Source organism: Pholcus phalangioides, unplaced genomic scaffold, assembly GCF_987345545.1.
Source record: "Pholcus phalangioides strain wild (caught in Gottingen) unplaced genomic scaffold, Ppha-v1.0 ptg000024l_1, whole genome shotgun sequence".
Classification (NCBI taxonomy): Eukaryota; Metazoa; Arthropoda; class Arachnida; order Araneae; family Pholcidae; genus Pholcus; species Pholcus phalangioides.
Genome location: NW_028301616.1, coordinates 22,209,747 through 22,270,694, shown reverse-complemented (window position 1 = coordinate 22,270,694; position 60,948 = coordinate 22,209,747). Strand labels below are relative to the sequence as shown.

General features: G+C 37.3%; 1 protein-coding gene across 1 annotated transcript; it reads left to right on the top strand.

Annotated features, from left to right (window-relative positions):
- Positions 1 to 555: 555 nt before the first annotated feature.
- Positions 556 to 41,458, top strand: LOC149068996 (uncharacterized). The gene is made up of 13 exons (XM_089250556.1): positions 556 to 800; positions 4,242 to 4,303; positions 5,717 to 6,565; positions 8,547 to 8,717; positions 9,757 to 9,786; positions 10,762 to 10,869; positions 27,913 to 28,002; positions 29,847 to 29,919; positions 30,042 to 30,152; positions 34,676 to 34,711; positions 35,852 to 36,012; positions 37,375 to 37,466; positions 38,421 to 41,458. Exons 1-13 carry the CDS (start codon positions 674 to 676, stop codon positions 38,476 to 38,478), a joined length of 1,968 nt encoding a protein of 655 aa, XP_089106682.1. The 5' UTR covers positions 556 to 673; the 3' UTR covers positions 38,479 to 41,458.
- The last annotated feature ends 19,490 nt before the right edge of the window (positions 41,459 to 60,948 follow it).

Genomic DNA, 60,948 nt, shown 5'->3' with positions numbered 1-60,948 from the left:
CCCTGCAACATTCTATCGACCCCAGGGAGTGTTAACGCCCACGTTGGGAATCACTGCTTTAACCTCTCCTACAACATTATGGATAATGTCTGAATGTTATAGAGATTCCGTCTTGGACAGTTTTAAGCAGTGGCGTAGGAGCCGGGGTGCTCGAGCACCCACAGTAATTTATCGCGTGTACCTGAGCACCCTGAATTGATTCAGAAATCAAAATTTTCTACGTAAAAATCAATATGATTACCCCCCCCCCCCCCCAGTTTCCTAACACTTTCCTGGTTTTACGCAAAATTTCTTAGTTAAGAAATTAGTCACGCGTAATCGAAATATTGTTCGTTTTACGTCGCGGAAAATTTAGCGGCCCGATGCGGCCGCATCCTTCGCCACCTCCGGCCCCTGGTTATGGCTAGAGGAGAGAGAGTGTGGTTGCTTCTTTTTTTTTCTTTTCCTCCCACTAGAGAGGGTATAGCGGCAGTCTTTAGAACAGCCCAGCCGTAACTTTTCTTCTTCCTACCCCCCGCTTACCCGTCTGACAGAGAGCCGCCGCCAGCGCCCCCTATAAACAACAGGTGTGTTATGAGCTGGTGGTGGTGGCTTGTTTACTTCGGCCATTCACCTGACCCCCCGCTATCTGAGAAATTTCTTCAGTGAGTGAGTGAAACTATTTTATTCAGTGATGGCTGAATCGAATGAGCTGACGTTTGAGGTGGTGATGAGCTTCTTGATTGGCAAAGGCGGCCGCTTGACCAACCACGAATTGGTTTCCCATTTCAGGCCGCTTTTGAACGATCCAGTTAATCAAGGTGAGTTTGTTTGACACAATTTAATGAATGACGCAATCACTTCCGGATCAAACATTTCAAAAATATTTGCATTTGATCAGCTTCGTTGAATCGCAATTATTTAGTTAGTGTTATTATTTCATTGCTTGTAATATCTCATTATTTATTATTTCTTTCTTCTATGGGTGTTGCCCTTTGCGTAAGTGATATTTTGTGAGTCATTGGGGGTGATACAAAGCTTGGACGAAGTGAGTCCAAAAGGGTGTCACCACGAGGGGGGGGGGCGTCGCGAGAGCATTTCCAAAATAAAAACGTCTTGACAATGAATTCATTGCTATCTTTCTAGACGTGAAATGAAAATATGTGGAACCGAAGTAATGACTCACCTCTTTACTGAATGAGCTATTTAACATAGATGTGTTGTAATTCTAAATTCATGGGCCGAACGATGGTGGAACCCCATGATGATTCTCATCATTTTTTTTTCACGCAATAAATTCACTATAGAGGGCCCTTAAGCAGAATATGTCAAAAACTGTGATGTACGCCACAGAAAAATCTCGGGGAGAATTGAAAAAAAAAGTGAAAAAACACTATCATAAGAATTTTTACTGCAGAACATCAACTGAATGCTCGTTGCAGAACAATGTAAAACATTCTGCTGTAGGGATGGGGGGGGGGGGAAGGCCTGTGAAGAGTCTGGTCTGACGGACTTGTTCCAGGATGTGGGGGCCATGCATGGGCGTACCCAGCAAGGGGCAGAAGCTGTCGCCCCCCCCCCCCCAGAAGAGAAATTAAAGTGTAGTAATTGGCACACAGCACAGACATATCAATTTAGTATTGGTTGAGTTGCCCCCCCCCCAACCTCTAGTTCAGATCCTGGGTACGTCCTTGGGGGCCAGGCAGATTTATGGTTCTGCACCCTGTGGGTTAAAAAATTTTTGTTGCCCTCTACAAATTTTATATTGAATTAGTTCTGGTCCACTCATTCCTTAAATTGGCTGCTCCCCGGCTTATATCCTGCTTAGGTCTGCCTCCTGTAAATATATCCCAGTCTTTAAATCGCTCTTTTAGTTTGCTCACATGCTTTCACATGCTCTATGCCACTCTTGTAGTTGCTCAGATGTTTGGGAACTTATGTGGTTGCTCGCATACTATATGTCACTATTGTGATCGCACACATGCGTACTCTGTCTAGGTGACTCTTTAGATCATGGACTTACCCAGCGAGGGGCACAAGGCATTGCCCCCAGCATCAAAGGTAGAGTCGACTGATCTAATGTATATATGTATATGTGAACTGACATCATCATCATCGTGCCCCCCCCCCCCAGACTTCCAAGTCTATCTCCGCCTATGGTTTAGATCCTGGGTACACCCTTGCTTTTGATCACTCACTGACATGTTTCTTAGGTTCTCTTATTTGCAAAAATTTGGTCTGCTGCAGAAAGCTTTAAGACCTTCAACATGATACTTATATAAAACAGAAATTTGGGCGTTTGCCATCTTCATATCCAAATTCGGAAGAAATATAGTATCACCAGTATAGTGATGGTCGGCTGAAGTTGGTTTTCTGGGGTTCCTAAGTTCAAGGTGCGAATGCAAGCCGATCTCCCCATTAAAAAGTCTTGCCCCATAGAGCAACAGTCCTATAGTACAATGGTACGATTATTCAATCACTGCATTTCACTTCTGAAATATAGATGGTAGCACTGAAAAATCAGATACAACACCATATATATGCACTCAGACTGTTTGTTGCACACACACACTCACACTTTATTCACAAATCACTTTCAGATCTTCTCAAACTGGCAATTGTGTTGGCGGCTTCAAACTATGAATGAAGTATAATGATTGAATATTATTTTAGGCCTGATGCTCTCTGTGGTGAGACAATGGGGCTTGAACAGGGGTCCTTGTTATGCGAATCCATTTGACCACATCACTATGACCATATGATGGCATAGCGGCTCCGCTCACTTGCTCCATCACTCTGCCACTCACTCGCTGGTGAAAACTGTTGTCAGTGAGTTTTCCCAGCTGTGATTTTTTCTTTCGATGAATTTTTTGTCTGTTAATTTTCGTATTAATGAATTGCATGGCTGTGAATTGTTGTCAGTAAATTTTCTGTAAATTGTGTTGGTGAAAACTCCTGATTTAGACTTTCGCTATTTTTTACTACTATATCATTAATCCAATGACAGTTTTATTCTTTATTATACCAGTCATCTGGCGATGATGTAGTGTCGATTTTCATTCTAATAATTTCAATTTTTGAATACTAATTAGCAATTACTTTTTTTTTAATTTATCAATACAGTTAACCCATAACTGGCATTGTGAATATTTTGTTCGTAACTGAAATCATGGGTGCCATTTTGACCCCTGCAAGTATTAATGCATTTTATAAATTAACAAAAAGAGTCTTCATAAAAGCAATGGGTTTTTTACATGATTTTATTCATCTGTCAATTAATTAACTAAATAAATTTTCAAATTTCTCTAATTATTTTCTCAAAAATGGTCTTTTACTTAGACACACAGTCGAAAAAGTCGAGGGATACATGACATTTGAAAATTTATTTTAAATTATTTATTAAATTTTTTTGAACATAATTTTCATGATTAAAAAATGAACAGATATGATTGAAATATACTCAGAAAGTAAAATTTAAAAATTAAAGTAATATTTACTACATCTTCACAAGCACCTATATTAGTTTTATTCTAAGACGGAAACAACATCATGGCATGTGGATCACAAAGATCCTGCGTACAATTCACTAACAAGACTGTCCTCCTCCTCACCTTGGATATTTGATGTTTCACCATTAATTTGAAACCATTATCGAGAAAACTGCCATTCTTCCGACACACTGTTTCGATCTGAACACCCCGGACGTCGAACAAAAATAGACTTGCGCAAGTGGCGTCGCTGAGTCATTTTGATCAATGATATAGATGGAAAACAAGAGAGAATAACATCATAAATTTCTCAAGATCATATGAACAACCAGCTTGAAAGGTACTGATAACAGGATGCACCTGATGCATTTCTTTCTCAAGGGAGTGGCATGTTGAGCAATGTGTTGAGCACCCCGCCAGTTGAGCATAAAGAACATAATAAAGTCAGTTTCAATGTATTCATAAAAAATTTTAATCGGGCAAATTTATTTTTTAGATGATTGGTTAAAAGATGCATCTGTCAATTTTGTTTTCTTCAGTCGAATGCAATAATGAAATGTTTCAAGGTTTAAAAATTTTCTGTCACGATTCATTGAAGCATCCTATAAGTTTAATTGAATCACATCATTAAAGCCATTATATTTTTGTAGGTATCTGTGATGCAATATCAAAGTTGAAATACTAATTACACAATTTCTAACACTAATTGCATAATATTATTGAAATGTAATATCAATGGTTCACTATGCAAATTTTTTCTTTCTTTTTTTTTAGTCACAAACAGATTGCAATTCAGAGATATCGTGAATAACATAGCCATCGTACGAGAAGAACAGGTCAGTATTATTTTAAAATATATTGTGCAATTATGTGACTATCAAAAAGGAAAACAATGCAGCAAGTGTGAATGGCAAAAGTTACCCTATTTATTCAATACATAGTGTTTTTTCATTTGGTTATTTAAAATTATATTTACGATTGCAGTTTCCAGATCCAAGAAGTAGGTACCGCCTTAATTTAACAGTAGGCCCTGATTAAGTTAGCTCAACTGTACAGTGAAAAAGTTCTTTTTTCATTACAGTCATATTTTCGAAAATTATTTTATTCTTATTATTATCCTTAACGTTCTTATGCTAAGGACAGCCCACATAAGGATTATGGCTATGTTTTAGAGGCTTTTGTGAAATGCAGGAAAGAGAAATGAAAGCTCTCCTCAGAGGCAGGAACCAAAAAGACGGGTTTACGTTGCAAAAGAGGGGGGGGGGGAGAAAAACAGTACTCATTTGGACGAGTTCACTTTTAGAAGAAAAGAATGAATCAATAAACGTACAAATTTCCCATTTCTTGTTAACATCTCCTTACCAAAATAATGCATGCAAATCAGTAATCCTAATAAAATGCAAAACCATTTTGCTACTCTTTTAACTGATGAAAGTCATAATTTTGCCCACACAAAAATTAATGCTTTGACTGAGGTTATGTGATAGCATTGTGATGTTATACTGCTACTAAACCTCACATGAACCTCGTCAACATTGCTTTGGTGAATTTTGAATTAATTTGCCTATGCCAAAATTAATGGTGTCAATGATAATTTTTGTTGCACCACAGCCATTTCCTGCACACGAGGGCTAATAAGACCGGGACCTATAATTTGTTGCCAATTTTGAACTGCAGCCTTTTTTTATACTCACAGAGTGGTTGGTGTGCTAACCCCTCGGTGTGGGACTCCCTGCAGTAGCAATCTTTTTCTGTGGGTCATGTTGTACCCCCCCCCCCCCCATCCGTGTCAGAAAGTTTCTGGCAATGACAAACTGGGTATCAAACTCGTGACATCTTTAAACATCCTTTCGTACTTTAGGCGAGTATCTTATTGACCTGGGCTACTACACCCTAGTGGTGTCATACCATAAGACAGCGGTTCTCAACTGATGTTCCGTGGAGCCCTCGGGTCTCCGCAGCCGCTTGAGAAAAATAATAAAAAAATAGTAAAATTTAAAAAAATAATTATAAATATTTTTAAATAGTAAAAATATATATCAGTAACTTTGATGAATAATTAAAAAATTGGCCTAAGGGCTCTGCCATAGAATTTTTTTACTTAAAAGGGTTCCGCGAATCAAAGAAGGTTGAGAACCGCTGCCATAAGATATTGTTTTCTGTGACAAATGTTTCCTTTACTCTTTTAACTCACTGGTCCTTATTAATTTTATTCTTGTGATCTGATTTTTCTTTATTGTGATTTTCAGGGTGTAAAATATGTATGTCTAAAAGAAAAATACTTAAGGTCTTTCAACGAAAGTAATGAGATTGAATGCAGCGATGAGTCACTGGAGCTTAACTCTAGCTACAACAGTATCCACTCTGAAACGAACACGGGCAAGCCTCAGAACTACCAACCATATTGGCGTTATAGGTTATCCAGCAATGCAAGTTTGATTCCACCGCCGCCTCTTCTGTCTTTCAAATTCTGCGGTCAGGAGGACAGTTCCTCCCTACCCACACACTTGGCCAGTAGCTCTGGAAGATTTTTCAATGAGTCTTTCTCAGATGATTCTTCATCCAGCTATTCAGACAAATCAAATTCAGTGAATAACTTGTCTAAGAGGAAGAACGAAAACAATTACAATCCGTGCAGTAGGGAAGATCCTGTTCAGTTAGACAATTCGTGGATTCATGAACAAGGTCCAAGGTATCAGCGATATTACTCTGAGCCTAAAGATGTTGATTGGCCATTTCAAGTGAATTCGAGACTATGCAATGGTGATAGGCCTCGAAACAATTCGATTGCTGTTGGCATGGCTGCAGGCAGCTTGCTAAAGTCATCTGACCATGAAGAAAAAGGTAGACAGGTATTAAAACACTCAGCTCAAAGTGATAGCAGTTCATCGTTATATGAAAACCATTGTAAATCTTCCAAAGAAGATGAAATATCGTTGAATAACAGCAGGCCAACGGAGCCTGGTAGTTTCTCCAGTGTTGGTGACTGTGATGCCCAACAGATATCGGAATACCATAGGCTTCGTGAAAACCACCAAACTGAAAACAAAGAAAATATTCGTGATTCCAACAAGATTATAGATATTCGTGATGAAAAAGTATGTTTTTCTTTAAATTAATATTTCATAATTTTTATAATATAATAATCTATATTTAGATGAATGATTCATTCAATTGCCATTTCATATAAACTATATTCACAAATGGATAAGCATGTAAGAGCTGTGGAGAAGTGGGAGGCAATTTTCTCTTTGCCCGTTTTTTAATGAGACAAGGAGTTATTATTATATTAACAGCTGGCTGATGCAAAGTTGAATTCAAGAAAGAAAGAAAATTTATTTTTCATTTGAATTATTTTTTATTTTCATTGAATTTATTTTTTTTCATTAAATTTTTTTTTTCATTTGAATTTTCTTTCTTTCCTGAATTCATCTTCGCATCAGCCAGCTGTTAAAAGCCTTAATATGGATAGTGGGGAGTGACCTCATCCTAGGGTAAGTCTCCATCTGGTGGCAGTGTCAGGAATGGCTTTGGCCAGAGTTAGGGCTGCGGTCCATGTATAGTCCCATTCAGTGCATACAAGCTCTAAGGAAAGATTGAAATTTGTTGTTGCCTTTGTAGTCTAGTGGTCTAGGGCTCTCACCCGGCAAGTGAGAGGACATGGGTTCGATTCCCCCCTCAAGGGCAGTTGAATCTTGTAATCTGGGGAATTGTAGAAACTTCGAGACACCCAAGCTCTGTCACAAGAAGCAACGTAAGCAGTTTGCCTGCCTGCCCTACTGGGGGGGGGGGAGAACCAGGCATCTCCAGCAGCCAGCTGTTAAAAACCTTTGTATGGGTAGCAGAGAGACACCATCCTTGGATAAGGGGTTATTTATTCTTTTTTTGATTATATATGTCCCTAACCAATAATTCATTTTTTTCTTGTGAATTCCATGTGTTTTCATTTTTGCCCCCATTCAAATCTGAATTTCCACCCCCTTTACCCCCTGTTTCTTAATTTCTGCTCCCCCACCCTTCTGTTAGTTGAATTTTCGCCCCCCCCCCCTTCACCCTTTTTCTATAAATTTTTAAGCCATTTGCTCTTTTCTGAATTTCTGCCTCCCCCATTTGCTCTCCAGTATATCTGATCACTTTAAATACGTTAGGGCAGCACATACACACAGAACATGCATTCTGGCATGTGCCGATTTGTTAGAAATTCAGGAATGTGTACGGTTAAGTAGTGCAGTAGTATCTCTGATCACATCATACAACAATGTTTTCAGTAAATTATTAAATTAAATTCAGTAAATTTACATTCAATTGTCTTACATGAAGAATCGTATCCGTCTAATAAAATGACTATTCACATGAAAATGGTTCTAACGAGTGAATTTGAAATTTATATTTTTGAAGTGACGGCATAGTTATGGACGGAAAGACTTGTGACAGAAAAGCTATAGGAACACTTGGAAAAAAAATTAGTCAGCTTAATTTCTACGGGACCTTTTTGATCAAAACAGAAAATATGCTTATTCGGCTAGTGCTTTAAATTATTTTTCAGTTTGTTAAAATCCCTGGGATACATCCAGGACCAGATTTTTGCTTGGGCAAAGGGGACGGGGCATTTTCCCCAAGGCCCCAAAATTTTAAAATTACTGTGTTAATATTGAATTAGAAAATATTTTTGACCCTCACATTTGTAGAGGGCTTTGCCCAGAGTAGCCCATCAGGTCACAATTGGATTCAGTAAAAATTACCAATTGTGGAACATGATTAAAAGTCAGTTTTCTGTTTGCTCATATCACACCTCTTTTAGACCAGTTTTTATTTTCTGTCTTTCAAGGATAGTTTGTTAAACATAGATTGTCTTGCCCGATTGCCAACCTCTGGTTTGGCAAGTGCCAAACAAAATCCTAGTCAAGAAGCGTTAGAGTTCGGAATTCACTCTAAACTACAAAAAGGCATAATAATCAATTGAGGTAGAAGCAAAGTATTCAAAGTGGTAATAAATTCATATGTGTGAGCAGTTTGAATTAAGTACGTATATTTTATGGATTCAGTTTGAACTTTCACGTCCCATGTCTTATCTCCAAGGAAAATGGGAATGAAGAAGAAGATCTTCCAAATGAGTATCGGCCACATAGCGAAAGTGTCAAAGAACGAGCAAGGCGCATCGATAATATGGCTAATGAGCAACCTACTGCAAGTAAAACACCACTTCCGGTTCATACTTCTTCAAAGACAAAGACTTGGAGATCTGAAAAAGTTGGTTACTTTTCTGGTGGCATCAAATAAAATTCTATTTTTAACTCACATAGTTATTGTATAAATGCTGCGATAATCTATAATAAGCCAATAATTATACTGATGTAAAATATTTTATGCATCATACATATGAGTAATATCAATATGATTATGAGAAGATATATTTTTTTCTCTTTTATCTAAAAAATAGCATGTGCTCCTAATTAGGGTTACCAGATTTGACAATTGAGAAAAGAAGATGTGCGCACCCTTAGTGACGTCACGTTTCCCAATTTTCACAACAGATGGCAACACTACTGTGACCAATAAAACTGCCCACGACAATAATTTTTTTTCAACAGAAAGAGAACTGCTAAGAAAAGCGAGAACAGAACAGTTTCTGGGAATTTTAATAGCTATTACTGAATGCGTGTGAAAAACACTCATATTAATGAAGGGATATAATTTTCAAAGTGAGAAAAAAAAAATTCCCCTCAAAAAAAAAAAAGGAAAATTATTACGGAAACCTGAAAAACAGGCAAAAGGGTGAATTTTCAGAAATGTGAGGAGGATGCTTGAAATGGCATAAAAATAGAATATCTGGTAACCCTATTCTTAATGATGTGTTAGAATTATGATAAAAGAGATTGCTATATTCACCAAAAAGGCTTGGAATTTAATCTTGTGTTTGTTCTTTCTCTGTCTTGCAATAACAAGAGATGGTACACCTCTAAATCAACTTACTCAACTGTGTAACTGTTTTTGGGTTTTTATTTCCAGCTCTTTCCACTTGTAAAAACCATAATTTCATAGCAACTTATTTTTCTTTGATGGTGTATAAGTTTTTGGATAAACCAGTATGCGACAGAAATAACACTATCACATATAAGTTATTAATTTTTCTTTTGTTCGCCAAGTTTTGGTTGTATGTGTTATTAACAAGTTGTGCATTTGGTTAAGGGAATAACTGTCAAAATGGTAATAAAGTGTCTGCATTACAGTTTATTTTATCATCAGAATGAAGTCAAATGACCCTGAAATAACTTTTTTTTTGTTCCAGGTTTCAGATGATAACTTATCAGTTGCTTCGGTGAGCATCATTTCATTTAATGTACATAAATCATTATTTAGGAATACATTCTAATTATATAGCAGAGCAAAAATTTTGGGACTATTTCAAAACTGTCATCAAAGGAATAGGAATCTGACATTGGTTTTTCTAATTGTTTTTATTCATTAATTCTGATATGAATCAGACTTATCTGATAGAAAAAGGAAAAATCATCAGCAAAAAAAATTGTATGCACAATTACTACTTTTGCTATGGAATTACCAGGTTTTTGTGATTTCTTGATTTTTGCAAATCCTCCCCACGCCATGTTTGATAGTGAAAACACATTTTTACATTTATTTTATTTTTTTCATGCCATTAGGATCTCTGATCTACACGCAATAAATGACATCATAGAAATTAAATGATTTATACTGCTTGTGATGTATGTATTGATAAAGAAATAATGTATGTGCATGATGGAGTTTGTCAAAAAATTTCATTTTAAATCAAATTGACATTGTATCTTTGTCCAATCAAAGAAACCTCACATGAGCAGCATGAAATTGTTAGTATCACCACTCAAACCCAAGTCTTGATAACTTAAATCGTCGTAGCCGTAAAAACTTTTAAAACTTGTGTAAAATTTAAAACTCATATAAAGTAAAAATGTATGACTTATGTCAGGACAAGCATTTTTTAGTCGTGTGGCATTTCATCTCAGGTAACAAAAAAAAACTTTGTAACGAATAGAAATTTTCTTACTCAAATATTTTGTTTTTAGCAATATTTACTTTACTCAGTCATACTTTCATAATGTCTTGATATTATATTCATAAATACACAAACGGTTATTGTTTGTTCCCCACTCTACAAATCTCCATGATAAGAATGATTTTATGGCATGAAAATGCTGTGAAAAGACGTCCTAAATTATTCATAGGAAAAAAAGATGCAGCAACTTTTTGTTTGTTTTTTTTTTTTTCAATAAAAAACACCTACCTTTCATCTCAGCAATTAGATTCAAAGCTGAGAAGACAGTGGTTTGTGAAAGCCGCACAATCTGACTACCATACAATGGTTGCTTTGCTGAAGAAAGAGCCTCGTCTTGCTGGCATCAGGGTATGTATCTGCAATATGTGAAAAAAAAAGCATTGCCTTTACATATCATATCTCTTCAATATATCTCTTCAGCCTGAAAACATTGTACGATGTTTCAGGATTAAAGATTATGTAAAGTAAATATATAGGGCCCCACTTATCCTACTTTTCCTACTTTTTGATAAAATATTCTACTTTTGTCCTACTTTCTCAGTTTGTCCTACTTTTAATACTTTCTTATCAAATCCTATCTACAAAATTTGTGTAATTGGTTTTAATTGAGCATGATATTGATATATTGCCAAATAGTGCAAATGTTGTAGATTACAATTAATGATTCTGCCAAAGCGGAAATTGTGTTGTTTACAAGGTTATTTGGGGGGGGTGTATGTTTATATTTCTGTGTAGTATTGTTTATATTGCTATTTGGTAGTGTATATATTTCATGTTCTTCCTTTCATGTTTATGTATATTCAAAATATTGAACCAATCTATTAACATATTTATCAGTGTTTGTTTCTCATACAAAATCTGAGACTATAGGGATTTCACATTAATTTGTCTATAATTGAAGTTCCTCTGTTCTGAGCTGTTTACAGCCTTCACTACCCATCAGAAAATTAAAACTTTAGGAACGTCTCATTGAAAAGGATGGGAAGAATTTTTGATACTCCTTTAACCATTTAAGTGGTGTTGACAAGATATCTCGCCTCCTTAAAAGTCTCTTATTTTAGCATTGACAAGTCCAGATATTTTGTAAAGTTGATTTCTCAATAGGACACCTTTCCCTATACCCCTTAGTTTGCACCTGCTGAAAATTGGAAGACAGTCGACTTTATTGGAAAAAATATTTGTAAGGTGAGGGGGAGGGTTGTAATTTCTGCTGTGCTGCTTAAGGGGTTAAAGACTGAAATTTTCTGCATAGTTTTTAGTGTGAAGTTACGGGGGTTCATAAAATAATTTTCACTTGCAGAGAACGTTTTTGTAAACTTAATGCAGGACCATAACTATAGAGGTGGGGGCAACTATCCCGGGCGGCAAAATTTAGGGGGTGGCAGTTTTAGGTGGGAACAAAAAACACAGTTACAAAATTATATAATTTTAAAGGTATGGGATGGCAAAATAATGTTTGTCTCGGGCTGCAAAAATCCTAATTATGGCCCTGCTTTACGTCATACTCTTTTAATGGAGAAATTATAATGGTTGTGCTGGAAATGTTTAGATGTACCTTGTCATGAAGCATGGGCAGTTTGGTCCCATGTGTGCGAAAAATTAGCATGTGCACTATAATTTTAATAGAAAACATCCTGTAGTGATAAATTGTTGAAACCATTTTTTTCTCTCAGTTTTTCTCCTATCCCTTCATTTCAGCTTTCCCAGAATTTCATAACTTTCTAATGAATATTTAGCTGTACACATCTCTGAATAGGTACACACACCCTACATTTTATTAGCCATAACGCCTGTTCCTTCCATTTCACAAAATAAGTTTAAATCTCTAGATTCAACATAATCAGTTTCAAAAACGTATGAAATTTTTTCAGTTCTCCGGAGTATGTCAAGCCCATCTGATTTGTTTTAGATTGCAATCCCCTGTAGTTATGCATCTATGTTTGAATGTTTTTGCCTCCATCCCACTCCTAAGCTATGTTTCTTCCTGTTCTAGTCTCATCGCGGTGGAGGTAATTTTACTGCCATGATGACAGTTTCCCCTCATGTAAGTCAATCAAAATAAACTAGTCAGTGTGACCCATCCCGTGAGCTGAAGATGGAAATATGGAGAAGAGGGATAAAGGTTATTTCCTAAGAATGTGATGTCGTGTATTATTACTATTCTGGCAAAAAAGGTGAAGGAGAAAAAAAAAAAGGGAAATGTGTATGTACATTATGGTTCTCTATGTTCCTGAGCATTTGGTTGACCCGTGCTGCGGAAGAGAGAAGGTCTGTCTCATTTGGGAGAGGAATGGAAGTCTCCGTGACTCTAGCGAGACCCGTCATTTGTCACTGTCTCAATCTTCTTGGTGCATTCAATCATTATAGTCAAGATAGAAGAGAGAAGGTGGGAGAAAGATGGCTTCTCGTCCTCGTCTATTACGGGTATCTTCATTTTTACCCAATGCTGTCCTCTGTCAGTTATGACTAGTTTAACTGTGGAATGTTTGGAGTTTGTCTTTCTTGCAGATTCCTACCGTCAGCCCATGCCATTAATTTCTCTCCGTTGTCAACTCGAAATAACGAGATTTTCGCTACTGCAAGGGGTAATGGAATAACTTTTATGCATTTTTTTGTTTTTAAATATTTAGAAAAAAGCGATGCGCTTGTGTGTGTGTGTGTGTGGATAAATTCAACACATTTCTCTAGGAGTCTAGGGCATTGGTGCTGTAAATTTAATTTAATCCCAATTATGTTCTGATTTTCCAGTTTCTTGAATTAAAAAAGAAAATGATTGCGATTCCCCGTGTCAAGTTGTTTCACTTGATTTTTCTAATTAAAATCCCTTCTTTATCCTCCTTCTGTGCATTTATTCATCATCATGAAGTGTCATCTTGGAGACGTCATCAGCCATCATGGACCGTCATTTTGCAGTCGCCGAGGATCTTAGAAAAATTGATGGCAGCTCTACACATAACAAGCATTACACAGAAACAAACATTACGTTACGTTCACAATACATACGACACGTACGTTTGTACATGTGTACGTTCACGACACGCACATTCCAACATGTACCAATTCGTTAGAAGTTCCGCAGAGGAATGTGGACGATGTGCATGTGTGGTTTAGTAGTAGCCGTCGAAGATCATCTCTGCTCTGCATAAGTAATCGATGAACATTCCTAAAGTTTTACAATAAATATTTTCTCCATTTTCTTTTTGCTGTAGTCTTGGAAGCAATTTTTTTTTTCTGTAGCTGTCGAAAGCCATTTTCCTGATTGTCTTCTGCAGATAAGACCAGAGGCAAAATTTTTATATTCCTTAACTCTGGTTCGAATTTTAATTTTTAATTTCCTCTTATTATTATTTTTCAATGTTTTCTTGTTCGATAGTTACCATTGATAGATAACTTCGTAGATCTTAGATGATCTTTGTATTTTCAATTTGAAGACGAACTACACTACCTTGGGGGGGGGGGGTGGTGATGCGCATTGACTGCACATGTAATCCGTAACTTAGACTTCCTTTCACAAATGTTAAGATGGTCGGTCGAATTTCGACAAAAGCTAATTCAATTGCATCTTTTTTTTAACTCTAGAAAGGCTGAATGAGAATGAAAGGAGAGATGCTCACAGCGCCCCGACCTCCGGAAATCTCTCCGTTTCCCAATTTGCTAGAACTACTGACAATCCCTCATTCTAGCACCAAGCTGTCAGATCCGTGTGTATTTGTGTCAAAAATAACAGTTATCGTATTATGAGTAGCTTATAACGGCTAAGCCCCGTGGATTTCCCCTTCCTCTCACTTGTTAGGATGGATAAATGATCTGTGGGGAATGGCCACATGGGTGGGGGAGAGAAAACGTCAGTGGGACCAAATGCATAAAGCATCAACGTGGAATAAAAAACGTCCTTTTGAACAGGGGAAAAAAAATACTCACTTCTACATGCTTCCAAATATTTGACAGGATCTTATCAAGACGGTTAATAGAGTGGCACACTGTAAAAAACTTGTCTCTAATTTATTTTTTTTTCTCCCACTTGGACATCCTCCCTCCTTTATCTGTTGTTAATAACTGGGGCAGAAGTCGGGAGTTCGTCTGAGGATGTGTGTTCATTCGCGTCTCGTCTTCTAGTTCACGCGATGATTGATGCACTCGAAACTGATTTGTCTCATGACAGTTTCACGCCTCAGCGTTAGAAGATACGTGTTTTGTGCAGAAAATTCATTACAGCATATGACCTCGGTTCCCATATGAGAGTGCTTTCTGTTGTCGCTCTGCTGGCTGTTATCTTTTATAATAGGTATGCTAGAGACTAGTATATAAAATAAGGTAGTGAAAAAATGTTGACACCCCCCCCCCTTTTTCACTTTCTGGATACATATTAATTTATTTTTCCCGACTCCGATGGCACATTGTCGCCCTGAATTATGTTTCTGATGAATGCAAATCATTTTTTTTAATGGATATTGCAATTGGTTATGATTTGCAAGTGATAAATTTTTTGATTTGTATAAAAATAATTAACCAGTGCTGTACAATTCAAAAACAACGTTCGGCCTTTGATGAAAATTGGTAATTATTATGATTAGGAATGTGTTTTATTTTTGACGAAATTTTATCTTGTGATGCGTGTCTCGTGAAAGAGATACAATTACAATTTTACATCACTATTTGTTTAACGCTTTTCTCAAGTTTTGTGACTGAGATTTGCACCTGTCTATTTTTTGTTTTCTACTTTGCTAATTCTTGTATCGTATTCCGTTTTCTCTTTCTTTTTACATGGCTCCGTGGGACTAGGACATAACATCGGTAAGTTTCTATCTGAATATTGTCATTATTTTCTTCTTTGTTTGTTGGTTTTTTTTTAATTTCATCAAGCACAAATCCAATTTTTTCATATATTTTATATTATTTAGTTTTGTTAATTGGCCATAAGCGACTGATAAACTGCCAATCAAAAGATTCACCGAGTCGTACTTACGTAATAGCAACTTGAGTAATGAGATAATTAAGGCCTTCAAGGCCCCGAACTTCAACCCCCCCCCCCCCCCGCCCCGTCAATCTAATTGGAAGTAAAGAGATTGAGATCAATTTCTTAGATGATCATGCTCCTGCAGCAATCACGGTACGACCGTGATGGCTGTACGAATCTGGTTTTTACTGTATTGGTAATCTGAATGTGAGAGAATGTATTTAGAGAAATATACATAGAATTGTGCAAAGACACATTTTCAAAATCTCAATATGAAAAGTAAGTTGTTTTATAGGTTTCTTGAAGCACAGTCTCGTTCATTTAATATTAGTGAAGAAATATAGTCACTAATACCACTGGATATATTCCAAAATATTTGGTAAGCCTCACGTGCATTTGTATATACAATAAGAAACGTAATTTACAAGTAATTCTCACTTTTATTAATTTTTAAATATTTGCTCAAAATCAGTAGTATGGTAAGTAAAGAAACATACCTATTAAGTTATGTAAAAGTGACATATCCACCTTTTTTTTTTCTTTTGTTTACGCTCGTTATAACAACCCCATGTTGTAGCGATCATTCCATTACAACGACCGGTAAGAGAAACCCCAAATGGTTTCATATAACGACTGCGCTATATGTTTTCCTTTCGATATAACGTCCTGTTTGCGTGGAACGATGGGGGTGGGGGGGGGTCGTTATGACGAGCGTCGACCGTGGTACAATTAAATATCTTTTTGTTTGATTTTTTTTATTTATCTAGTGTATAAATGCAATTGATTTTTTTCCTTCACAATCGACATATTAATTTTCACAAGTTTATAACTATTTTTTTCACAAATGCAGATTATTTTTGTTGGCTCTATATCAACAGCCTCTTTAAAAAAATGGATTACTGCTAGAAAATAAACCCATTCGGTTTTTCAAAGTGTTAAAATTGAATAGTATGGGCAAAGGGGGTGCTAATCGGAATGCCTGTCTAACTGAGGACCGAAAAAGAATAGACTAGACTTCCAAAAGAATAAGTTGATTCGCTATCGCTCGTTTAATTTCCGGACCAGGAGAATATTTTTCGTTCTGGAAAATAGGACTTTTTTTTTCATTATTATTCGCGTCTTTCGCTTGTACCATTGAGTTCTTTCACTCTACAGGGCGAGAATAGAAGTTTCGCAGAGCTTCTGATACTACTGTAGCGTATTCGAAGACGTCGAGAGAGAGAGAGAAAGGGAGAGCCATAGCTTGACCACCTGCCCCTTGGAAAACCTCTTTTTCCGGTAGGGAATTCGCTTATCTATATTCACGGGTCTATTTTTTCCCCCAGGTCGCCCATTGTTTGGAATCGATCGTGGAATATCCGATGGACCATCCATCACTCTTTCTACGGTAAAATGGCAATGGCAGTGAACGAGAGCGGAGAGGCTGGGTTTCAACTAACGGGCAGATGAAAAGCGAAATGATAACTACTTCTGTTACTCCGTTGTGCATCCATCCCCTTCCTCCTACTGTATTAAATACGCTAGACGTTAGTATCTCAGTATCGAGTGTCAAGAATGACTTGCTAGTGAAAAACGTTCGCTAAAAATGTTCCAAAATTTGTGAAAACCTTTGACTCTATGGGAAAAAGCTAATTTAAATCTACGAAAGCTCCAATGCCTCGTAAAGTCACTCATAATACACTGTGCACTGTTTTTCTTTTCTAAGCAGAACAAATTTTATTCTGTACTGTACCGTGTCTTTGGACTTGAAAAAAAAAAACGCATATCGCTATGAGAAAAATAATTTTTAAGCTGATTTTCAAGGGTTTCCCCCCGAACTCTAGTGGGAAAGGGGGATTATGTAATCTTTCTTTTCCTGAGCACATTGAAAGCAGAGAAGGGGGCCACTTAAGTGATCTTTAGTTGTACCGCGGGCCGCATAAGTGGTCTTTAAATCCGCCGCGGGTCACTTAAGTGATCTGAGAATGTGCCCCCCCCCCCCGCTTAGTTACTCTTACAAAATTAGGTGTTTGAGGTTTCAAATCTAATTTTGTAAGAGTGAAGTCGGAGTCATCTTTAGTCTCAGGTGACTCCGATGGTCACATTTGGCCCGCGCGTCATGGGTTCAGCACTATTTGGGGGTTGTTAGTACGCTGTCTTGGTTCATGTCAGTTTTTCTCGCCAATTCGTGTTTGTTGTTTTTACCTCAGCACTGAAGCCTAAATTTCAGGATGCAAAAATAGCGCTGTAGATTGATTTACGAGGCCGCAACTAGATGCTTGGTCAGCCAGGACAAGCATACATTTTGGCACCCCCTTGTAATGTTGAAAGAGAGTTTAAAGGGTAAAATTTTCGCTCCCTCTCGTTCGGCGCCTTGGGAATCAGACAGTACAGCCCTGTCGATTAATCAATTATGATATAACCGTATCAATATAATCATACATTCTAATATAATCAATTATATAATTATCGTAATCAATTACAGAACGGAATATTATTTTAAATTTTCATAGATCGGAGAGAAATTTTAGAGTTGTTTTTTTTTTCTTTTCTTTTTTTCAGAAATAAAACGACCATTTCCAATAGCTGTCACATTTTCATGAGCCCGTTAGTGGCCATTGTTGAGACGTTTTACTTTATTTTAATTGATTCTCAAACTTTAGCCACCCGTGGCTTCCCAGCATAAGCACTTCGAGGCACTAAACAGGCACACTTCAATATTGCCCACTCGCTTCGACGCACACTTTGAGGATCACTGTTTTGGAGCGGAGTTTTTGCAATGTACACACACACACACAAGTTTTCGGGGAGCCCTTGAAGATTATAAAGCTGTTCCGCAGAACCCTTACAAATTTTGAATATTTCTCTAACACAAGCGTGTCCCGTTAAGTTCACGTGAGTTCTGCTCTTCAGGAATCCTTGTATTCTCAATGTTTCCAAGAAACAAACTATTTAGGACTTGAGTTTAGATTTTTGTACAGCGAAGGATGTGACGCTGCGATCGCAACCGGGTGAGGCAGGGGTTATGAGGGGGAAAAAAGAAAATAAAAAAATCTCGAGTATTATAATCGTCAGTTTACGACATACATACTCAACCCATGACCCGCGGGCCGAAAACCTAAATTTGTAAAATGGCCCAAGGTGACCCCATTTACCAGTTGACTGGCGTAAGTTACACGTCACTTAACTAGCTTGGGTGTAAGCGCCCGAGTGGCGTGGTGGTGAGATGCTCGTCTACCATCGTAAGTTCGCCATCAGGTCCCAGGTTTGAACCGGGGGAAGAAGATAAGAAATTTTCCCTAACTATCTTGAAGCTACCATCGGGCGCCTTCATTTCCAACCCAACACGTTAATAGTAGTAAATTGCGGTAAAGTGGTACTGCCAAAGTAGTTGTGTTTTTGTGTAGTAGTAGCAGCTGCTTGGGGTGCTGTTTCAGATCGCTTGAGTGGCACGGCTTATTTACAAATCACTTGAGGGGGCCCGTGACAAGTTTTCAAACTAATGAAGTTGCCCGCACTCTCCAAAGGTCTGAGCACCCTTGGTTTAGATAAATGCGAAATTACTATGAAAAGTGTTTTTTCCTACCCAATTTCAAATTCCTTATTTATTCTCTTGCGATATATTTTCTACATTGCCGTGTCCTAATTCTGATGTTTTTCTTTTTTCTCCCCATATTTTTCCTGATATTGGAATAACCGTCTAATCAGGGTGTGAGTATAAATTTTATTGGTGGAATTTTTGTTTCGTCTTTTATGTGTATTAATTTATCTACGTAATCAATGATGTCTAAGATTCAAAAGAAAAAAAAACTGATTGTGGTATTTGATAATCATTTTTAGCTGCTTCGAGTGTTAAGTAACTAACTTACATTTCTGTTTGATACAATATAATCATTAGATCCCGGAAGTTCGGGCAAAATGCCTTTTTTTTTTGCCTTTTTTAAACTTTTTTGGTAAAAATGCCTTTTTTTTTATTTTCGAGCCATAAATGCCTATTTTAACATAGTTTTAAGTTTATTAGTGAATTTGAGAGTCCATAATCGGTAAAACTTGGATATTTTTGGCATTGAGAACTTCAAAAGAATTGCTCTTCCAACTCTCGGTATTAAGTACCGTGAGAAAGCCCGCTTCCAGCTCCATTTAGACGCAAACAAGTGATCTGAGAGATTGGTGTTACCATGCATTAACTTTGCTTTAGCCGGATGGTGTTAGAAGTGAATGATTTTGTTTCAGATGAACGCAGCAATGACTATAGGTGAAATGGACGACTTCAGTGCGTCACGAGCTTCGCGCGAGGCTTTCTGCTTTAGAAGGTGTTGGTATAGTGAACCGATGATTTTCGCAAGAGGTCTTGAATTGACGTCATGGTTCACACAAGGCGGGGTAGGATCAGACAAGGCTGGCTATTATTAAACAACTAAGCGGGAAATGCACAACACACCATGGCTATTTATTAAACATACATATCTAGTAGTCGATTACATTGACAAGAGTCGCCTTGGGCTTAGTTATTGGCAGATGCGCCCACACAGGGCCCCACGTTTGAAGGAGTCTTGCATACGTGGTAAAATATTAAGAAGTCACTTTTTTTAAAACAAAAACAGAGCAAGATAGCCATGTTTCAACTATAGAAATGATGATGATTATTCCAAATAATACAAGTAAACGAGAATTATTCTCGCTACTCGAGGAAGCCCCACAGATCATTTTCTCTATTTGTTCCGCGTCTGGTAATGGTGGCCCTGGAATTAGCCTAATCCTGAGTGTCCACTAACGCTTTATTTTGTGCTTGAAATCAATTTAACTTGGATAATAATGTAGTTATGACATGAATGTCGCTCTCCACTTGTTAATACAAGATATACAGAAGACTGGATGTTGTGAAGATATTTATTATTTGAGATGTTGATTTTTTTAAGGAAGGAAAAAACTCATCTCTCCCGGTAGAGGCAGAGATGAGTTTTTTCCTTCCTTAAAAAAATCAACATCTCAAATAATAAATATCTTCACAACATCCAGTCTTCTGTATATCTTGAATAATGTAGTTATTATAAACTGTAATTAAAACAATAGGCGGATTAAACGCAATCGATTTTTCAGCTAGTTTTTGGACCCTTAATACCTTTGTTTTTAGTTATTTTGTCTTCCTTCCAAAAATTATAAATGCCTTTTTACCTGCCTATTTCGACCATTTTTTAGTGCCTAAACTTCCGGGCTGTAATAGTCATCCTTCACTCGTGTTCAGCCAAATTCTGCCAGTTTTTTTATGCATGTATTCTAAGTTGATATTCGCATTTTTTTTTTCTTTTCACGAGTGATATCAAATACTTTTAAAGTATGTAACTTTTTTTTTCTTTTTATATTTCAATTTATGGTGGGATAACGTCATGTGCTGTTGATGATATTCTTCCAATGTAATTATGGGTGTGTTTTTAGTTCGTGAGTATTTTTTTTTCTCATTTTTGTTTTCGTTTTTATTACAGGAAAACTGATCAGAACGTTTTACTGCTGCTCATTTTATTTTCTTGTTTACTCGTTATTTTCATTTTAAAATACTTTTGACGAGATAAAGCATTTATCCCGCTCACAACTTTTCTATTCTCTTCGACATATAAGTTTGCAATTTTAACTGTATTATACAAAACAGTCAATCAATTGAAAATAATTAAAACCGCAAATTTATGTCGAGGAAAATAAGAAAGTTTTGTGCGGAATAAATTCCTTATCTCGTCAAACGCATTTTTAAAAAAAAATATCGAGAAAAATCCTTCAGTTTTATGAATTTTCAAACTATTTACAAATTTGTGGACACCCTTTCATTGAATACGTTCAGCTCATATATATATATATATATATATATATATATATATATATATATATTTCAAAATCGGAATTATATACAGGTTGTCCCATAAATTTGTAAGTAGTTTGAAAATTCATAAAAATTGAAGAAATTGTTATATTAAGAAAACACTAACAAATACGACAAATATGTGGACACAATAGGAAATTCCTAATACATTTCGACACATAGTGGGTGTCGCCTTCAGAGGAAAATATATAACCACTAATAACGTAGGAATTTCGTATTCTTATATATTAGCCTTAATCGTTGGTTTTTTCTTAGTATTCTTGGACGAAGTTTATATACTATTCCTGGAATTTTTATATTTGAATGCGGTTCGCGAAAAAGTCATTCTCACCAAACGGAATTTTTTTTTTGGTACAGAAAAAAACAATTTCTTAATTTTTGTTGATAGAGGACGCTGCACAAAAGCAAATCACTCTGGAAATGTCATTCTATATATCTATCTATCAGAGTCTTATAAAATGCATGGTGTACAATTCCTGGTGCTCATTCCTGAGTTTTCCCGTCACTGCGCTTACATGGTGTTTTCATTGTGATGTTGGCATTAGTGGATAAAGCACTATTGGTGAAATTGTTTGAACTCAGTCACGAATCGCCGGCTGTAACTTTACGAACGTGTCGGACACAGAAGAGATGAAAGAAGGGTGCAGCACCAAATTTCGACGAAATTTCGGACTAATTTTTTACTGTACCAAAAAAATCCCCATCCGGGAGAATAACTTTTTCGTAAACCACCTTCAAATTTATTGAAGGTGGAGTTTTTATTCCTTGAGTTTTTATATAGTTTTAAACTATTTACGTATTTATGGGACACCCTGTACTTATTTTGATTCGCAAATACTAGAAAGAATTCTGAACGGAAATTTTTCTTGGTATAGATCTGTGCATAATGTCGTGAAAAGATATGAGCTAATTTATTTATTTATTTTCTAATCGTCTAAATTTCGGAGTACTTGTGAAATTAATGCTGAAAAAAAAACTTCGGAAGAAAATAGGGTTAAACGTTATAGAGTAAGGGTTGTGCTGGAAACTGAATATATTTTAGTATGATGATAATAATAAATCGGTTTCTAAAAATCTGGCACAAAAACCATCTGTGTTTTTTTTTGCTCCTTCCCTAGTAATCATTCGCTGCTACGTACCATGTAAACATCCTGTTACAAGCACAGGTATCGTTTGAAGGATGAGGCTGTTAGTGACACATTTTCATGTATAACTGTACATGTATTGGATATTATGTTTTCTTTCTAGTTAAGGCAAGATGTTTTGTGTGTATATCCCTAACTACGGAAATGGCTAATTTTTACGCTTCCGTCTCTCTCATTCTCTCTGTGTGCAGAATTTCGGCTATGCTGTACCGGGTGTTTGGAATTTCGTAACGAGGAAAAAATAAATAGAATTCGCAATCTCGCGCGTGGCTGCGGAAAACATCCGCCTGTAATTATCATGTCCAGCGTTTTTTGTTTTTGCTTTTTTTCGTGGCAAATCATGGAGAAAAGAAACAAAAATATATTCGACTTTTCCAATGTACTCCTTGGAGAGCTTTGAGTTTTCTTCATCTGTGTAGTGGATATTTCTGGTTTCTTCAATCGCCCGAGAAATAGGAGTACTAGGTTCCCGCGTGCTCGATGGAATTTGAAGATTGCATTGAGATTTCACTGCATTGTGTATTAATGATACTCTGCGGATCAAGAGAAAAATATAATTGTATTGTATTAAATACCTGGGCATATTATAATCTATTCCGATCTCCGCTGGAACCTTTACGTTGATTATATCTTTAATAAATGTTTCCAAAAACTCTTTTTACTTCGCCGTAACCTGAAATACTCCACCCGTCATGTCCGTCACTTATGCTGCCAGACTCTCTCCTATGCCTGTGAAGCCTGGGATCCCCATGCCCAAGCCAACATAGACAAGAATATATCCAAAATAAGTCCACTCGCTTCATTTTTAACTGTTGGTCTTCATCTGTCTCCATATCGGAACTCAAGCTCCAACTCAATATCCAACCGCTCTCCTCTTTTCGACTTATGTCGTTTGAATTTTCTTTATGAAATCCTCCATGGGTTTTTTAATGTTGACACTTCCAACATTCTAATTAAACCCTCACATTTCTCTGTGTTAGACTCAATCATTCCCAAAAATTTCAGCCCATCTTTGCCCCTTCAGATTGTCACAAATTTAGCTTCTTCCCAAGAACTATTATCGACTGGAACAACCTACCACCAAATATTGTAGATTGTACTACATTTTCCGAATTTTCCTGTTCCATCAATCGTCATTTTCGTCATTCATAACTTCCGCATCCTCTTGTATAGGCCTCGGTCAAACAATATTGAATAATAAAAAAAAATAAATAAATTGGAAAGCGATTATTGTTATTCTTATATCGAGATGTAACATTACCATCGTGTGCAACAGAATTTATTCTTTGACCTTTGAAGACCAGACACACCCCGCTTCCCATCTCAGAGAGATATCGAAGCGTTCCCGAAGGAAAGCGTTCTGTTCTTAAAACAGAATTTATTCTGTTTTGTCATCTCTTCGGCAATTTCTAGTTTTACAAAAAATGCACTTTTAAGTATTTATTCGCCGCAAAAAAAAATGTAATTTGTTGATTCATAAAATTCAGTTGTTTTATCCCTGTAAAAATGTTTACCGCATCACACTTCTATGTCTTTTCATAAAATATCTTCGTTATGTACTTTGATAAAATTAATATGTGTACTTATAATATAGGCTCACAGCAATTTTATTTACGGTTTGAAGGTGCATTGCGAAAAGTTTCGTTTTTACTAGGCATCCTCGGACAAAAGCTAGTGAGGAATTCAAAAATATATCGAATGTGATTTTGTGGGAAATGTAATAGCATATCGTTGTAGCGATTTCAAAATCTTTTCAAAAGCTATCGTTATAGAGGGATTCATCTGAGCAAAGTATAACGTTGTAACGAGAGGATGTAAAGTAGGGCTGTATCCGATCCTTCATTATATCGAGGGGAATTTAACATTAGAGTATATGCAAACAAGATCTGAAAAAATATAGCTGCAGAGTATAGAGGGATTTATCGTTACACATCGGGTATCGTTATAGTGAGTTTCCACTGTACTGTATAACATAAAATTTAAAGTGGGTATATTAGCCGCTGTGGTGGTCGAGTGGTTATAGTGCCGGACTCGTGATGCGAGGATCCGGGTTCGAACCCCACAGTGGTGGTCGGCTGAAGTTGGTTTTCTGTGGTTCCCAACTTCAAGGCGCAAATGCGAGCCGATCTCCCCGTTAAAAAGTCTCGCCACAGAGAGCAACAGTCCTACAACGGTAAATCATTCAACCATAACACTTCACTCATAGTTAGTAAAACTGGGGGCAGATAACAACACATAACAAGCATTACACAGAAACAAACTTTACGTCAGGTTGCACTACACGTACACGCACATTCTCGCATGTACCGATTCGTTGGGGGGTTCCGCGGGGGGGGGTGCATGTGTGGTGTAGCAGTAGTAGGTAGGGCCTCCAAAAAATGGCTCGGGGATCCATGATGTTCTTAAGTCAGCCACCTCGTTGGGCAATTTGCCTGTTGTGGCGTTGTATTTGTATTCATTTGTATTCATTTGTATATGTAGGCCATTTGAAACGAATTTTCCCTCGGAAATGTCTATTTTCTACCTCAGAGGTCAACATTTGGCCTTCGGAGCTTTTTGTCGTCGCCCGCCGATTTTCGAGATATGGTTGAAAACATTGAAAGAAGATTAATTCTATAATTAATGAAAGAAATAATTTCAAAAATAGAATTTTCGTAACAAATAATTTCAGAATTGGTGAAAAAAATAACTTCAATGAGAGAAATAATTTCGCAATTTCTGATAGAAATTATTTCACAATTAATAAAAGAATAATTGCATAGCTATTGAAAGAAATAATTTCAAAATATATTGAAAAGGAAAATTATTTTTCAGAATTACCGAAATAAACAATGAAGAATCATTTAGTGATTTCTGGTTAAAAATTAATCTCAGAATTAATTTAATCAGTAATTAACCAACAACTTTTTCTGAATTTATGAAAAAAGTTATTTTAGAACTAATCAAAATTGATAATTAATGAAAAAAATAATTTCAGAATAAATGGAAGTCTTCAATTATTTTTGCCCTCTTGTTTAACTCGGGGCCCTTGTAAGATGTCACTAAATTACTTGAGTCGGTAATCCGCGGGCTTCGTGGGAAGTTTCAATTTGGCCCGCCGTATCTGAAAGGTTGATGATTGCTGTCCTACTGCCTTCCGTAGAATACCACTGATTATGACTGTATTTGAATAAGGATTTTACCTCCCGCTTAACCGTTCAAGGCACACCACTCAACTATACATCAACGTATAATTTTTAAAAATCTGTTTATTTCAAATATTCGTACTTTCAATAAATTGTTAATTATGATTTGAAGCGTTTCTTCCATACCTTTTACTACAAAAATACGAAAATTTCGCTCTGCTCGTGTTTTGTGATGATTTCTTTCGCGTTTCACGATGGCATCTCAAGTTAAAGGAGGCTCCTAGGACTTCTGTAAAGAATTGAAAATTTTATTCCGTATGAACCGATGACATTTCAACTATGCCATTTGAAATAAAGACATCGATAAATGATCATCCTATGAGGTCAGTAGTGGGTGTGAGCTTCAAACTCACCAATATCCAATGGCGGGTGTCACGACTGTCTATCAACCGCATTTCTTATTGTCTCCCTCCTTTCGGTCACAAGGAAAAAAAAAATCAGAGTAAAAATGGCGTTTACTTAGAAATTTATAGTACGGTAACGAAATTAATACGACAGACAAACAACCTGCCGTTTATAAGAGAGAGAAAAAAAGGTGGTCCTACTGTACTCATGAAAAACGATAGGTCCGGTTTTGTTCGCCTTTTCTGGTCAGCTCTTTACAGAACAAAAAATATGGAAAATAAGGAAAGAAATAAATATATGTGTGTATATATATAACAAAAGACATCCAGCAAAGAGAATAACGACGCTGGAGGGTCATTAAAGCAGCGGGGGCTATCTGGCAACGGGTCCCGATGATGTGCAGTCACACGGTGGCCTTAACGTGGTTTATGGTCAGTCAGTCTGGGCCCCCGCACGGAGCGCAGCGGCGCGTCATTCCTCAACCAGTCTTGAGTAAAAAACAAACCTACGGAGAGAAAAATGATTGAGAAAAAAATGCAAGGCCGCTAGAAAGGAGGTTAATTTTTGTTTCTTCTAATGCGCTTGGAGAATGGAAATTAACCGGAGCTGGCTGGAAGCGAAATAAATTCTAAAATCACGATAATAAATAAATAACTTAGCTTGGACTTTTTGAAAGACTAGTAATCGATTGGTCGTAATCAATCATATGAGTCTGGCATTTTTACGTTAAAGTTTATGCATGGTTGTCGCGTAAAGCAGTCAAGATTTTCCATGTCGAAATGAGTGGCAACATATTTTATAATTATACTTGTTTTACTACTACGAAACAGAGTTATTGATTTTGTGACTTTCAGTGTCAATGGACAATGTGAAAAATATCGATACCCAAACATTCGAACTGCACTATGGAAAACGGACCGCAAGCTTATAACAAACCTATGGATATAACGAACAAAATTTACACTTCTCCTTTCTCTCTCCATTTTTTATTCGGCTATAACGAACCATCAGAAGAATGCAAATCAGATGCAATTCAATGTGATATTAAATTTATACCCTCTTTGAATGGAACGATGATTCATAATTTTGTGTGTATCAGATCGCGATCAGTACTTCGAGCAGACATAATAGTGTAATTTTTTTTTCCAACATTTGTATCATAATTATCAAGCTTTAGTCACGATGTTTGTGTTGTTGATCATGTTTAATTATCATGTGTTGGAAGTAAAGAAGAAAATGCACTTAATTAAAAAATTGCCGATGTAATTGCAATTTTGTTAAACAATTTCTTATACGATCATTTTTAGATTGTAATTATTATCAATAATGCAGGGTTTCTACAATTAAAGTTCCCTCTTGTTCTAAGCTGTCGACAGCCGTAACTATTCGTCAGGAAACTTTGGGAACGTCTCAGTGAAGAGGTGGAGAAAGTGCTCAAGTGTCATGGCTACGTATCTTCGTGAAAATCTTCAGCAGAACCTTTTTCAGTCTTAGTTCTTCACTGAAGACTGTCACGTTGACTTTACAAGAAGTTGTCTTGCTGGTGGAACTATTTTACAGAAATAGTGGTTCTTCAGAAGAGAGAGAAGCATGGTGGAGATTTTCAGTTTTTGAAAAAGCTTTAAGAATTACACTCTGCCTCTTCCCCAAATTGATGAAACTTTCAGGATGCTTGCCCGGGGCAACCAACACCAGCTATAGAGAAGTGTTGTTTATGCTATAGAAGGTGTTGCCTATAATCGACGGTGGGATACCATCAACACATGCGATTTTCGCTATTTTAAGAAAACATTCTCTCATGAATAGTTAAGGCTGTTGATAGCTCAGAACATAGAAGTTTCTCTGTAAATCCAGAGAGTTTGTCTTGTCTATCTTGCATGAGGATTTTTTTTATTTGGTTTTTCGTAGACCGCATTACATTGGGCAGCAAAACATGGAAACGCTGAAATTGTGAAGTTGATAGCAGGAACTCATAAGGTTAATCCGGACGTGAAGTCGGTGAGAATTTTTTTTTTCACCTTTTTTGAAGTGTAAAGATAAGATTATTATTAATACGGCCCATTTTTTTCCTATTGCCACAATTCAGAGATCATTCCAAATTCCGTTTTAAACAAAAAAATCCATTCAATCGCACCAACATACGCAAACAATAAACAGTTTTTTTCTTTTAACCTCTTCATAAACTCATAAAGTTTGAATTCATTTTTTGGCCTAGTAGATGGTAGTAGTTTAATTCGAAAATCAACAGTAAGGCTTTTGATTCTGGTTTGTAATGTTGGATGGTAGAAATTTCGATACCTTAACTCAGTTATTTCCAAAGCGTCCACGAAATCGGTCGAAGTGAGATATTTTGGGTATTAAATAAGTCGCAAAAATGCAAGTCATTTTCGAACTTTGTGTTACGGCACTTTAAGGTGCTGCCGGAGAGTCTCGAGACAAAAGGTGTGAACCCAAACGTTGAACAGTTGAGAATTCCTGCCCTGCCTTAACTAATAAGAACAAATAATTGAGAAAACTTTTACTGAAGCTCCGAAGCAATTTCATTTGCTTTCCGCCTTTCATTCATAAAAACTTTATTCCCAGACGTGAAAAAAACGTTCTGCATGATAATTGATATTCAGATCCCACATTCTTCAGTTTCTACAGGTTTCGCAGGTCATGTTGATCACTTAAAAAAATTGTGGAGGGATGGTCTCTGAATGTATTGAAAGCGTAAAATAAAATGTTTCGTGATGTATCTAACACATGTATATCGTTGCTGCAGTGCGAAGATTTTACGAAAAAGTTTACCCCTTCAATACGTTTTTGTCGTAATGTCCCAATGACCAATTCCTTAGTGAAGTATACTGTACCATGGTTTTTGTATTTGCGCTGCCCAGTGAGATTAATTCCTATTGTAATTCTTTTCTTCTTTTTTTTTCATTTTTGTAAAATCGCTCTATAATGCTTGTTCAGCTAAGTAACGAAGAAATATTTATGAACATTGTCAAAATTAAGGCGATTTATGTAATTGGAAACACGAATTTCTTAGTTCATGTTTCTATCAATTTTATTACATAAACCAGTGGTTCTCAACCTTTTTTGACCCACGGAGCCTTTTCCGGTACATAATTTCTATTGCAGAGCCCGTAGGCCTATTTTGTATTCATTCATCAAAGTTAATGACTTATAATTATTAATATTTTTGAATAATAAAAATGTTTTCCAAATTTACTGGGTTTTTTTATTTTCCTCGAGTGGCCGCGAATCCGAGTTCACACGGAGTGGGCTCCGCGGAGCACCGGTTGAGAACCACTGAAATAAACTAATATATAATTTTTTCCTCTTTTTTTTTTTTTTTTTTTTTCTTCTTTTTTTTCATGCTGCCTTGCTGCGATTGATTGTTCTGCATTTTTTAAGCACGTAAGTTTCATTTTTCAAGCTGAATGTGTGGTTAATGTTATGCTTTAATCTCATTGCCAACTTACATGTATAAGCAATTACATTCTTATCATTGATATTAATAATCTATTATTCCATGTTCTCTCTATCAAATGCGTTCTTTTTGTCATGTCTTATCTCGGTTTTCTTTGCTTTTGAAAAAAATGTGTTTTTAAGCACTGTATATTAAATTGTATCTAATTTTTTGTGTCTGCTTTTTCTTTCTATATTCCTGTCCGCTGCACTGTAACTGCTTATAATCCAGGGCGTAAGTTTTTTTTTTTCTTTTTATTATTACTTATTAGTACAGTATAAGTTTTCACTACTGCTGTATATACCTATTCTTAGCATGTAGATAGAATATATTTCAGTAGTCTAGAAAAACAGTCTCTTAGAATTTGTATGTTTTATTGTATTTTCAGGGCTATACATGTCTTCATATCGCTACCCTGTACAAACACAAGACTATTGTGGATCTCTTAATTAGGACGTACGGTGAGTTGCTTTGATTTTTTTTTTCTTTTATGGATATGTTTGTTTTTTATTCAAATGTTGATTTCACTTTCTTTTCACTTCGTGAAATTTACCTTTCTCCTTTTTCCCCCTATCTTCCACAGGAGCTAATCCTACGATTCGAGACAACAGCGGTAAAAGGGCCGACCAGTACCCTCCAGACTATGTCACTTACACGGCAGGCATGACGAGGAGACCGGCTGATCCGCGGACGAGTAAGACTAATATCTGTTTGGGTCGGCGAGCGTGGAGCTCCCTGAAGAGCTCGCCCCGTAATAAGGCTCACCACGGGAAACGCATGGCTAATATACGTCAGGCACTTCGGCGTACACGATCTGGATCCGAGTCTGAGATCGCCATCAGGAACGGAAAGTGTCATCACGATGTGATGGAGCTTCCAGGCACTTTATGAGCTAATTTGGGGGCAATTGGTGTTTCGTGGAAAGCAAATTTTTTTTTCTTCTCCATCTGCATCAGTGGTCCCCCCTAACCTTCACGTGCCCATGTATTAGTTATTCGCGATAGCGGCAGGCACGGACTCTCAAATTTATTGTCAGAAGCAATTACTAACATTGCAATTTGTAAAGGTGCCTACAGACTGTCATATTACTGTGTTTGTCGTCCGCGAAGGAAAAGCTTGATAGGAAGCGCAAGGTTAAGGATCAACGATCTATATTGAATTTTTTTATTTAATTTATCTTATTTTTTGATCTGCCGCACGTTTGGTGATGGTTGATGGATCTTGATTTTAAAATAATAGTCAATATACATTCTAACATGACTCCTCGGATCTCTATCTTTTATCCGCGTAATAAAATTTATTTTTCTATTACTTTTGTTTACTTGGCATGGACTTCAGTGTTGTGCATGTTTTACTTTTTTTCCCCTATCTTCTCTTGCTATTTTTCTTCTTTTTAAAGTAACACTCATCTCCCTTCATAACGTAACCTGTAATGATTAACGTGTTTCTCCTCACCCCCAAGTGCATCACTCTTTTGTCCTCGTTTAGAATCGACTATATTCAACAGATCTCGGTCTAATCAGCTCGCGTGTGAAATGATTATGGAGCGATAAAATTATCAAATAAATTTTGAGAAAATAACATTTAGTTCATTGTAGGGAAAAAAAAAGTCTGTGCTAGTGAATAAATCGGCCCAAGTGGTGTGGTGGTAAGATGCTCGTCTACCACCGTGAAGGTTGCTTAGTTCGAACCCGAGGGAGGATACAGATAAGATATTTTCCCTAACGAACTTGCGGCGACCACCAATAGACAGCGCCTTAATTTACAACCCATCTCATTAATCAGTAAATTCCAATGTAGCGATATGGTCAGAGTTGGTGAAGTAGTCAATAAATCGGATCAGATATACAGAAAATGTTGCACTTTTTTTTGCATGATATACTGTACCACTAGTATAAAAGTCTCTTCCCCCATTTGAAAAAAATCTCACGTCAGAGCACATGCAGACCTTCAACACGATACTTACATAACATGAAAATTCATGCTTGCCATTCTCACTTCAAAATGTGGAAGGCAGATGGCACGCACCACTGAAACACGAAACAAGCATAATTCTGACTTCATAAATACTTTAGGGTCATACATACACTCAGGATCACACATTCCGGCATGCACCAAGAAGGAATGTGTGCGAGTTTCATGTATGGTTAAGTAGTAATATAAAAGATTATGATTTTACAAAATCCTAAATCCGTCGGAACCAGTGAGCATTGAATGCGCCAACAATCAGACTCGATCTATTCTGGATTGAATCTGTCAAGATCCGTTGAATATTCTGAAGTTTTACAATGTACTCAAAATTTGCTGACAGTAGCCTGCTCGACCCATAACGTTGATCAAATTGTTCATCACATGTATTTTTTTCATCCTCTACCGTCTCTTATTTTATGAACAGGTCAGAAAAAGTAGAGGGGGGACTAGAAAAAAAAAACATTAGTGACCATCAACGTTGAAGTTCGGAGTGTCGCAGCACGCACTGATCTTTTAATGGAAGTGTCCCCAAGGGCCCATCGAAACACCTGACAGGGGACACGACCCTGTCGCGGTAGGAGTCGAATCACGGGCATCCGTGTCTCTCCTCGTCGCTTCCTAATGGGTTCCACTGGTATCCCTTCATTTAAGATCTATTATGAAAGCCTTTTTTTTTTTCCTGCTGGTTGCTGGTGGAAAGGATGGTTTCCCCCTTCCCATTATTTGCGCGATCGTCCGGCCAAAATAATATTTTTATTTCTGTCAGTGGCTGCCCCTAACTCCGGACTCGGTTTTTGTCTCTGGAGACTGTATTCCCAACGTGAGGGTAGAAGAGACAGGAAAAAACGCGATCACTATATATTCGGAGTGTTTTTCTCCGGCGGGAAAATGGAAGCATAGGTTGATGGTTTTGGAAATATAGCGCATCGAGTGAACGCTATTATGGGAGCTAATAAATTTAAGGCATCACCCTGCTGTCTTCTACTGTTCTTCTTGGATTTGTACCGGATTGGTTGAGGTTAATGGACCATAGGCTTAAAATTAACGGGGTTAAAATGGTATTTTTAGTAATGCGTGTTTGCAGAGTATTGCCCAACAACTGAAGAATACTTTCTAAGTTTTTTCTACGCTTAAAAAGCATGATTGGATTATGTTTTTCCAACATGTGTAAGGATATTCTAAAATGAACACAAATGGCAACATCGCACGAGCACATTTTGTAGTTATAAATCATGCTACTACAGGGCTTGGCGACTAGAAAATTGGTATTGGTGCCTGAAATTTGTCTAAGGGTGACAAAAAAATTTCTGATTTCATGTCTCTTAAAGCATCTGAACATATCATTAACTCCCCTCCCCCCCCCCCTCCAGAAAAAGTCAAAAAATGAATTATGTAGAACTTTTTTTCTTGAAGCAAAAGCATACTTAGCTCCTAAGAAATTTAGCTGGCTCCTAAATTATTTTTCGATTTTTCAAGCCCTTTGCTACTACACGTTGTTTAACTTAGGATCTCTTGCTTCAATCTACCTAACGGCATCGGTCTGTGCGGTATGGTTCGTCCTTGCAACTCTTTTGTGTATGTAGGCTTCTGCGCTTAGCTTCCTGTGATTATGAAGATATGTGGGTGATCACACAGATATTGAATTTGAATTGACAGGTGACTTGTGGGCCAGAAGTTTCCTACGGTTTAGTTCATGCGGAACCCGTGGTGATTACAAGACGGAATCCGAAATAACGTGAATGTTTCTCCCATGCAGATGCTTGTGTTGCAACACCAATGGAAAAGTTTTGCAGCTTGTGATAGTTCGGCACACATACCCTAGAAAAACTATCACGGAATTCTGGGCTCTGCAGAACATCAGTTGGATATCCATGGCTTGGGCCATTGATATGCTGCAACAAACCTTCCAAGAACCCGAGAGAGATGATATTACGCAGAATACATCAGTGATTCTTAAATAAGGGCCCTTGGAGAACTTTACAGAGTTAGTGAGGTTGGATAAAATAACAATTTAGCATTCTTACATTATATCGTGTGCCGAATATTATTCGGTAAACGGGTCCTTGGACTTCGTCTTATTGGCACAAATGCAGGGACTACACTGGATCAACCTCTAGATGGCGCACAAAAGGTTTCGGGGGCACAAGAATTACTTCCAAAGAAATTTTGAGTTATTAACCTTCAAAAAGTATTTAAATAAGCAGAAAATTGTTAAAATAGGGGGGGGGGAGAGTATTTTCTTTTTAAATTTCATTTTTTTTTTACAAAAATATTTCAAAATATTTTAATTTTTTATCCTTTTGGGCGTGGGGGCACGAGACATCTCTGCTCCTCTTCCTTTCCAGAGTGCGCGTCAGCACAAATGGTCCGTGAACACAAAAGGTTAAGAACCCCCCTGCAATAGTGTGACATCACTGTCTCCATTTTTGAAACAGCAAAACCCATTTGCAAGTTTGTGATTTACTCTCGAAGGTTTGTTGGGACGTATCAGTGGTCTGAGACCCTATGCTAAAGCCATGAATTCCCAACAGGTGTTACGTGGAAACCCAGGATTCCGCTATAGCTTAAGGAGTAGAAGTATACCGTGGGATACGTTAACTAAAGTTCTACTCGTCCTTCAAAACATCGTGTATTTCATGCTCTACCATTTTGTCTCACAGTAACATGTTGAACTGAAGTCTTGTGATCTGCCTATCCATCAACAAACAGAAATGAAGATAAATTTGGGAAAAGGGGGGAAGGGGGACTCGAGAGGATATTCAATGAAAATTGTCGAAAGGCATTGTCAGAATTTCTGAACAAAGAAATTTGTGAAATGAAGTGACTGTGTGTGAGAGAATATTATCAGCTTGAAATGATCACCCTTTCGGTGCGATAAAATGATCAATCGAGCTCGTGTTTCGTAATAATGTCGTCTATTGTGCTAGTTGAGATCTCAGTACTCTATATTATCAAGTTATAAAGATAGAAGAAAAGGTGTAATGTAGTGATAACTTTTATTTCTTAACTTTTAATGTCTTTGGGGTGAGAAGCATAAAATCATTATTTCTATCAATAGTTGGATTTTTCTCTCTTTTTTTTGTACGATGCTGATGATAATAGTTCGTAAAACAAAAAAAAAAGGAAATTCCAAATTTTTCATTGAATTATAAAAAAATTCGGAAAAATTATCCTTTACAGAAAGATGTTTCTTATTGAATGAATAAATGTAATGTTAATAATTTTTAAAATCACTTTTCTCTTTAGGTATTACTTTACCTCATAATAACAAGAGAATTCACGGTGAGTTTAACATAAAAAGAAATTATTTTCAGTTTTTTTTTCACGTTAAAACTTTTATAATCATGTGAAAATGTAGATGTGTGTCACTTTAATTTCTTTTGATAGTGATAGTGCATTTTTATAACAATGATAATCAATCTTAGTCAGCTGAAATTGGTTTCTTCGAGGTGTGATTGTGAGCCGGTTGTCGTCTTTTAAATGTCGCCATAACGAGCCGAACAACAACGCTCCGAAAATACGTCTTAAATTTGGTCACTGCTTATTTGTAAAACAGATGGCGGCATAGTCACGAACCCGATGTCATTTTTTCGGTGTCATTTTAAGCGTCCTCATACGTTTTCATGTTTTCTACCTTTTGTCATCACATTTTCAGGTTTCCGCAATTATTATTCCTTTTCTCTTTATGGAAAAAAACTGCACCCGCGTAGCAGATAAGTGTTCATCGGTGTGAGTTTATGTGGTTTTTTTTAAATGCAATTTAACATGCTTTTACCGATTTCTGTCCGAATTCGAAGAAAAGGGGAAAATCGACGCTGCTTCCAAGCAGGTCAGATTCTATTCGTTCGCGAACTACAGTACAAGAATTTTTTTTTGTGTGGCAAAACAAAACACTTATATCAATGAAAAAGTATGTTTCAATGGAAAAAAAATTCCACAGAAAAAACTAAAAGTAACTCCTGAAACCTGAGAAAGAGGACAAAAGGGAGAATTTTCCGAAATGCATCTTGAAATGACATCAAAAAGGAGGACGGTTGATAACCCAAGGTAGGACCAAAAGTCATGAAGATTCTGTTTTGGTTGGAAAACTACTGTTCGCCTTTGTCAGCATGGTGGTGCCATCTATTGTAAACATTAGTAAATGACGTTGAGAAAGAAGCACGTGCGTGTGTCCTCATTTCGTGTCGCTGGAATCCAATAACTTTTCTAGGCTTTCTCTACCTATCAACAATTATGATCCCTTCGATGTTGAAACAGTAGTGAATTGCTGCTCTATGGCGATTGACGTGCGATCATACGCGCACACACATGCTAAATCAGTTTGTTTCATTAGACTGATTATGTGTTTTTTCAGATGTAATTTCTTTCCAGTGTGATAATCCGATTTACTCGTTCTTATGTCTCATTATCTTTTGTATGTAGTGCGCCCTCTCGAAAAAGACCCTCCTTCAACGGGCACGTTCATCAGAATAGGATCGCTGAACCTCAAAGTGTCTATGACAGCACCGGCGTTCGGTGGATCGCGAGGGAGACGAATCCAGAGGCTGAAGACTTGGGGTTCGGCAGACAGCGTCACGCTACCTGTAAGTAATAGTTCGTACGACAATTTAAAAAATGTCACAGTTTTCTTTTAGCACCACATGATGTAATTTGAATATTTGCTCTTATTCTTTTACAACTGTCTTGCAGGTATCACAATTCTTTAGTCTCAGTTAATTCCGTAATTCTGAGTAAAGCCGCTCTTAGGGGTGTGCGGCAGGTGTGGTCGTACAGTACCCCGCTTTTTTTTTGGGGGGGGGGCCGCAATCACGGTAATGATAATTTCCTTCGTAAATTCTGAATTTTCTTAAATTTTGGAATTCTGAATTTTCTGAGAAAATATTTCTTTCATTTATTCTGAATTTTCATCAGGTCTGGAATTATTTCTTTCATTTGTTCTCAATTTTCGTGGGTGTTCGGATTATCTCTAATTATTTCGCTCATTTTTGATTCGTCGATTCTGTGTGAATTTAGTTCTCAGACAATTTCTTTCACTAGGTCCCAATTTTAATTGGTTTTGAAATTATTTCTTTCATCAAGTTAAAAAAATATGTTTCCGTAAGAAATTTTCATTAAGGGCGCGGTAGCACAGGTCGATAAGATACTCGCCTGAAGTACCAAAAGGATGTTTAGAGGTGTCGCGAGTTCGATACCCGGTTCGTCCTTGTCAGAAACTGTCCTGACGCAGGGGTACAACAGAAACGGTGACATGACCGCAGAAAATAGATTGCTATCGCAGGGAGTCCCACAACGAGGGGTTAGCGCACCAACCTCTCGACTAATACAAAAAAATGCTGCCGTTCGGAATCGGAAATATACTTTAGGTCCCGGTCTAATTAGCCTTCGTGTGCAGAAAATTACCGTTTTGCGACAAAATAAGCAATGATCAATCAAATTTTCGATATATTTTTTCTTAATGAAATTTAATTTTGTCTATTTTTTTGTATGGAACTCTTTCAACATTCTTGTATATGTTGTTACAATGTATGAATTACAGAAAATATAAAATCGGGGTAAAGGGGGGCCCCGAAATTATTAAGATGAGTCTGGCCCCCGTTATTATTTTCGATTCTCTATTAACTCGATTTTCCGAGTTGTTCTTACAGTGTATCATCTTGTCGAGATGGAAATCATAACGGTTTTACTCCAGTTGCACCGCGTGCTGCCAAACTCGAGGGACATCAGATTTTTGAATGTTGAGGTCTGGTCGGCACCTGACATACCGGGAAAGGCGAGGTGTGATAAGGATCATAGCATGCATTCAGTCAATTTAATGGATTTTAGAATTAATATATTTAAGAGTTTCTCAGAATCTTTGATTCGAATTTTCTGACATGCCGGCTAATACGGTAACTTCAATTTTACTTTATTTTTCGTTAATAATTCTTGGCGCTTTTTTCTTGCAGTGGTCACAAGGCAATGGCGATAAATCAGCTTTCTTGCGGAGGAAGAAAACGAAGAAGAAAAACTCTGATCCCGAGCTTCAACCAACACAAACGTAATTAGCCTTTACGGTATCTTTTGATAAAGTAATATCAGAGTTCTCAGATAATCTATATCGTATATACAATCCAACTCGGTTGTAACAACATCGCGACTATAACGTCAATAATTTTTGGTCCGAACTGATTCCCATAAAGAGTACTGTTGATAAACTTTGATTATAACGTCGATGGAAAACGAACGACCTCGGATATAACGACACTTTTTTCATGGCACGTTTCCCCATTTCGTAAAATTGAAGCTCATCGCAATGAGGCTATGTTTGTCTGTTGGTGATAAACGAACTTTGATAAGAGAAAAATATTTCACGTTTGAAGCGCCGTCGTGCTCATTGACGTGACCTGTATTTCTTCATAAATTTTGCCCTTCCCAATTGTTTTTTATGTCCCGTTTTTCCTGTTCTTTCAACAGTTGTTTGTTATTTTCACATAAATTAATAAATTTCCGGATACAATCATCCCCGGGAAAGCTTCAATATCTCCCTCAGACGGGAAGCGGGTTGTGTCCGGTCGTTCAATATTCTTTCAACAAAACTTACTTTAATTCGCTATATTTACTAGGACCAGAAGGACCAGAATGGTCATTCGCGTAATTTATAAATTCCGTTACAATGAATATATGAAGACCGTGAATATATAAATTTCTCGTGTGCATTTTTTCTCCTCTTGAAATGCATTTTAAATCACTATAAACGTGCTGTAACACTGCATTTCTTGCCAAGGGTTATTTACAAGCAATATATGGCTATTTTCCTACAATCGACAACATTTTTGGCGAGAATTGATGATGCTCCGTATTTATGATACCAATTACCCATATATTTTTGGATCAAATGTGGTCACCCTGATCACAAATAACTTCATTCGAGAATGTGATTGCATCTGATCATTATTTTTTTTGACTTATACATAGTATTTCTCTATCATCTTTTTTTTTTCTCATTATTTAGGTCTGCTAATTGCAAGCATGACTCTGACTCGGATAGCGCTTACGGATTTCACTCATGAAAGATCAATTTTTTTCTCTTTTTTAGTCTTTTTATCGGATTAAGTTTTAAAAATGGTTCATGGTTTGTTTTCCCTGCGTCATTCCAATGTTTTATGTGTTATTTTATATCATTGTTATGCTACGAGAAAAGACGACATCTTACACGTTCCGCGAGAAAATGTTTGCTCGTTTTTACTCAAAATTTTATGCAAATTTATTTTTTTTTCTGTGAAATTATGAAATCGTGTTCTGCGTTGACTTTGTTATGTCCCTTAATCCTGTTAATGCAGTTGATGATCATTTTATATCATCCTATTGCAATGTTATTATTTATTTTATTTGTATATCTTTTAGTTTGTGCATGTCTTATCAAATGTTATTTCATAAGATCCTGTTATACATGGGTTGAGTGAAGTACAGCGTGTCCCATAAATTCGTAAGTAGTTGAAAAATTCATAAAAATCGAAGGGATTAGTATATTTGAATGCGGTTTGAGAAATAGTTCTTACGAAAGGGTTTTTTCAGTATAGAAAATAAAATGAGTTCGAATTTGTGTCGATGGAGGTGCTGCGCGAAAGCAAATTACTGGAAATATTAAAATCAGAGTGTTATGTAAGATGAAGGGTAAATGGGGAGGGATAAGGGAATTTCCCTGTTACTGGTGCTTACATGAGGTTTTAATTGTGACGTTGTCATTGGTGAATAAAGCACTATTTGTGAAGTTCTACCTCATCCACAAATCGCCGGCTGAAGCTTTACTAACGTTTTGGACACAAGAGGTGGAAGAAAAGTTCAGGTTCAAACACTCGTGCCAGATTTTCATGCAGTGCCCTCTATAGACAAACATTTCTACTATTTTTTCTGCTCCAAAAGAAATCCCCCCTCCGTGAGTATAACTTTTTCGCAAACCGCATTCCCACCTAAAAAGTCATTAAAAATGTGAAGTATTTGGCAAAAGTCTAGTAGATATGCAATTATTTGATAAACGTCAGGGGAAAATTCTTTGAAGGGAAAAAACAAACTCGAAAAACAATCAGAAGTTTTCTAATGATAAGATTTCTAATCATATTTCTTCTTTATTGGTTGTGGTCAGGGAAAATCAGGAACATTTTTGAATGTTAGTCGGAGAAAGTCGGTAATATTTTTGAGAGTTTTGGTCAGGGCTCAAACAGATTTTGCTGAGAACCTTGCAGTGATCACTTGAACCTCCCCGGGCTGTTTAGCAGTGGGCTTGCTAAATAATTATTCGCTTAGTATATACATATATATGTTTATTTATTGATCTTGGTTCATTTAGACCTAACGTTTTCCTGTCACTGTGTTGTAGTGCAGAGTTTTGCAGGTAGCATGCAAGTTTTGAAGATGGCCATCATATCGACGGGATGAACGTTAGGTCGGTCAGAACATACAGAGATCATAACCAAAGAACCCGGAAATGTTTAAGTTTTCCCCAGAAAATATGTTCAAATTGTGCAAATTCATGTGAACATGAGAATCAGGGGAAGCATACAAAACTCTTATGCTTTATCATCACAGTGGAACCTCTCTGAAAGACTAGCTTCCTATAGGGTAATTTTTTTGTGGTCTATAATTTCTCCTTCTTTATATATTTTTTCACCTCTACGAGGTACTGGTTTTCTTGGGAAAAGATGTTAGCCGCCTTAGGGCCGTATTCACCGACATGGTTTAAACTGTAGTCACAATTTTTGGATAAGAGATCGATCTATCTATACATAGATTGGGTAAAAACCTGAATTTAACCAATCCGTGTCGATCTGTTATCAAAAAATTGTGACTATAGCTTAAACCATGGTGAATACCGGCCTTAGAGAGGTTTCACTGTGTTTCTTTTCTTAATCGGCGTTTATTTAAAAAAAAATGCACCATCATGGTAATGAAAATTCCCTCTGATTTAGAATCTCTGATCAGTGTGATAAATACGAATAGGTTCTTCCAACGAATCTTTATTGTCCTTCTATTTCAGAACAGTATTTTCATACATTTGCACAAATCATATACTTCATTAGAAAGGTGCTGGTAGTATATTATATATATACAAGAGGTGATTCTGATTTTTTAATACGCAAGATAATTGTAGTTAGATCGATAAATTATAGGTTATTATTTATTGGTATTTATTCGTTGGATATTTTAGCTTTCTGAGTATTTTATAATGAAATCAGAAGGAAATTTCAGGGCTCCCTTTCATTTTATTTTCATCCGTGGCCACTCATAACATCTAGGATCGCAAGGGGGCTCATATGGCCCCCAGGGTAAAAAACACTTTTCTAGAGTCCTCTCTTCGATCCTAAATAAGCCGTATTCCGTATAACAATTCTGCTTTTCAGTTGTAATTACCATCAAATGGTTTTTCTAGTCTTCAACAAATTCTTTTAGCTTTTCCTTCATTAACAAGACCTAGAAACCTTTAACATTGGCAGCTTGAAATGGTCTTATACCAATGAGCAGTTTCTATCATTCTTCTTGGAGTTTCGAAACATTATCGTCAGTCATTCCGTACCAAATAATTATTATTTTGAATATTTTAGTATACGTTTTTTATTCATTTACAATTTTTTTTCAATATATACCGCATATGGAATATTTAGCGTAATTTCATTATAACTACATTTGATGAAATAAATTTATTACAATTTATACATCATAAGTATTCTGAATGAAAGAACAAACTGTGATGAATTTTATCTGATATTATATAAGAGAGAGATGCGTGTTAAATCTCTATTTAAATTTTTCCCTCAATGCATTTTTGTATACATGTATTACCCTACCTCGTTATTTATACATATTTTTTTCTATAGAGTTATAAATGTAGAGGGCTTTTATATACCATATAGAGCTTTATGTATTTCATGTTATATAGTATTTTACGAAATCGATTTTTTATATATACATATTATACATGCATACGAGCGTGCGAATATATTATTCTAGACTGTGATCTTCGAATTTTCAATAAATATATTTTTTCTCCTCATGAAAGTCTGCTTGATTATGTCAGTATTGAAATAATATTGTCCAAAAACGTGCTTTTGAGGATCCTAAGAATTTATAATCATCAGCCAGATTCTATGGAATTCGAGGAATCTAGTGTGAACGCCGATTGTAAAGATGGGAACAATTCTTATGTACGTGAGTATTTTTATTTTTTTTCTTATTATTCCATTATTCGTTTGTGTTTGATTAATGAAGAATGATTGTAATGGTGTATACGTAAATGGTCGGCAGAGTAACTTCAGTGAATGAATCGATATCGGTCTGAATCAAGTTGTTTCTAGCCCACCTCGATGGGCAATTTGCCTGTTGTGGCCTTTGTATTTGTTTGTGAACATGACAGTATCTGAAGAATATATACCGCATGTTTTGCTTTAAGAGTCCCATCGTGGGCATTCAGCGACCACCATTAGATGGCATAAATGTACAGATGTCAAAGATGGTTCACTAAATTCTGGTTTGGAAACACCAGCTTTACCATCAATGCAATAACAAAAAAATAACCCGTTAAGATTTACAACAGCGTTTTTAGAGAACGTTTTGAGGACAATACACGTCAGACGAATGGAGAATTGTCGTTATTTGTATTCTTTTGACCAATTTTCCTTCTCCTAAGCAGTGATGGGCAATCTACGGCCCGCTGCAGATTTCAAAATTATAGTATAGAAATTTTCAATTTCAGTGTTTTTTAAAAAATTCATTTAAGGGGATGAGATCCCTTTTTTGCATATAGAAAACATAGTTGTGAAAATTTAAATATAAACTGATTTTTAATAACTTTTACATGTGCAGAAAACTGGAACAAATATGCAATAAATATGCATAAAGTTGTTGAATTATACTTACTGTATTTATTTTTTCACAGTTGTAAAGGATAACCCATTGCCTCATTTGCAATGAAACCGTTGCAGTCCTCAAAGTATACAACGCATCCCCCCCCCCTCTTTTGCCGGCATGCCGAGAAATTCGAGTCAGATTTCTGTTGTGATTCTTAAATACTATATCTTTATTTAAAAATCCATTGAACTGGCTATTTAATTCCCATTGTAAAGCTTTTTCTCTCGTGTATAATAATAGAACATATTATTGTTACACTAAAACACCTGTTGTCATCCACAAAAAATAAAAAAAATAGCGCATCATAGTGGGTTGTCTGCGGTAGGATTACCACCCGTTAGTATCCGAGTTCAACTGCATTCATATTCGGCACGCAACAAATTACTGAAACTCTGAGGCATAAAAACATTGTGGCACGTGAAATTTATACCAGCATCATTCAAATACAAGGCCACAACAGGCAAAATTCACAACGAAGTGGCCGAGAAAAAGATGCCCATAACAAATATGGATTTCATATATTTGTAAAAAAAAGTCATCTCTGGTCTCCGCCGGGACTCGAACCCAGTCCCTCTTCCATACCATATATCCTATTGTTAATTTTCAAGCTACACGCCGGTTTTAAACCAAGAGCCAATTTTACTTCAAGGATTATAACCGATTATTTTTACTCATTTGATATGTGACAGCAGGGATCCCAGGTCAACTCTGTTTCTCGCATATATAATGATAGAATATAAATATGGTGGGGGGAAAATAAGTCCCACAGTTTGAAAATTTTACTCCTATTATTTCTCCCACCAATACGCGACATTGTTCACTTGATTTCATCGGTTCGCAGGTAGAAAAGGTTGAAGAACTCGATCCTAGACTATTAAACCACACACGCACCTCGTCCATATTCCTCATGGAATTTCTAACGAATCGGTACATGTTGGAATATGCGTGTTCATGTAGTGAACCTTGCGTGAAGTTTATTTCTGTGTAATGATGGTTATTTGTAGTGCTGCCATCAATTTTGCTAACTATTCGTGAAGTGTAATGATTGAATAATTGCACCGTTATAGATCTGTTGCTCTTTGTGACGAGGCTTTTTAACGGGGAGATCGACTCGCAACTGGCGAGATTTTTGGCTTTAGGGAGGACATGCGAAACGTCTGGTAAGTCGTGACAATCCAAGAACTTTACCTGGCCTTAAAAGCAGCATTTCACGCCACGTGCTGAACATTTCCCCTCACGCATTTCGGTCAGTTGTGGAACATGTCATCTTGCGATTTCACATGGTATCTGAAAATGATGGCCATTGTGTGGAACATGTTTTGTTGTAATAACAATTGTAAAAGTATTTAACAATTGTTAAAATTGTAAACGTTTGCCTAAAACCTAAATATGTCATTTCTTAATGAAACGCCGTCTGGTGGTGACATGTGCAACTACCCCCCCTCCCCGGAACAAAATCCCATCCCCTCTTCATGAGTCTTCCACGAAATTTCACAATTTTCTGATGCCTAGTTTCGCCTGTAGGATACTTTAAATAAGGTCTTTTAATTAAGAACGCCCTGTATATATAAAACAATATTGCCGTTCGAACATTGCAGGGGTGCTTTTGCGCGTTTAATTAATTAAAACTTTTCTTTTTAAGAAATTTATAAAAATTATTCATTTTTTCAACTTTGCATTAATTATTCTGATAATTGTACTACCGGCCGTGGGCCTCCATTAAGAAAGCCGTGGACCCGTGGGGGGAGGGTCTTCCTTTCTAATTAGAACCGCTGCTGTTTATATAATCTTATTCCATTCACGTATTACAGGGGTTTTCAACCTTTCAGGCATTGCGGGCCTCCTAATTAAACCTTTCCATGAAGTTCGCGGGCCACCAAATCATACCGTGGTATTCTACGTTATTAAACAGGATTCTTCAAATTATTGAAAACTTTCCTTTACTCTGAAATTATTTCTTTCATTAAATTTGAATTTTTATTTTATTTTGTAATAAATTTTTTTCACTAATTCCGATTTTTTTTTATTAATTATTTCTACCTCCTGGCAACGCATTATGCCGCCTGGCAGTCCAGTGTTTAGGGAGCTAGCTTCTGACTGTGTAGGTCTGGATTCGAATCCCGATTCGGGCGTCGATGTCTACTAGCACACTAACAAATTCCCTGGACAGATCGTAAAGATCTCGGGAATACGTGATGCTCACGTTTATCCTTTTATTGATTCTGAAATTTGTTCCGATGATTCTGAAATTTTTTTCTTTATTTATAAATTTGCATTAACTATGAAATTATTTCTTTCGCCAATTCTTAATTTTATTCACGAATTATTACTTTTAAAAATTCCGAAGTTCTTCTAAATAATTCTGAAATTATTTCTTTCAGCGATTCAGTATAATTATCTTTTTCAATAATTATAAGTTTTCATCAGTTATGATATTTTTTCCAGTAATTTTAAAAGTATTTCTTTCATTTAGGTGGTTTTTTTTTTCATAATTCTGTGTAAAATATTTTTTTTGTAAATTCTGTGATTATGTATACCTTTTAGATGCCGAATTTTGCCTCTTGAAATACTATATATGAAATTATAAGTCCCAAAAAGTGTTTTGGCTCCAGGTCCCCCGAATTCATCACGACGACTCTTTTGATGTATCAATTTCATATTTCTATTGAATCTGGAATGTTCCTCACGGTTCTGAATACAGCAGTACACATTTCAGTGGCCAGCGATCCTTTTAACGGGGTTTTTTTTTTGTATTTCAATCGTGGTGGTGATGTGTTGTTTTTTTTTAATCAGTAGTTATTTTCTCAAAATGGTCGGTTGATCACATTTGGCCCGCTTGTTGTGGGTTAAAGACCCCTGCCGTAGCTGTTGCCGCTGTGGTGGTCGAGTGGTTATAGTGACCGACTCGCGATGCGAGGATCCGGGTTCGAACCCCACAGTGGTGGTCGGCTGAAGTTGGTTTTCTGTGGTTCCCAACTTCAAGGCGCAAATGCGAGCCGATCTCCCCGTTAAAAAGTCTCGCCACAGAGAGCAACAGTCCTACAACGATAAATCATTCAATCATAACACTTCACTTATAGTTAGAAAAACTGGTGGCAGATGGCAGCACTACACATAACAAGCATTACAGAGAAACAAAAAAAACTTCGTCAGGTTTCACTACACGTACACGCACATTCCCGCATGTACCGATTCGTTGGGAGTTCCGCGGGCGGGCGGGGTGTGGGCAGGGTGCATGTGTGGTGTAGCAGTAGTAGGTAGGGGCTCGGGGATCCATGATGTTCTTAAGTCAGCCACCTCGTTGGGCAATTTGCCTGTTGTGGTGTTGTATTTGTAATTTGTTTGTAATATGTCAATGTTGACATATTTTTTAAAACTGCTCCATGGGCCGGAGTTCATGCACCCATGGGTTATTCATCAATAACCCACTAAGATCCTTATGATTGTAATTGATTCTGTGAAAGCTAATTTCTATAGCTGATCTTCATCGATTGTAAGTTTCGAATTATCGGAATTTTCCGACTTCCTCTGGCCCAAAAAAAAAAATCTCCCATTTTCCCCTCGAAAAGAATCTCTTAGTTTAGTCGTTTATTTATACAAATTAGGTATATCCCTCTCCCCAAATATATATATATATATATATATTTCTATCCATTAATAATTGAAACAGCCAAAAATAAAAAATGCAGTAATTTTTCTTTGAAAGTATGTACTGAATTTTTCGTGAAAGAAAAACTTAAACAAATCAATTTTTCATGATTCAAAAAAATAAAAAATTCCCTTTGACATATAAGGGGGAAAGTAAAAAGTCTGAGAAAATAATGGCATTCTCATCGAATCCTCACACAAACACGTATAGAAAAAAAAATCTTTTAAGTAAATTGAATTCAACGGAAAAAAATCAAACAAATTTCCAATTTAAAACCGAAAGAAGAAAAAACAAGTCGATTTTGTTTTTTTCTTTTCCCAAGATTCTAGATTAAGAAGCGTCTAATTTATAAGCTATTAATTTATTCTAGACCACAAAAGTCATGAATAAATGTTTTGTGGGAGAAGACATTTTTTTTCCTCTCTCTATCCAAAAGTGGGGAAAGATGGGGGCAAGAATACCGGTATTTAAATAATGTGGCTAGGCCCTATTTGCATAACCGTACCCGCATTGCCCCGCCCTTTGCTATTCGTAGCTAATTAACCGAAACCCACTTTCCTGTCCGTCCTCCCACGCTCTGAATAGGGGGGAAAAAAGCTTAAAATTAAAACTTCAAATAGAAAACAAAACTAAAAAGTTTTCTTCTCTCTCTTTTTTTTTTACAGTTACTGTATGCGTTTAATGCTTAAGCTGTATTCTAGGTAAGTTTTGAGATGAAAAGTCACTCCGGGATTGCGGGTGGTGGTGGTGGTTCCACTCTTGAAGAGAATTGAAAATCGGTGGTGGGTTTTGTATTTTCGCTTGAAGTTGGAACGTTGTGCGTATCTATAGTACTATGGGGGTGTCGGACAATGAGATGGCGAAGCGAGAGAGAATGGCTCATGGGCGTGGAATGGATCTTTTCGACGCAGCTCGCTCTGTCTCATCTGAAAGTATAATTTAATCAAAGCCTTTCCGCTAATCGGTTGGCGACCGACTCTATCTTTTCTTCTCCCGTCACCCGTACGATAGGCAAATATGCACCTCTCTTCAGCCTTAAGTACTACAAAACTCTTACCCACCCCCACCTCAATGCTGTCCCATCTTTTGAGCCTTTGCGGTTAATAACCTATTCTCTGCCGCCATCTATCGGTAATCATCAATAAATATTGAGTTTGGATATCTCGGAAATGAATGGCGTTGTGCATGAAATCGATATCGCGACATATCATATCTTCATGGCCATGACTTTTTGTTAACTTAGTCGGCCAAATAAATAACAATTCATTATTTTTTCACGACCGTCGTCAGTTAAAAGAGGCTTTCTCGGGACAGGACCGTCTTAACGGCATCATGGGCACAGTGCCGTCTTAAGGCACGGCCCGGGGGCCTCAAGAGAAAAGGGCCTCACAAAAATGAGATTTGGTTGAGATTTCCGAGAGTTTGCCTGTTAGAGCCTCAGAAAGATCACTTTGCCCGGGGGCCCCCATGATGCTCTTAAGACGGCCCTGCATGGGGGCACCCGTGCAAAGTGATGTCCTACCCCCCCCCCCCCCCCACCACAACCTAGCTACTAGTACTTAACGCATAGCTACTACTACACAGATCAAAGGGTGTTGAACCTTTTGGACAGTGTGGGCCTCTTACGGGTAACTTGTGTGGGGGTAACTTACGGGTAAGTGATGTAGAACTGCACCGCGGCAGCTTAGGCGCTTTAGAACTGTGCCGCGTATCACTCGAGTGGTCTAAATATTCTGCGGGTCTCTTGAGTGATCTGCCAATGAACCATTAAGTTGTCTAAAAATGTGCCGTGGGTCACTCAAATTATTTGGAAATGTGCTATGGGCCATTTGAGTGATATGAAACTGCACCAACATTCAGAATTTTTTGAAATTTTCATCAGAGATAACGAATATGATGAGAAATGATATCTTGAAAACTCGTTCGAAAATTCGCTATACTTTTTCAGTAAAAATGTTTTCCCTCGTCATTAAAAATTTCTTCGGAGAAAATTTCGAATGTTTTAGGACCGTCTTGGACCAATAGAAATTTACACAATAGAAGATGAGGGACGCCTCATATCGTGTGTTCGAAAAAAAGGGGGCCATGGTCGGAACTAGAGGGGGGGAAATGCCCTGCCGGCAAAATTTAAGGGGCGGCAGTACTTTTAGGTGGGAACAAAGAACACTGTTATAAACTATAAAATTTTAAAGTTGGTGGGGCGGTAATATCATGTTTGCCCGGGTGGGAAAAGTCCGAGATACGGCCCTGTTCCCCCGACCACCATTTACGAGCACCCTGGGCGAAGATGCGGGGGGCAAATGTTTTTTAGCGAACACCAATCTCATCACTGTGTGCTCGTGAGGAGTGGTCAGGGCAGCCTTTACTTTCGAACACACGGTATGCTGACATCCTAAAGTGTGAACATTTCTGCTGGTCCAAGAGAGTTCTAAAACGTTCGCAGTTTTCCCTTGAAGAAATTTTTTTCGTTCACATGTGGAGTTATATTGCTATTCTCTTCCGCCAACTGTTGAACAAAAAGGCCTAACCGTCGTTTTATACCCTGAATAAAATGCTCCTGTTCTTCAGAACATTGTTAACTAGTGTCTTATAGATATATTGATATTATATTCAATTTCTCGAGAAATTAGTTTACACTTTTTCAAAACGATCTTACCATCTTCCATAAGAAATTGCTTTTTGCCTCGTCGCCAAAGGCGGAGTAAGGTCGGTTAGGGCCCCGGATGCAGAAAAAATATTTGGGCCCCTTAAATTAGAAAAGGAGTGTAAATTTTGGGTTTTTCTGGGATCCTTCAGAAGTCGGGGCCAGGCAAAGCCACTTGAAAGCAATGCAGCTTTGGGGCCAGGTGCGCCCGCCGTTATTCCGCCTCATTACTTATGAATTGAGCTTTGTGGAAAACAACCACGTCGAATTATTCGAGAGGCTCTCAGAAGTGATGCCTAGCCGAAGAGATATGTGAATGAGGTAAGCGCAAGTAAAAGTGGGAATGGCAGTGCCGTCTTAACGCATGGGCCCACCCGGGCCTCACAAAAATGAGATGCGGTTGAAATTTTCTAGGATTTACCAGGTAGGGCCTCCGAAAAACCACTTGGCTCGGGGCCCACGATACTCTTTAAGACGGTCCTGGGGAATGGCCTTATAATTTTTTCCATTTGTATGATAATGATGAGAGAAAAGAAGTATAGAGAATTTTCGAATGAGCTTTCAAGATATCATTTCCTATTGTATTCGTAATCTTTAATAAAATTTCGAAAAATTCTTATTGTCAGTGTTTTGTATTTAATCGCCATTTTTCATCTGGCCCGATCATTTCTTCCACCACCGTATGTTGGGAATTAATAGTTGTTATCCTTGGGTTTATACTTAGTCTTACCACTTTTTGCTGAAATTACTTTCATTTGTGAGGAAAATGGAAAAGAAAAACGGTTTCTTATAGGGAGGGGGAAATTTAAAAAAATTAGGTTTTCAGGAAGAATTCCGAAAATTTTCAGCGGAGCTCTGATTATCTGGAACCTTGAAGTTTTGAAACTTTACTCTCTGCTCCGAAACTAGACTGCGACAACCGGGGCACTGCCCTGGGCCGAAGGGGGGATCCTACAAAACATTTACACTTATTTTGCATAATGATAACTAGGGCTAGAATTTTTATGCTCTAAAAAGTGCTCTTTAAAATATGCATTTATGCTCTTAAAAAGCTGTAAATCTGCCCTATGAAACGAAAAACATGTCCTAAAAAAAGTTTAGCAAAATGATATGATAAGGAGAAGTGTTGATGCTGTCTAAACTATTTTGAACCATTACTTAATGTATGAACAGAAATTCTTAGTTTTACCAACTAATCTCATTGAGCCGAAATTTCCCTTTTGAGCAAGTTTTTCCCCTACAAATTCAAAATTAATGTGCTGCCATTTCTAGGTAAAATACCTAGCCCAGTAAAGCACAAAATTAAAGAAAATAAAGTAATTCTTTTCATTTGATGCTCAAAATATCCCCCCATTTACCAATTTTTCCCACGAACTACCATCGCCGACGATTAATCTATTTACAGCCACACGCAGTGAAGGGCTAGTATTTTTTATACTCTGACAATTCAGTGTCTTTCTTTCAAACCGAGCACAACTCAGGTTTATCACCATCTATGGGCGATTTAATACCTAGTGAATTGTGCCGGAAGTGTAACTGTGTATGTACCTAATAATCTGAAATCATATGTTGTGTTGTGGTCGGCTGAAGTTGGTTTTCTGTGGTTCCCAACTTCAAGGCGCAAATGCGAGCCGATCTCCCCGTTAAAAAAGTCTCGCCACAAAGAGCAACAGTCCTACAACGATAAATCATTCAATCATAACACTTCACTCATCACTTCACTCATAGTTAGAAAAACTAGTGGCAGATGGCAGCACTACACATAAGCATTACAGAGAAACAACAAAAAACTTCACGTCAGGTTTCACTACACGTGCATTCCCGCATGTACCGATTCGTTGGGGGGTTCCGCGGGGGGGGGGGGGGTGCATGTGTGGTGTAGTAGTAGTAGGGCCTCCAAAAAATGGTTCGGGGATCCATGATGTGCTTAAGTCTGCCACCTCGTTGGGCAATTTGCCTGTTGTGGCGTTGTATTTGTATTTTTCAGTGCCGCCATCTATATTTCAGAATTGAAGTGAGTGATGTGTTATGATTGAATTCGTGCTGTTTGTAGGTCTGTTGCTCTCTGTGGTGAGATCGGCTCGCATTCGCGCTTTGAAGTTGGGAACCACAGATAAACAACTTCAGCCGACCACCACTGTGACGGTGGGGTTCGAACCCGGGACCTCGCGCCGCGAGTTCGTCACTATGACCACTCGACCACCACGGCGGCACACACAATTCAGTGTCATTGCTGATTGGTTGAAAAACATGAATTTCAGGATTTTTTACCAATCGGCAGCGACGTTCCGTTTTCAGTGCATAAAAACCCTAGCCCCGAAAGCTCTTGTCAGAGGCGGAATTGGAATAGGGAGGAAAAAATTTACTTTTTTATCGGAAATCATGAAATATGCAAAATATGCCTTAAACATTTTGAAAAAATGCTCTATCACATAAAAGGAGCGGGGGGAAAAAAAAAACCATAGAAATCCGAGCCCTAATAGTAACCCTTTCGGGGGCTCCAAGAAAAAGTCTTCCCCAAGACGCCGAGAAGACACGCTACGGTCCTGTGTACTCTAGTGCAAGGGTCTTCAACCATTCAGACACCGCGGGCCAGATTGAAATTGCCCAAGAAGCCCGCTGGCCATCAACTTATACTGAGGTATTTATAACTGCAAGAGAATAACAAACACACACAGATTCACAAGTGCTTACTCATGTAGTTTACAGTGACAGCTAAATAGGAGGCCAATGGGACCCCCCCCCCCCCCGAATTCTAGTCAAAAATAACTGAAGACTTTTATTTTTCTGAAATTATATTTTTTATTAACTGTCAGTCTTGAAATCACTTTTTTCACCAATTCTGGAAAAGTTTGATTCAATAAATTGATTATGATTAATTTTTATCTGAAATCACTTCAAATGATTCTTTAGTTATTTATTCCAATATTTCCGAAATTATTTCCTTCCCACTTCTTGAAATCATTTCTTTCCAATAATTATGCAATTATTCATTCATTAATTGTGAAATGATTTCTGTCACAAATTACGGAATTATTTCTTTCAGTGGTTTACAAGTTATTTCTTTCATTAATTCCTCCGGAATTATTTGTTTGATTCTAGGATTATCTTCTTTCAATGTTTTCAACATTTTCTAAAAATTGTCGGTGGACCTCGACTAACAACTCCGAGGGTCATGGCCCCCACATCCTGTAGCGGGGCCCCTAGGCTGGGATAGGGCCGTCTTAAGAGCATCATGGGCCCCGGGGCCATGTGGTTTAGCTGAGGCCCTACCCGATAAATTCTAAAAACTTTTTACCAGATCTCATTTTTGTGAGGCCCCCGGGTGGGCCCATGTGTTAAGACGGCACTGGGCTGGGATCTTTTGCGGGCCCCTCGGTCAGACTTTTAACGGGCCCTTTCTGTAGTTAATTTGTAGCATGAAAAAGCAAAAAAATGATGATAATCGTCACAGGCCCTAGGGCTAGAGCCCTGTCAGCCCCCCCCCCCCCCCATGTGGGGGCCATGATGCGTTGTAGAACCCGCTCTACTGTATTTTTCTTAGAGTTCTTATCTAAACGTATTAAAGATTTATTAATTATTAACCCTTTACCGATTCTTGAAGGGTACTGGGAGGTTCGTGAAAATAACCTATTTTTGCTTTCTGAAATGGACTCGTCCAAACTTTCACCTCTCACCTATTCCCCCGTCCTTCCTTCCATTCAGTTCCTATTCATGCCGGCCACAGCGTTGCTGTTCATTTTTTCGTTTCAAGATACCCTGTGGAGACAAATTGTAAACTGAAATCACCCTTCTTTATACAGCATTTTTCTTTTATGTAAAGGAGTAGGCACCCAACTCTTTTTTCTTCATGAAAGACATGTATATGTTACCGGCAAAGTATGAAATCCAGGCATTCTATAGAATGCCTAGGCATTGTATAGAATGCCTGGTCGTTTCAGGCAAAGTATGAAATACCGGTTTTATTCTATACTTTGCTAGGCATTCTATAGAATGACTAGTCATTCTATAGAATGCCTAAACACAACCCAGGCAAAGTATGAAATATCTTCTTCCAACAAATCTCTTAAGGGGCGGTATAAAATATTATATAAAATTAAAATTTCACAGAATTTTCTTTTTTTCCCGGAAACGTTTCCCTTTCGCTCTCGTGAAAAAGGATCTGTTGAGGGGCGCTATAAAATATTACAATTTCTTCGAATTAAAATTTCGCAGAATTTTCGTCATTTTTTCCCGGAAACGTTTCCCTTTCGCTCTCGTGAAAAAGGATCTGTTGAGGGGCGCTATAAAATATTACAATTTCTTCCAATTAAAATTTCGCAGAATTTTCGTCATTTTTTCAATGAAACGTTTCCCTTTCGCTCTCGTGAAAAAGGATCTGTTGAGGGGCGATATAAAATATTACAATTTCTTCCAATTAAAATTTCGCAGAATTTTCGTCATTTTTTCCCCGAAACGTTTCCCTTTCGCTCTCGTGAAAAAGGATCTGTTGAGGGGCGGTATAAAACATTACAATTTCTTCGAATTAATATTTTGCAGAATTGTCGTCATTTTTTTCCGGAAACGTTTCCCTTTCGCTGTCTTGAGAAGGGATCCCTTGAGGGGCGGTGTCGTCAAATTAAATTTTCACACGGTTTTCTTCCATTTTTCCGGGAAACCTTAACGTCTGGCTCTCTGGAGAAGGGATCTGTTTATAGGGTCGGTATTCTTATTCATAGTTGTAATTATAGTGATATAATTTATGCGTCGAAAAATAATTTCAATAGTTGATTTTAATAAAGTATAAAACTATAAGCATCTAAAAGTAGGCTTTGTAGATTCTACATTCGCGACAAACCACGGCATTCTTGCAAAAAAAGTCGGGACAGCCAAAATAAAGTGAAAACACGGGAATGTCCCGGGAAATGCGTGACATATGTGTCATATGCATAAGGTCACCACAAAACTTTGCTAAGTAGGCATATATTTTGCTATTTATCTTTTATGTTCACTGTCACAAATTTGTTTTTCAAAATGTCCCGTATTTTCGACTAAACTCACTTGACTCGCTGAAACTCGCTCAATCTTGACTGAAAACGTGGAGGAAGATAATTTTAATTTCTTACAAATCACGGTACGATTAATTATGATTGTAAACATAAACGTTCATGTCGTATATATATTTGTGACGTGTTTCTTTTTTACATAACAAAAACAAGACATTTTTAAATAAATACCAATAACATAACATTTATTTCGTAAAAATACATTTTTATTTACAGCAATTTATTGTAGTCCTTCTTCGTACATACCCATCAGCATTTCTTTCCCATCAATTTTAACCATAATTATCAATTTTTCAACATTTGACAATTTTTTGAGAGATAGAATAGCAATAAGCAGGGTGACCATACATCCCGTATTTCTCGGGACAGTCCCAGTTCTTTTCTGTTTTCTTGCTGTCCCGACTTTTTTGCAGAAATGTCCTGAGTTTTCAAATATTTTCAACGAAGTCAACTTGACTTTTTATTCTTCAAATCAACGATTAAAATTATCTTTCCAGCTTAGAAATTACATCACGATAATGAGGCTTTTGGAATAGACATCATAATCATCATCAGCATTCTCAAAGGGAATCCCCCCCCCCCCCCGAGCCAAGATTATAGTGTTATTTTACAGGAAAAAAGGTAAAACCCCCTCAGAAGGTAAAAAAATCTCAATTCCCCCTCGAGAAAATTCTGCGTACGCCTATGATCATCAGTATCACTTGGAGGGATAAGCACAGCATGCTTTTCCCATGGAAATCAATGTTAAAATTGCCGAATTTACCGTAGAAATGTGGAAATTTAGTAGGGTTTTCCGCCTCATCAATAATTTTAAAAGTTGAACTGAATTCTCGATTTTCGAAAAATTGAGTTCACTTAGAAATATGAAGCACAGAAAATTAAATATAAAATAATTAGCCGGACCTACTTTTGAGTTAGATATTCATGCAATAACATTGATTTATATCTTCTCAAGCACAAAAATGAGAATTAATACTTCTGTATTGTTTTATAATATCCAATATCATCAATCTATATAGTTTAGGATGTTTTGAAGTTAATTATGGGCCCATAAATTACCCTGAAGAAATTCCGCAGCTTTAATCAAGCATTTTTTGAAGCAAAGGCAAGCAAATCGATAACTTGAGCTTCAAGAAAATTTTCGAAATATCTAGCACCCATCAAAAAGAAAAAAAAAACCAATTCATTTCTGTTTCTTTAATTTTGATTTATGTCTTTCATGAGTTGCGCAGGAAGTCGCCATATTGGTTACCATGTATGTCTCTCCAGAAAAAGGGAAATATCACGTGATTCAAAAAAGCCTCATTAAGAGACTAAAAACAAGAATATTCATCTCACACATTTGTCATGTTTTTTTTAATTCATTGCAATTTGAAGTGGCGCTTTATTTCTCGCGGTTGGCGAATTTTCAGTGATTTTAGCACGAGTTAACGACTTCGCTTACTTTTGGCATCATTTAGCGATAATTGACATTGTCCCGCAATTTCCCGTATTTCGAATCCCAATTTCACGTATTTTTCTCGAGCAAATATGATCGGCCTAACAATAAGCAATTATTTACTTAGAATCTCTATCTCCCGTATTTCCAACGATAAAATATGGTAAACCTACGTATACCAATTTGTTTTCCGTGACCGACATACCACGGTCACTTTCCCTCGAATAGATGAGTTAACGGGCGCTTTATACATTATATTTTTTGTTCATAAATCCGTATATAAAAATTTCGGTTACTTCAAGACAAAATGATATCGCATAATCCGCATTTGCAAGTTCCATTTATCAATGATGAAATATTAACAGTAGAATGTGCCGCTGTGGTGGTCGAGTGGTTATAGTGCCGGACTCGTGATGCGAGGATCCGGGTTCGAACCCCACAGTGGTGGTCGGCTGAAGTTGGTTTTCTGTGGTTCCCAACTTCAAGGCGCAAATGCGAGCCGATCTCCCCGTTAAAAAGTCTCGCCACAGAGAGCAACAGTCCTACAACGGTAAATCATTCAACCATAACACTTCACTCATAGTTAGTAAAACTGGGGGCAGATGACAGCACTACACATAACAAACATTACACAGAAAACAAACTTTACGTCAGGTTGCACTACACGTACATTCCCGCATGTACCGATTCGTTGGGGGGGTTCCGCGCGGGGGGGGGGGTGCATGTGTGGTGTAGCAGTAGTAGGTAGGGGCTCGGGGATCCATGATGTTCTCAAGTCAGCCACCTCGTTGGGCAATTTGCCTGTTGTGGCGTTGTATTTGTATTTGTATTTGAAAGACGGAACGGGGGTCTTTTTGACCCTGTACGCTGTTTAAGCTTACATATCTCTGCTAAGAATAAACCGAACCACCTGGAATTTCTGGACTTCTCCTGAATTAGCATGTTCTTATTGTATACCAAAGCTTCCTTTCGTTACCTTTTTAACAACGAAGCTACGAGCGTATATACCTAGAAAGACCGAAGGGGGTCATAGTGACCCTTAATTATATTCTAGCACATTATGCGGTAAATACTACTATCGTCGTCACAATTGATTTCTAAGTAGGTTATAATCCTTCTGAAAGTCTTTCTTGCATTTGACCTTGTGTGTGACCTTTCTTTTCCTCTCATTCTTATCTGCAAGTGTCGTCAGCAGGTGTGTCATTTTTGGTTTTTGTCAAGCATTCTTGCCATATTATCCGTTAAATTGTTTATTCTGGGACGTAGAAAATTTGAGTGCATGTGATCTTTTCAAACAGTTTAGAACATAGTTTCAAAAACTTTTTGTTCCATTGCCCCCTTCTTCAGATAAATTTTTCCCTCATCACCCCCCAACTCAAGCGAACCCATAGGATCCTATGTTATACCCGTGGCTTCTATCGCCTCCTTGGCCCTTTCTATCGCCCACCAGGAGGCGATATTGCCCACTTTGGGAAACATTGGTTTAGAATGACAAGAAAACGTATATTTATTGAAGAAATACTCCAGGAGATGCAAAGATTAGATGAGAGAAACTCTGGAAGCAGTTATGATGAAAGTGCAGAAGAGCATAGACCTACCCTATGTCGAACTGTAGTGAAGAAAGTAGCGGTTCTGATGACGAAGATTTAAATCAATATAAAATTATTTCTCGGGAGCGGTAGCCCAGGTCGATAAGATACTCGCCTAAAGTACCAAAGGATGTTTAGAGGTGTCGCGAGTTTGATACCCGGTTCGTCTTTGTCAGAAAACTTTCCTGGCACAGGGGTACAACAGACACGGCGACTTGACCGCATGAAGTCCCTCATTGAGGAGTTAGTGCACCAACCTCTCGATGAGCTTAGAAACAAGCTTGCCGTTCGGAATCGGCAATAAATTGTAGGTCCCGGTCTAATTAGCTCTCGTGTGCAGAAAATGACCGTGGTGTGACTCATTATAACTCGTTGAAGCCACAGAAACGATCTAAGAAACTGTAGCAGATGGGAGCATATGGAAAATCATAGAACCTTCCTCAACTTTAGGATGTCGAGGATCGCAAAATATATTGAGAGAAAATCAAGGCCCCACATTTTATGCGCTCAAAAAACATAAATGAAAGTGTTCTGGGTTCGTGACGCCTTATTTTCTGCGACAAAATGATTCGACATATACAGAAGCTGAAGCCCATCGTCGTCTAAATAAAACTTCTTGGTCAGTTTCTTTGCTTGAACTGGATGCAACGATATCCATTATGTATGCAAGAGGTGCAAAAAACTTCCTACTGAATTCATTGTGGTCGTCCAGATTTGGGGTCCTCTATTTTTTCCCCAAACAATGACAATATATCGTTTCAAAGAAATTTTGAAATTCATGCAATTCGATCTGACCAATTTTCTCTTGCATGTTCACTATGGATTTCATTCATAGAATACAGTGCGACTTGCTACAAAACAGGGCCCAATCTAACTGTGGACGAACAACTTCTACCCTCAAAAGCAAGATGTCCATTTACACAGTATATCCCAAGTAAGCCAGACAAATTTGCGATAAAATTCTGGCTTCTTGCCTGCGTTGATTCCAAATATATTCTGAATGGACAGAAAATCAGTTTCGATTACATTGGGACAGATAACACCAGACCAGCAAATCAACTTGTCTATGAACATGTAATTCGATTAGCCAAACCTTATCTAGGAGAACGTCGAAACAAAACAACAGATGATTATTTTACATCACTGAGATTATGTGCAGTTTTGAAAAGGACAGGCTTGGTTGGGACCCTTCAAAAAGACCGTCGTGAGGTACCTCCAACTGCAAAAACAGGAACACAGGATCTATACTCGTCGATAGTATTCAAAACTGGAACTGATATCACGCTGACATCTTATCAGAAAAAAAAAAATTAAAAATGTCTAGTTCTGAGTTCAATCCATACTGATGTAACTATCAACGAAAACGTGAAAAAGACCCCAGAAACAGTTGCCTACAATAACGAAATTAAATATGGAGTCGACATCGTGGATCAAATGGTGCGATTATACACCAATAAGGATGGAAGTCGTCGCTTACTAATGCATGTTTTCGGAAAAAATTACGAACCTCAACAGATCCTTTTTCGCGAGAGCGAAAGGGAAACGTTTTCGGGGAAAAATGACGAAAATTCTGCGAAATTTTAATTCGAAGAAATTGTAATATTTTATACCGCCCCTCAACAGATCCTTTTTCACGAGAGCGAAAGGGAAACTTTTCCGGGAAAAAATGACGAAAATTCTGCGAAATTTTAATTCGAAGAAATTGTAATATTTTATACCGCCCTTCAACAGATCCTTTTTCACGAGAGCGAAAGGGAAACGTTTCCGGGAAAAAATGACGAAAATTCTGCGAAATTTTAATTCGAAGAAATTGTAATATTTTATACCGCCCTTCAACAGATCCTTTTTCACGAGAGCGAAAGGGAAACGTTTCCGGGAAAAAATGACGAAAATTCTGCGAAATTTTAATTCGAAGAAATTGTAATATTTTATATCGCCCCTCAACAGATCCTTTTTCACGAGAGCGAAAGGGAAATGTTTCCGGGAAAAAAAGAAAATTCTGCGAAATTTTAATTCGAAGGAATTGTAATATTTTATATCGCCCCTCAACAGATCATTTTTCACGAGAGCGAAAGGGAAACTTTTCCGGGAAAAAATGACGAAAATTCTGCGAAATTTTAATTCGAAGGAATTGTAATATTTTATATCGCCTCTCAACAGATCATTTTTCACGAGAGCGAAAGGGAAACTTTTCCGGGAAAAAATGACGAAAATTCTGCGAAATTTTAATTCGAAGAAATTGTAATATTTTATACCGCCCCTCAACAGATGCTTTTTCACGAGAGCGAAAGGGAAACGTTTCCGGGAAAAAATGACGAAAATTCTGCGAAATTTTAATTCGAAGGAATTGTAATATTTTATATCGCCCCTCAGCAGATCCTTTTTCACGAGAGCGAAAGGGAAACTTTTCCGGGAAAAAAAGAAAATTCTGCGAAATTTTAATTCGAAGGAATTGTAATATTTTATACCGCCCCTCCACAGATCCTTTTTCGTGAGAGCGAAAGGGAAACGTTTTCGGGAAAAAATGACGAAAATTCTGCGAAATTTTAATTCGAAGAAATTGTAATATTTTATACCGCCCTTCAACAGATCCTTTTTCACGAGAGCGAAAGGGAAACGTTTCCGGGAAAAAAAGGACGAAAATTCTGCGAAATTTTAATTCGAAGAAATTGTAATATTTTATAGCGCCCCTCAACAGATCCTTTTTCACGAGAGCGAAAGGGAAACGTTTCCGGGAAAAAATGACGAAAATTCTGCGAAATTTTAATTCGAAGAAATTGTAATATTTTATATCGCCCCTCAACAGATCCTTTTTCACGAGAGCGAAAGGGAAATGTTTCCGGGAAAAAAAGAAAATTCTGCGAAATTTTAATTCGAAGGAATTGTAATATTTTATATCGCCTCTCAACAGATCATTTTTCACGAGAGCGAAAGGGAAACTTTTCCGGGAAAAAATGACGAAAATTCTGCGAAATTTTAATTCGAAGAAATTGTAATATTTTATACCGCCCCTCAACAGATGCTTTTTCACGAGAGCGAAAGGGAAACGTTTCCGGGAAAAAATGACGAAAATTCTGCGAAATTTTAATTCGAAGGAATTGTAATATTTTATATCGCCCCTCAACAGATCATTTTTCACGAGAGCGAAAGGGAAACTTTTCCGGGAAAAAATGACGAAAATTCTGCGAAATTTTAATTCGAAGAAATTGTAATATTTTATACCGCCCTTCAACAGATCCTTTTTCACGAGAGCGAAAGGGAAACGTTTCCGGGAAAAAATGACGAAAATTCTGCGAAATTTTAATTCGAAGAAATTGTAATATTTTATATCGCCCCTCAACAGATCCTTTTTCACGAGAGCGAAAGGGAAACGTTTCCGGGAAAAAATGACGAAAATTCTGCGAAATTTTAATTCGAAGAAATTGTAATATTTTATATCGCCCCTCAACAGATCCTTTTTCACGAGAGCGAAAGGGAAACTTTTCCGGGAAAAAATGACGAAAATTCTGCGAAATTTTAATTCGAAGAAATTGTAATATTTTATACCGCCCTTCAACAGATCCTTTTTCACGAGAGCGAAAGGGAAACGTTTCCGGGAAAAAATGACGAAAATTCTGCGAAATTTTAATTCGAAGAAATTGTAATATTTTATACCGCCCTTCAACAGATCCTTTTTCACGAGAGCGAAAGGGAAACGTTTCCGGGAAAAAATGACGAAAATTCTGCGAAATTTTAATTCGAAGAAATTGTAATATTTTATACCGCCCTTCAACAGATCCTTTTTCACGAGAGCGAAAGGGAAACGTTTCCGGGAAAAAATGACGAAAATTCTGCGAAATTTTAATTCGAAGAAATTGTAATATTTTATAGCGCCCCTCAACAGATCCTTTTTCACGAGAGCGAAAGGGAAACGTTTCCGGGAAAAAAAGAAAATTCTGTGAAATTTTAATTTTATGTAATATTTTATACCGCCCCTTAAGAGATTTATTGGAAGAAGATATTTCATACTTTGCCTGGGTTGTGTTTAGGCATTCTATAGAATGACTAGTCATTCTATAGAATGCCTAGGCAAAGTATAGAATAAAACCGGTATTTCATACTTTGCCTGAAACGACCAGGCATTCTATACAATGCCTAGGCATTGTATAGAATGCCTGGATTTCATACTTTGCCGGTAACATATATATGCATACGAGTTCATTTTATCCCTGTACGCGTATACGGGTCCAGCTGAAGGTCCGGTTAGTTATTTATTCGTGAGCGGCGGTATATC

What these genes read in the sequence shown, in the direction of transcription:
- LOC149068996 (XM_089250556.1), top strand. Translation starts at nt 674, where the DNA reads ATGGCTGAATCGAATGAGCTGACGTTTGAGGTGGTGATGAGCTTCTTG. An exon ending in CCATCGTACGAGAAGAACAG is followed by an intron (nt 4,304 to 5,716) that starts GTCAGTATTATT and finishes TGTGATTTTCAG; the next exon opens with GGTGTAAAATATGTATGTCT. An exon ending in TCTCTTAATTAGGACGTACG is followed by an intron (nt 29,920 to 30,041) that starts GTGAGTTGCTTT and finishes TATCTTCCACAG; the next exon opens with GAGCTAATCCTACGATTCGA.